Source organism: Corella eumyota, chromosome 1 (genome assembly GCF_963082875.1).
Source record: "Corella eumyota chromosome 1, kaCorEumy4.1, whole genome shotgun sequence".
Lineage (NCBI taxonomy): Eukaryota > Metazoa > Chordata > Ascidiacea > Phlebobranchia > Corellidae > Corella > Corella eumyota.
The window spans coordinates 550373-611320 of record NC_137490.1 but is presented as its reverse complement, the minus strand read 5'-3'; the positions used below and the strand labels follow the sequence as shown (position 1 = coordinate 611320).

Here is a 60948-nt window from a genome sequence, read left to right as displayed (position 1 = left end):
TTTTTATTTTCGTATTTTCTTATTTACACCTAAATATATTTTCGGGTTTTATTGAAAACCTCAAATTTATGGAGAAATTCAAATTTTGGGTTGAGTGCAAAATTATTTGTTTATCAGGGCTGAAATAAGTTGATTGTTACATCACTATGACGTCACCTGAAATTAATAATTTTATCTTGTCAGAGTTACTAGTCATCATATTGTAAAAACAAAGAAAAAAAAAGTCAAATAAAATCTTAAGTTTTTACATAAATCTTAAAGTAAAAACTTTGAGTTTAAAATAAAGTAATTTTTTTCTTAAAAAAAGAGTAAAAACTTCTTTTTGGGGGGATTTAAAAATAAATTTGAAATTTAAAACCCAAATTCCGGTTTAAAACTTAAAACATTTCCTTATCTTTAACCACACAATTTACAACAGTTTTAAATTACAAAAAACGCGCTTGTTTATTGTCTTTATGACGTCATAATTACAAACCCGATTCACTTTCAACTTTAAAACCCACATAATTGTCACGTCATAATATCTTGTTATGACGTCATAATCCTACATTGTTTGACCTTCTAAAGAGTAAAGACACGCGCGCTACTTTATGTAAATCTTTGTTTTGTAAATATTTCGACTTTTCGGATCTGTTTTCGTAATTAATTAATTTCTGTCGCTAAATTTATTTAAATTAACTTTTTTTTTGACTTTTCGCTCGTTAATTTTAATGAACTTTAAATGTTAAGAACTGGTCATTATTTGGCGATTGTGTACTAACAATTGATTATTGTGACGTCACAAAAGGATGCCCGCTTTTGGCAAACAATTTTAGTTTGTTCAAATATTAAAATTCTTTTAAATTTACCTTTTATTGTTTACGTCACAATAAAAACAATTCTAGATTTCTAAAAATTTGATTAATGTTATTTCGCGATCGCGTGCATATTATGACGTCATAAGACTTCGTTTTTCTAAAACAATGACGTTTTTTTTCCAATGACAATTAATAAAAATCAATCAAAATTTTTGCTAATATTGGAAATTTTAATTTTTGTAAACAATTAAATTAAATCCGCAACAAATTAACGTTTTATTTGTTTTGGTTTAATTAAAATTAAGCAAAAAGCGTGTCGAGCTGAACAAGATAATAAGGTCGTAAGTTGTAAACAAGAAGTTTTTAAAATAAGTAAAAATAAAAATTTTGCCGTGCAAAAAAAATGACAAAAATTACCCGAAGTTGAAGTTAAAGTTGAATAATGTTTACGTGATTTTGAAGCCAGTTTTAAGGATTATATTTCAATGTTTTTTCTCACCAGATTGCCTAAGGCTTCTAGGTTAAAAGGAATAAATTATCGAAAAAGTGTGCAGTTAATATAGAAGCAGACGTGCGTTAAACAACTAAGTAAGCTCGTAAAAATTTTAGAGTATTTTAATTACCAGCAAACGCCCAATCAATTTAAATTTAACGGATTCTCAGATTTTTTAGTGAACTTCTAATTTAGAACAACGCCCTTAGAAAGAAGGATTTAAATTTTTCGATTGTTTTAGTTTTGAAGAAGCACGCGTCGCGTTTAGACATTGTTACGTATTAATAGGTGTTTGCAAGTTCAGTAGGATAGGACAGTTTATGTAAGTTCAAAAAAGCAATAAATAAATAATTATGCTTAATTTTTTAAAGTGTAAAATCTTCTAATATTTTAATACAAATTTTGAAACGAACAAATTTTTTTTAAAGTTTTTAAAAATTGTATTTTTTAGTACATTTTTTGAAAAATATATTTGCTCTAAAACGATTAGATTTAGATTTTAAATTAATTTCGTCTAAGCTCATGTTAGTTAGCTTGTTTGCTTGGTCAAATACAGGTTGAAGAAATGTCAAATTTAACCTCAATCTTAAGTAAGAAGGGATTTATTTTGCCTTTGGTGAATAATTACCGAATTGTGTTCATTTCGCTTGAAATGTTTGTTTTTTTATGTTAAAGAATTACATAAAAAATTAATTTGTTTTTTTGGTAGAAAAAAACGTATTCAAAAATTACAAAAAAATTAAAATTTTTATTTGGGGTTTTTTAAATAATTTGCAAGGTTTTTTTTTTAGTTTTGTAGAGTTTGTCTTTTATGTAAACTTTTTAGAAACTTTTTAAAATTTTGGTAAGAACACGTTAAAAAATTATAGAAAAATAAAATTGTTTTTTTTTAGTAAAAAAACATGTCTTAAAAATTGCAAATAATTAAAACTCATTTTTTTTAAATTAATTTACCGCGTCTTGGTTTTTATAGTTTTGTAAAGTTTCTATATTTTATAAACTTTTTATTAAATAGTTTTATTTTATTAGCTTTTATATATAAATTTTGATTGCTTTTTTCTAAAAAAATTTGACGAAATTTATTTGATTTTAATTCTCCGAATTCTAAAAATAAAAATATTTCGAAAAACGAAAATTATAAAACTGAAACCCAGGACGATTTAGTTAATTACAATATTTAATTTTAAAACGTTTAAAATCTGTCTGAAATATTCAAGTGCTTTGTAATTAAATTTAAATTTGGTGGTTTATTGAAAGCTTAATTTGTTTAATAATGTCGCGAATTTACGTAAAATATTTTTAATAATGAGAAATTTTGGTTTGGTTTTTAAACTTGTGTAGAAAAACTTAATTTTTAGAAAATAAGGCAGACAGAGGGTTTATTTTTTACAAAATTATCAAAAATTTTTTTAACTAAAAGTTTAATTTAAAAAATATGTTTTAAACAATTTTTACGTGTAGAATTTTTAATTATAAAAATTTTTGATTTTTGTTTTTAACTTATATTCAAGAAAAAAAAACAAACAGGAATATTAATTTTTAGAAAGTTTTAGTTAAAGTATTTTTTAAATTTAAAAGTTGATTAAAATTTATTTTGAAAACAAACTTTATTTTTGCAGATATTGTATTTAAAAGTTCTAAATGTTGAAACAATTTTAAACTTAAAAATGTTGAACAAAAACTCGACAAAATTTTCTTTTTATTTTTTTATTTATTTTTTTAATTTATTACAAACTATTCTCACACAAGGAGTAACTCCCTACAACGAACCCGTTCCACCTCATCAACCTCACCCTTTGACCGCGGGATTACGTCACGAGGTCATGACGTCATTTGTTCCCACTCAAATAACCCCTGATATTCAGTCACGTGGTTCGGTCACTCCGGCCTGGAAACCTGTAATAAGCGGTAAATATTATGACGTAACAATTAATTAGGAATTTTTGTTTATTTAGTTATTGTTTAGGTATTGTGACGTCATGTTCTATTTGTTGAAGATTTTGCGGCGTTTTCTGTTTTTAAATTTGGGGAATTTTCGGTTTATTTTAATCTTACAAGAATTTCGGTTTTTTAATACTTTGATGACGTCACTACAAATTAAAAGTATTCGAGTATTACGAATCGATTAAGTGACTCATTGTTCTGATTGTCACGTTACAATCATTTAAACAATGACTTATTGGTGAAAAAATTGCTAAATTTTCGTTTGTTTTAAAAATTTGCGATTTCTTTAAAAATAAATTTTACTTTTTTTATTTAGGCTCCGCCCAGATGGCTGACGTCATATTTTTGATTGACGGGTCAGGGTCGGTTAGATACAACGGGCAACAAAACTGGGGTTTGGTGAAAAATTGGGTGAAAAATGTCGCTTCAGCTTTTGAGATGGGGTTAACTAACGGTAAGCAAATAATTATTGGGTTAATTATTTAAACATTTTTTTATTAAAATAAATATTTAAAGATGACGTTTTTTGATTTATTTTTTGCAAGATTAAATTGCGATAGTCTTAGGACACTTAACTTTACTACATAACGTTCTGGGTTCGATCCCCACTACTCTCATGCTGCACCCTTGAGTAAGATGCTATAAACAGTATGAACTCCTGCTGAGCCAGCACTTAATCAGCAGCTTAATTATTGGGCAATTATAATCTATAATATTCCAAACTGGCAAAGTCAACTCGAGACTGGGTTGGAGTAACTAATGTTACTCTATGTTTAAGTTGCGCATTCGACCTTCCCACATCGAGGATAAATAAATACAACTCTAAAACCAATTATTTTTAAAGACTTTTTATTTTTCAGGCAACGTCAGGTTAGGTCTGGTCCAATATTCACACTGGTATCGCAACCAACCTCTTCACAACCAGAGATATATTCAAACCGAGATTAATATCAAGGAATGTAAAACTCTAACATGTTTTAAACAAAAAGTGGACGACATCGACATAATGGTGAGTTTATGACGTCACAATTAGGGATTGTTTTATAATGAAATTGCATTGTAAAAATTGTTTTTTTTTTTTAATTTTCATTATTGCGCGCTAAAAATTACTTTAAATTAAATCGGTTTATGATAAAAAAATTCGAATTTTTATTAAATTTTGACTGATTAACTTTTCTAATATTTACATTAAATCGAGAATTAATGTCAACAATTTGAAGATTTAAGTTTTTATTATTTACACACAAACATGGATTATTTGATCATTGTTACCCGAGTCACGTGACCTAAAGTTACACGTGAAAGGTCAACTTAAAAGTTACGCATTTTTAACATTTACGTTTTTAGAAATAATGCGTCAAAATTTAAATTACATAATTAGAATTTTGCAAAGTTTCAAAAACTGCAATTTAAAATTCTTCATTATTTTTTTATCTTATTTCTTGATTTTTAGCTAAAATTTTTAACATTTAAAAAATACTTAATTAAGTTGTGCATTCAACTTTGATACATTCTTTAAATTGTTTGTAAGCTTATTATAATTAAAATATTTACAAATAATTTCAAGTCTAGGATTGTAGTTTTAACTTAAATTTAAGTTAAAAACTTTTTATTAATAACTGGAATTTTCTATAAAAATAAAATAATTTAATATAGTCGGTGCTTAAACACAATTTTAAAATGTTTTTAACTTTTATCAAAATATTTACAACTTAGAAATTGCAGTTTTAACCTGGTATTTGGTTCAAAAATTCAATGATTTTCAATACAGCTAAGCAAACAACAAAACCTTTAATTTAAAGCTGAAATAATAAACTTGATGTCAAGTTCTTGCAAAATTACATGAAAGTGGTCGTTTAGTATCCTCTAATAATAATGATAAAACTGTTTGCAAATTTAAATGGGAACTCAGTATTGACCTTATTCTTACAATAATTTTTTTTTTTTTATTTTGGTTTTTCGCGCATTGATAAAAGTAAATAATAAATACGATGGACAATTAATATTACAACAATGCGACGGGATAATAATACTTTTTGTTGTTTTTATTCCAAGAGCACTTCAAAATTGGCATAACATATTTCACTTTACCTAATTTTTAAATATTATTTTAAAGATATTTTCTTTTTTAATTAAAAAAATTTATGATATGTGATATAATGAACCAAATATTTAACAACAATACTATTTGTGATGTCATAGGGCTACACCACGTACACCGGAGCAGCGATCAATAAAACAGTGATGGAAGATTTCACGCACAGTAGGAGACAAAGTGCAAGCCAGATTATGATTCTTCTCACTGATGGACCATCTGTGGATGAGGTTAGGTACGCGGCAGAGCACGCACGAAACATGGTACGCGGTATTTTCTTTATTTTTTTGACTATTTTTTTGTATACATCTTTATCCTCGATGTGATGTGGAAAGGTCAAATGCGCAACTTAAACATAGAGTAACATTAGTTACTCCAACCCAGTCTTGAGTTGCCTGTGGCAGTTTTGGATATTTTAGATTATAATTGCCCGATAATTAAGCTGCTGATTAAGTGCTGGCTCAGTAGGAGTTTATAACCTTTATAGCGCCTTACTCAAGGTCGTTACTGCATGAAAGTAGTGGGAATTAAACCCAGAGCTTTATGTAGTAAAGCCAGGTGTTCTGACTACTACACTATGTGCCTGAATTTATCTACAAATTTCAAAGAGTAGTTTTTATTTTAAAGGCCAAAAATTAGACTAAAACATAAATCGTTTATTGAGCTCTGTTATAAATAGATGACGTAATTGTGGTAATTACATAATTTTATTGATTATATAATTATTAAATAATTAATTATGTTGAAAATAGCAAACTTTAACCTTATGTTTAACAAACAAGTTTATTTTAAAATCCTGCAACACACAAAAACAAATATGAGCTATTTGATAAATTATAAAATGTTAAAAAACAAGTTTTATGACGTCATTGGTGTTAACCCAATATACAGAATTATCTTTCAATCCTTTAAAAACCAAAACCAAGACACTATTGTAAACCTTTTATCAAGTTTAGATCTAAGTTAAATGAAGTTTAAATGCTTTTAATTTTTGCCCCTACATAATTCGGTGGTGTTGTTTTTGAATTAAGTTTGCATTTTAAACAACATTTTTAGCCGAATCTAGTCGAGGCTTTTATATTCATGTGACATAATTATATAATTAACATGACTAATTAAAAGGTAAAAGGAGTTTGTTGTCGTGTAATTTAAGATTTTATGTTTGCTGTTGAATTTATATTTGTTTTTAAAGCTGTAAGAACTTAAAATATTTTCTAAAAATGCTAATGTTATTTTATCATGTAATATACATAATAGATTGGGTTTTTCTTGGTCTTAAACTATAAAAAAATGCAAAACTTATTTTTATTTTGTGTTAATTTATCTTTAAAGTTATAAAAATTGAAAATCAACTTAAATTTTAGCAAAAAATAGCAAATTTTGCCAGATTTCAGTTCTTACATTTCTACCTTAACTTTTACCTTTACTTTTATCACAGAATATCACGATATTTAGTATTGGAGTGAACGGATATAACTTAACTCAATTACAACTCATAACAAGTGGAGTTATCGGGAATAACTTGAGGATTTATCGAGTTTCTGACTTTGAGGAACTTCAATCGACTGCCGAGAATCTTCAGCGTGAAGTCAAAGCTACATACGTCATACCAGGTTAATGTGACGTCATAATAATTAAACGATATGCTATTTTATAAATAATTTACTAAAAATTTAAAAATTAAAAATGATTGAATTTTCAAAATTTTCAACTTGAGATCAAAGCTAACTACGTCATCAGGTCATTGTTACGACATAAAAATATTACAAAAAACTATTTTTTAAATAATTTACTAAAATCCATCAAATAAAAAAGAATAAAATTAAAATACTTGGAAACGAATGGAAGCTCGCATAACTTACATTTTATTTAAACCACAAAATGTAAAATCTTGAAACGTTTTCGTTCAAATATAGAAAAAAGGTGTAGTCGATGTGATGTGGTTGGTTTGGTGTTAGGCTAGTGATTAAATGTGATGTTTATTAGATTTAAATATATTGGATTAGTTGGGTGGCAGGTGTTAACGTTCATACGTCATCAATCTTAAAACTAGTTTAAAAATAACAAAAATTATTTTCGTTTTTAATTTTAGTTTTTTTTTTTCTATAAAATGACAAAAAAACAAATATTCTTTATTATTCTTATAATTAAAATATCAAAAGTATTTTTAGTTTTAAATTTCGTTTTTTTATTTGTTAATAATAGATAAAATTGTAACAAAAACTGTTATTTTTTTATATTTTTTAACGTTAAAATTACTGCAGAAATCAATTGTTTTTAAAGTCTTTAAAAATATCAAAATTATTTTTATTGTTAAATTTTTTTTTTAATAGCTTTTAACAACAAACATTTTTTTAAAAACTTAATTAGCATGTAAAATAATTGCAGAAATTAATTAGTAAAATTTTAACAGTTTTTTGTAAATTTTAAGCCACGCAAAAATGGGCGAATAAATGTCAAACCTTTTCGAATCGGTTTACGTACTTTAAACCATGTATAGAAAGGGGTGTGCGCCATCGATATTATCACTAATTATTATTTATAAGTTTTGTATAACACGATTTACAAAGAGCGGTTTAATACAAATGACAAAAACGACAAAATTTCATTTTTTTATCACGTTTTTGAGATTTTTTTTTGACTAAATATTTGTGTTTTAAACTTTTTGAAAATGGCGATATCGCGACTATGCATTAACCTTCACAATGCAGGGTTTGTTGCGTCATAATACCCGAAAGTGCTTGGCTCAAAATTCTAGAATTTCCAACTTTTTTTTAACCGAAAATTTTAATTTTGGTCACCTGACATTTTTGTTTTTAAACTTAAACTTGAATTTCTTGTTTAAAACTTTGACATTTTTATAAAAATAGTTAAACTTGAAAATTAGGAATTAAATTAGAATAATTGAAAGATTAGTTTAGTTTATGGGTTTTTAACAAGGTGTTAAAATGTTATTAATGATGATTTAATTGTTATAAATAGTTCGCCACAAAAAATTAACGAACTTCGAATTTATTATATTTTAAATTAAATTGCCAAGTTACTATTTTAAGTCAAAGTAAAAATGTTTTCTTGAAAGATAAATATTTTGTGGTAAAATAAACTGAAAACCAAAAAAAATCAAATTTTTAATTCGTAGTTTAAAAATAAATGCAGTTATTTAAATAATAAACTTTGAAAGTTTATAGTAATCGTATTAATGTCATTTTAATCGCCTAATTTTAAACATATTATCAATTTTTTTTTCTAAAAACGTGCAGGTTGTATAAAATGGCGCTTTAAAAAAAAAAATTTAAAAAAACTTTAAAAAAATATTTTTTTACGATTTATTATAAAATTTTATATTGTGACGTTACAAAACTCCGTTTATTAAAACAAACTTAGTCAAATTTACATTGTTTTAAAATCTTGATTGTAATCGAACAATCGGATTGTTTTAAAACAAACAGAACAAGAAAGTTATCGAATTTTTAATCGACGATATTTCATGGTTGGTGTTAGTTTAAATATTTTGACATCAAATATTTTCTAATAAGTTAATTTTCGATCTTTATCAGCATCTGTTAACCTTGGATCACTTCGCGCTGCATTGTTAACGCAACTATAGGCATAGTGACGTCATAAACAAATCAACTTTAGTTTAAATTTAAGTTTTGCGACTTTATCTTTTATTGAAATTGTTGATGTAATCAAAAATATTGAATGTCGACGTCATAATTAGTGTTTATACGTCATCAATCATACATTATCGGATTTAACTTACGTTTGAAATTACTAAAACCGAGATAAAATATAAAAAAATGTAATTTTGTTGTCAAAAGCAAATTTTGATTTTGCAGAATTGCAGATTTTAATGTTAAAAGTGCATCTAAAATTAAGATTTTTTAAGTCGTGTTTTTTCATGATAGTAAAAACTTCTTTTTTAAAATTAATTCAAACAATCAATAACGAAAAATAAAAACCCTTGAATTAAATAAAATCCCGCATTTAACTTTAAAAATATTCCGTTAACACATAATCTTATACAATTTTAATTTATTTTCTAAATTTTGAAATAAAATAAATTTAAAACTGGTAAATTTTTTGTAGTCTTCTATTTATAACAATTAAATCATCATTAATTACATTTTAACACCTTGTTAAAAACCCATAAACTAAACTAATCTTTCAATTATTCTAATTTAATTCCTAATTTTCAAGTTTAACTATTTTTATAAAAATGTCAAAATTTTAAACAAGAAATTCAAGTTTAAGTTTAAAAACAGAAATGTCAGGTGACCAAAATTAAAATTTTCGGTTAAAAAAAAGTTGGAAATTCTAGAATTTTGTGCCAAGTACCTTCGGGTATTATGACGTAACAAACCTTGCATTGTGGTTGCTAATGCATGGTCGCGACGTCGCCTCACGCGCACAAACATTTTTGAAATCATTTCTAAAATAACAAAACTCGAAATATTGTAAACAAATTTTAAAACTTTTCAATTTGCGTAGATCTGGAATTCGATAACTTTAAAGTTTTATCTGTTTTTGATTGTTTATTTTGTTTGATAATAATCACGATTTTAACACAATTATAATTGTAACAATGCTAGATAGATAGTTTTAATTGTGACGTCACAAATTATTTAACAATTTCTTTTTAACCTAAAATTAAGTTTAGGTTTGGAAGGTCAACTAAAGTAAGTGTAAGTTAGAAAAATAATTATAATTATTAAAATATTTTTAACAGGGCAATTTTAAATAAATATTATTAAAATTTTTTGACATTTTTTATGTCCCAAAATTGTATTTATTAACCTAATAACTATATCTATACCTTAATCAGCTCAAAGTTATATAAAATTGCATATATTTAAAATTAAAATAAATTTTAATTGCTGCCTGTAACTTGGACTTTGTATTTCAAGTAAAAATTTAAATCCGCCATTTTTAAAAATATAAAATCAATTTTTTGTAGTAAAACAAGTTTATTCGGTTGTGAATTCGTAATAAACCAAAAACATAAAATTCATGTTTAACAATCTGATTAGAGTTAGAAATGTTGTTTTTATTTAGACTTTGGTAATTTTTTATTAATCATCAAAAAAACAACAATTTCTACTTATATTTGATAACAACTTTGTAAAATATAAATAAAGATAAAATTTTTTTTATTTTTAAAGCTAATTTTCTAAATATTTATTTTGTAGATAAAGTTTACTAAACTAACATACCGAAGATAAATACCTTAACTTAGCTATTTTTATTTGTCTAATAATTATAATAAAAATAATTTTACAGAAATTAAAGTTTTGTTTTTTAATTTTTACCATCTCCTCCTTTTATTTGAAAATTATTTTGTTTGCTACAATTTATTGTAAATATTCTTTTTATTATTGATAGTCGACACCTCGCCCTATAACTAGCATTTTTATTGTCATAATATGGTCGCAACTCTTAACTAACTTTTGCCCGCGATAATTTGACCGCGCACCACAAATGGCAGTTTTGTGTATTTTGTAGGCTTATAAATTGGTCATATTTGTCACTGTACTTTATATATAGTCCACCAACAAGTCTTATTTATTTAAAATACCTTTTAATTGCGCATATCTTAAACGATCGTACACTGAGCTTCTTATTATATAGATTAAAGCTTTTTTGGGAAAGGGCTTCACAGACAACAATATTATTAAATTTATAGGCTTATAAATTGGACGAACAAATATAAATATTTTACCAAGTTTTATTATTTATATATTTTTAATACGCAAAAAAAATAAAAAAATGAAATTAAAACTAATCAAAAATTTTTTCTTAGCTTGCACCCCTCTTCTTACCCCTATCCACGGTGTTCTAAACTGCACGAAAGCCAACGAAGTGGGGTCAACTTGCTCTTATTCTTGCCACGATGGGTTGGGGTTCACCCTGCAAGGTAGCAGGGTCCGCACTTGTTCCAACTCACCCCTACTCGGTCCCTATTGGACAGGAAAAGTGGCCACGTGTGGAGGTAAGTTCTTTTACCTGTTTTGTTGTTATTCTAGATAATGTAATATATATAATGATTTTGACATAGAACTAAGAGCCAAAAAGTTTTAGGTCTAAGCCGCACTAATGTCACATTATTAACAGCTTGGTATTTACAGATAGCTTAAAACATGTAACAATAGGGTACTTTTTAAGGGTAAAATGTCTGTATAAGCCGCACCATTGCCACATTATTCACCCTTAAGCCCAGCGTTTACAAATAGCTTAAACACGTTATAAAAGCACACTTTTTAACATAATAAAACTAGCACCTTAAGGGTTTTAAAGGAACTATTTATATTTTTCTATAAATTAAATTTTGACACATTTCTATATCCATTTTATCGTAGTTTTTTTTTATTTCTGATGTAGAAAAATTTTTAACTAAAACCCAACGGCAATCTCATTTTCAGTGTTACATTTGTTTTAACTTTAACACATTTTTATCTTGATTTAATCTTAGTCGAAGCCGTAGTTTTTGTTTTAATGCAAAAAAAAAACTTTTAATTAAAACCCGACGGCAATTTCATTTTCAGTAACACAACCCTGGTTTCATATATTAATATATTTTATTTTTTATTTTGGTTTTTCGCACATTGATAAAAGTAAATAATAAATACGATATACAATTAATATTACAACAATGCGACGGGAAAAAATGACAAAATTAATTTAATGATTTAAAACATACCAAAAGTATTAATGTTTACATAAAGATTTCAAGTATGTTATGGCATGGTCACCAAACCCAGTAAATATATTTTTTCTTTATAATTTTCAGATCAAATTATACATAAAATACAAACCGTAAAATTCCCTGTTTTTCGCTTTTTATATAATAACGTTTTTATGTTAATTTGATTACGATTTTTTTTGTTGCTAAAGGTCCCTAAAAATTAATTTTGCTCGTACGCCCTGACGTTTAACATGTATATAAAAATATATTTAACTAATAACAAACTGACAAAATTTTAATTAAAGTTCTCGTTTGAGTTTTTAATTAATTACCAAATAACCACAATATTAATTTGTCAACAATGAACATTCAACAGTTTTAATAAAACGTGAAACTTGCGTAAAACGTAAAACCATGTATTTGTTGTTTAGATCTAAATATAAGTTAAGTCTCATCAACAAATACTTTTTAATAAAAATGGCGGATTTGACGTTTTAAATATGTTTAAAACCTTATTTGAGAATCAAAATAAACTTGGTATTTAATAAAATATTTTTAAAATTAAATTAAAACTTGTTTAACCTGTGGTTGTATACAAACGTTGATTTTTTGATTAAAATAAATATTAATGTCACGCTATAAATAAACAGCAGGTGATTTATGTTTTTGATTTCGGTTTTGAGTTTGTTTAATGTTAAAGAATTACAACACTTTCAACAGATTATATCGCCATTAATCTTGTAAACTTTTAAGCAATTTAAAGTTTTGATTGAAATGATATAAATGAGGTTTAGACTTTGTTTTTTTCACTGAAAGTTTTATATTTTCATAAACACCTTTTATTTTTTATTGTTTTTTTTTATTAATTTATCCTCGATGTGAAAAGATCGACTTCACAGTTTAATCACATAGTAACAACATCAGTTACCCTGACCCACTCTCGAGTTGCCTGTGGTAGTTTGGGATATTATTGAATATAATTGTCCAATAATTAAGCTGCTAATTAAGTGCTAGCTCAGCAAAAGTTTACCGCTTGTAGCATTTTACTCGAGGGCACTACAGCATGAGAGCAGTAGGGATTGAACCCACGACCTCATGTAGTAAAGCTTATTGTTCTTACTACTACACCACGCACAAGATTAAACCTTCTATCCGGTTTTAATAATTTTTTTTATTTTCTCTCAGTTTGCTCTACGTCTTTTGATCTCCTAATCATCCTCGATTCCTCCTCCAGCATTGGTTTCAGCAACTTCCTCATCATGAAAGACTTTGTCAGGAGGTTGATCGACACCGTGCAAATTGGTCCCAAACATGTACAGGTACATGACGTCATAATATCGATAATATGACATCATTATTACATTGATTTCTTTGAGGTTATATTAAGGTAGTTTGTATGACATAACATTAGTGTTTTAACGTCAACACTGTTAAACTATTATGACGTAACTATTTTTTATGACGTCACAATATTAAGATTAATATGACGTCATATATATTTAATCTTCGAGCCAAAATTTGTTACTTTTTGTTTGATTACTTTTTGTTTGATTATTATTTTTATTTTAGGTTTCTCTTATAACTTACCACTCAAGAGTTCGAGATTATTGGAATTATGATACTTACTCCAACAAGGATGCTCTACAACAGGTAGTTAATGGTTCGATTCCCGTTAACAGCATTTGTTTAATATATACTTTTAGTAGAATTAATTGTAAAACATTTTCAAACTTTAAGTTAAAATCTGATTTTTGGTAGTTTGTGGTTCAATTCCAGCTAACCGCATTTGACAAATTTTTTTACTACTAATTAATTGTGAATAAGTTTTAATTCTAAACTAAAACAAAAAAAATGTTTTTTAGGCGATTCGAAATGTTGAATATTTGGGCACGGGCACCAGGACCGGATCAGCTTTATATTACGCACTAGATAATAAGTTCGGTCCCGGGTCCGGAAGGAGACAAGATAAACCCCACGTGACCGTACTTATAACTGATGGAAAGTCCCAAGTTGACCCAATTGAAAGTAAATTTTTTTTAATTTATTTTTTATGTTAAAAGTGTTAATTTATTTATTAAGTGTTAGGTTAGTTTGAATATTGTTAAACTTGTGATTGGGGTTTGGCTTAATGCTGTTAAAGTATAACGTAACAAGTTGCCAGTAGTGGGAATCTAACCTAAAAACTCATGTCTTAGTTCTAATTAAAATATTTTTTCTTTAACTAAAGTAAACAATAAAAAAATCCAACTTTACTAAACATTTTAATAAACATGCTTTACAGATAAATTTCTAAAAAAAATAGATTTCGGTAAAATGTAGTTTTCAAAATTTTAATTCCTCGGTAATATGTCAATTCGGTCAAATAGATTTCGCTGATATGAGTGGATACCATATTTAAAAAATGGCTTTATATTTTAAAACTAAAAATATTTCCTCCCAGCTCCATCTCGACGTTTACACGAAATATCCCAAGTTGTTGCGATCGGAATAAAAGACGCTGACCAATCAGAGATCGACACGATTTCATCCGATCCTGACAGTATTTACTCCCACAGCGTCATCGGTAACTTCGTCGATCTATTCACCATTATCAAGTGAGTTGTGACGTCATTTTTGTGTTTGTGTGATGTCATATGTATTATACCGTTTTAGTTGCGTAGTTAAGGAAAATGACGTCAAAAAAAGTTATTATTATGACGCACCAATTAAACTTATTCTTAATTTTAACTAAAAGTTGGATTTTTAACAATTTTTAATTAAGAAAAAAAATTTATGCAATTAATTAAATTATTTTTCCGTAGTGACGTAGCCACGAAGCTATGTGGAGCCCAGAACACGATCCAACAAACGACCTGTCAATCAAATCGACTCGTCAACCCGAGTTCATGTTTTGACCTCGACTGTACAAATTTAAACCAGGTAGTTTCGGTGTTCGATTCCCGATAAGTGCAGTTTTTAAAAATGTTATTTCATTAATCAAAATCGAATTTCTATTTTAAAAAATAGACTTTTAGTTATTTCACCCGCTCTCATGCTGTAGCGCCCTTGAGTAAAGCGCTATAAACTGTGCAAACTTTTGCTAAGCCAGCACTTAATCAGCAGCTTTCCTTATGGGAAATTATGTTCTAAAATATCAAAAACTGACAAAGTCAACTAGAGACTGGATTGGAGTAACTGATGTTACTCTATGTTTGAGTCGCGCATTCGACTTTCCCATATCGAGGATAAAATTTTGCAAAATTATATTTTTTTTTATAAATTTTATTTATCGTATTAATGATGTTTTTAATTGTTTAAAGGCTGGGTCGGTTTGTAACCCTGAATGTTGCCAAGGTTACGTGGTCAAAGGTGACTTGAGTTCAAGGTGTTTGTACAACGGTAATTGGTCGTCACATGATTGGAAATGTGTTGGTAAGTTCAAGGTTAACTTATGTTATTTATTTTTAATTAAAAATTGCATTTTAGTAAATTAATAATTTGAATAAAATTGTTAAACAATAAATTTCTTTTCACTACGATTGGTAACAAACACTAATAGGGACTTTCCCTTTGTTATGACGTAACAATACTCGTGTGTTACAGAGAAGGAATGTCCACCTATTAAAGTTGGATCAGGGGAAGTGATTGATTGCTCAAGGGAGTTTTTAGGGGGTTCGAATTGTTCGTTAACGTGTAAGGAGGGTTTTAAGTTGGTGGGGAATGGAACAGAAAATTGTGAGGTGAGTTGAAAAAAATTTTTTGAATTGGATAAAAATTAAAAACAGTTTTTATACTTTGCCAGTGAATAGGTAGCAAATAAGTTTTTTAGAGAAAGTTTTTTTTATATTTATTTATTTTCGATGTGGGAAGGTTGACTTCATGACCTAAACATAGAGTAACAACAGTTACCCTAACCCAGTCTCAAGTTGACTGTGGCAGTTTGGAATATTATAGATTATAATTGTCCGATAATTATACTGGTGAATAAATGCTGGCTCAGCAGGAGTTCATACCGTTTATAGCGCCTTACTCAAGGGCGCTACAGCCAGACAGCATAAGAGCATTGGGGATCAAACCCAGAACCTTATTTAGTAAAGCCAAGTGTTCTAACCACTACACCACGCTGCCAGAGTTTTAAATCTGATAATGGCCTTAAATGTGTTTAAAATTTTACATTTACAATATCATTTTGTAACAATTTAACTTAATTTTTAATATTTTAGACTTTAAAAAATGGGGAATTATTGAAATGTAATTATAGTTGTGAAGTGAATGAGAATTATAAATGGGATTTCCAACCTTATTCTTGTAAAGGTATTTTCAATTATTTATTGTTTATAAACAAACAAAACAATTAGCATTGTATTTAAAACAATGGATTAAATTATTTTTAACATTAATTTATGTAAAGTTTAACAACATGACAACTAACACACTGTTATGACATCACAGATATAGACCATTGTGATCAGAACAAGTGCATGAATGGAGATTGTGTTGATGAATTATTGAATTATACTTGTGATTGTAAATCTGGATACGAAGGAATATTTTGTGAAACTGAAATAAACGAATGTGACCCCAATCCATGTGAAAATAAAGGGATTTGCACAGATTTATTTAATGGTAAAAGTTTTTAATAATCTGATATTTTTTTTGTATATAATTCAATTTTTTTATTACCTAGGCATTTTTTATAAAATTATTTTTTTTCTTTAAAAAATTTGTAATTAAAAAGTTTTTTCCAAATATTTTTAGATTTTTCATGTAACTGTAGTGAGGAATATGTTGGTGAGATTTGTTCCTATAACAACCCCTGTAATACAAAACCATGCGGAAAGGGAAAATGTATGGGGTATGTAGGTGAGTGACTTACATTATTTTATAAATATAAACTAGTTTCAATTTGTTATTTTTTTTTATTTATTCTTGATGTTAGAAGGTTGACTTACGACCTAAAAATAGAATAACAACTCTTACCCAGTCTTGAGTTGACTTTGACAGTTTAGGATATTATAGAGATCATAATTACCCGATAATTATGCTGCTGATAAATTGCTGGCTTAGCAGGAGTTTATACTGTTTATAGCGCCTTACTCAAGAGCACTACAGCATGAGAGCAGTGGGGATAGAACCTACGACCTCATGTAGTGAAGCCAAAAGTTGTGACCACTACACTACGCTGCCAGTAGGCTACATTGATATTTATTGAAACTGACAACTTTATTATTCAGGTGGTTATATGTGTATATGTAATAAAGGATTTACTGGGGTTCATTGTTTGGAGAACATTGATGATTGTGATGTCATACCATATGCTTGTCAAAATGGAGGTAAGATTATATTCAATTTAATATTTATGCCCTTTTACTTTAACTAAACTTGTGTAAAATATTCTAAGCAAGTTTAAAAGTATACTTGTTTAATATTGTGTTGACCTTTTGATAATATTAAAAGCATTTTCTTATAATTTTTACAGATTATCATTAGTTTTTTTTAGATCATTTTAAACTTTTATGTTTTATATTTTTCGAATAAGATATATATTTTTTGTTTGAATTCAAAATTTAAGTTTAATTGGTGTCCTGTTGAATATAACTCAAAATAAACATTGAACTTTATCTTGTTTTTCAGGTAAATGTATAGATGGAGTAAATGATTTTAAATGCAACTGTGCAGTGGGATATGAGGGAGTGAATTGTTCACTGGATGTGGATGAATGTTTGGATAAACCTTGTTTTGGAGGAACTTGCATTCAAGGGGAGCCTGGATCATTTAGGTGGGTTTGAGTGTTTTTGATTTTAAACGACCTGGTTGGAACACTAGCTTTACCGCCATGAGGTTGTAGGTTAAATACCCACTGCTTTTATGCTGTAGTGGCTTTAAGTAAGGCACTATAAACGGTATGAACTCCTGCTAAGCCAACACTTAATCAGCAGCATAATTATCGGGCAATTATAATCTATAATATCCCAAACTGCCAAAAACAACTCGAGACTGGGTTGGGTAACTAATGTTACTTTATGTTTAGGTTGCGCATTCGACCTTGCCACATTAAGGATAAATTAAATACAAAATAATTTATAATTTGAGGATTAAAATATTTTTGAATATTTGTAAATTCTCATATTTTAAAACATTTTTTAATACAGGTTTTAATTTATTTTTAAATAGTGTAGTTTAAGATTTGAACAAATATGTTCATTTTTGTGATTTACAATAACAATAAACATTACATAAAAGCTTTCAAAATAATTTTATCTAAGCTTTAAATCAGAAAATTGAGATTTGGTAAACATCCATTACTTGCAACTAACATAATTTCTGTCAAAATATGAACTTAAAATGTGTTTTCATGTTATGATAATAGTAATTTAAGACCAATTTCTCCCTGTAAACATGTTATTTGCTTTTGCATATATTTAATAATATTTATTTTCTAGTTTGGTTAAAAAAAATCATTTTCAGAAAATAATTTTAAACTTTAAAAATTTATATATTAATGTGTATAATACTTTGTGTTATTTTTATGACAAATTTAATTAGTTAATTATAAAATAATAGTTACTTTTTATAGTTTTAATTCAATTCAACTTAATGACAACTTAGCCTTTAAAAAACACAATATAACAACACCTTCTTGTCTTGTTCAATGTTAATATAACCCTTAAAAATTAAGGAGTCTTTGAGGTTACTGCTCTGGTTACTGCTTTACATATATATTTAAACAAAAAGTTTAATGCCAGTAGTATGTATATATCTTTTTCTGAAATGTGGATAAAACTTTACAGTAAAATCTTTTTTAATATAAAACTTGTTTTTATTTCTAGCTGCAACTGTAGTGATGGATACACAGGAGAGAGATGTGAGATTGATATTGATGAATGTAGCATCGGGGTTTGTGATAAGGCAGTAAATTGTACAAACATGAATGGTTCCTTCATCTGTGATTGTTTGGAAGGATATCAAGGCAGATTTTGTGAGGTAAATGTTTAATGTTTTGTAACCTAATCTATATAAAAATAGTTAGCATTTATTACTGCTAAGAATCTTTTATAACATGATTTTCAGCAAAGTCAAAATTTCTTTTTTTGTTTGTATTTGATATTTAACAATATATATTCATTTAAGTCTTGCATTTAATTACTGCATTGATTACTTTAATTTAAACTCTTATTGATATTTTTTATTTTATTTAATTTCTAATTTTTTTTGTAGGATGACATTGATGAATGTTTGGATCCAAATTCTTGTGGTCTAAATAATATTTGTACAAACTTGGTAGGAACTTTTTCCTGTGCCTGTCCACTAGGGTTTACAGGAGACAGGGTAAGTGTTTTTTTAAATCAACTTTTGTTCAATTTTGATTGTATGATGTAAAGCATTTTTTAATGTATATATTTTTATCTTCGACATTGTATTTATTAGCCATTTAATAAGTCCTATTTTTGATAAACTTTAATAATTACATTTTAATATTCTTAACCCTCTTTTTCCGCCTAGTGTGAATCTCGTACAAGTTACTGCATGAGTGGAACAAATCCATGCAAGAACAAAGGAATTTGTAGCGAGGATGAGATTAGTTTTAAGTGTTCTTGTGATCCAAAGTTTAAAGGAGTTTTCTGTGAAATTTCTAAAACTTGTGACGATCAACCCTGCAAGTTTGGATATTGTAATGGTAGGTATTTATTTTGAAATTTTGTATAAATATCTTTAGTGTAAAAAACTTCATTTTTAAGGTATTCCTAAGGTGGGTATTGTTACATTGACTAACTTATATTTGACCTATTTATATTTACTGTAAAATACTTATCTTTAAACTAAAATTTGATGTGAAAAGTCTGACATGAGTAAATGTTAGGGTGAATATTTTAACTGGGGCCAAAGAAAAAACAATGTTTTTAATTGTTTTCTTGTTTAATGGTGCTAATTTTTTATTATTATTTCTCATAAAACCTAACAGTTAGTTTGTTATCAATTTAGATACAGTTGAGAGTTTTAAATGTGAATGTTTTGATGGTTATAAAGGAATATTTTGCACCGATTCAATTTCTGTTTGTGACCCAAACCCTTGTTTAAATGGTGGTAAGTTAAAGCTATTTCAGCTTCTTTTAAATTATAAAAAAAAATCTACTTTCCATACAAAATTAAGATAAAAGGCTTAAAAATTAAATGCTTAAAAAAAACAAAAAAAATCCTGGACTACTTAACTGCTTAACTTTATATTACTGTTTAAAATCTTTTAAAAAACAATTTTGTTGAATTTGAAGTAATTGTGTTTTAGGAACATGTACTGAAACTGAAAGTAATTTGGAGTTGGGATATATTTGTTCATGCACAAGTGGGTTTACTGGTTCAAATTGTCAAATTCAAGTTAATGAGGACAACATAACTAACCCAAGTAGAAATTCAACAACAAATGTAACTGCGGATTTAACAACTATTTCTACAACAACAACAGTACCAACTTTAGTTCAAAATACAACTGAAATTTTAACAACTCCTTCCAATATTGAACTACAATCCAGTGTGTCAGAATTAGTCACAACACTTAACTCTAATGTGAGGAACAATAGAACTGAAATCTTAACCACTGAATCTAATGTAATTACAAATGTAAATGCAATTGCGGATCAAAATAATACTATAGGTACAACTTTAAAACCTACATTACCTACTTCCGCCACTATACATTCATCATTGCCCGACAATACAACTAAAAATGTGAAAAATTCAACTTTAAATCATGAAAATTCGACAACTGTTTTTCCATTTACATCTACAATATTGCAAACTGTTAACCCTACTGAAATACTTTCAACTAAAACTGCAATATTGGATCAAAATATAACAACTACTTCAACACAATTAAGCACGAGTTTGCATACATCTGAAATGTTGACAAATCAACCAATGTTATTGGTCAATACCACTCAAATTATTTCAACAACCAGACCAAAGTTGATTGAGAATCAAACCATGAATTCTTCTACAGAACCACAGAATATAACAAATTCCACATTATCAGAAAATAATATCAATAGTACAGTGTCTGATAATGTGATAAATTCTGTTACTGAACACACTCTAACATCAACTTCACAGAATATTTTGAATAATTCAACTATTTTACCAAGTTTAGAAAATAATACTGAAATTTCAATATCAGAAAATAAAACCAAAAATACCTTAACCACAGTTTTTAATTCAACTAAAAAGACAACAACAATGAAACCAGCTTTACCCACAACAACACAGCCAATGTTGCTGAAAAATACCACACAAATTTTACCAACTTTAGAATCTGAAACCATGACAGAAAGTTTTTCTCAACCAATAATAAATACAACATTGTCTGATATAATTTTCACAACTTCGGTAATTTACACAACAGAGATACCTGGAAAGGATTCAATTATTTGTTTAAACAATGGAACAATTGTTAACAATGGAAATGAACCAATGTGTAATTGTGGTGTGGGATATACTGGTGCAGTCTGTGAAATTGGTAATAATTTAAAAATGTTGAAGAAAGTCAACCAAAAATTCTCTTAAATATTTGTAACCTTAATATTTTATTTTAAAGTTTTGCCTTTAAATAATTTTTTTTTCTAGAACTCTGTCGAATGGAGACTTGCCATGAACCTGGAGACTGGGGTTTAAATTGCACCTTAAGATGTCCTCATGGGACTTTACCTGTTACTGAGTCCCCCAACCCATTACTAAAATGTTTAAATGGGAGCTGGGTTGAAATAAACAACAAAACCTGGGGTTGTAGGGACCCTAATATGTGCCCCAAATTAAACTCGATCAAATTGAAAGAAAATAATCAATCTCTTGAAATTGCGAGAATAGAATTTGATTTGACACCATTTAACCAACCCAAAGACCATGTTGGTGTGATCAACACCACCCTGCACTTTATAACATGCACCAGAGACAACATTGAAGGTTCAGTTTGTAGGTTTGGTTGTAGGGATGGTTATAAACTGGTTGGACCCAATGAAAGGTAACAAAATATAATTTGTTATTTGCAATTATAATAATAACTGAAACAGTTGCTTAGAAATAGAGTATTATATTTTTTAGTACAATTAATTAATTTTAGATTTGTATTTTTACATTTAAAAAATAAATTTTCAAAATTTTACAGTGTTTGTAACTCAAATGGAAATTGGAGTGGTAACCTTCCTAAATGTGCCACATGTCCAATACCTGCCACCGAGTTACTACTCTCATGCACAGATGGCCACAAAGTTGGGTCAACTTGTGGGTTAAACTGTCCAGTAGGTTTACACCCAGCTTTAAATGGGAGATACAAGGTTTGTATTATGTTATTAAAATAGATTAAACCTAAAGTAAAAGTTATTTACAAATTTTGTTTGTTTAATACCTGGCAAATTTGTTGCACAAAGAGAAGATAGACGCCCTTTAAAATGAATTGTATATGTATAATTATTAAGCCTGACATAATGGGAACATTACAGATTTTAAGCTACATTTTGCAAATCAAAAAGTTCTGCAAAAGTTGTTCTAGAGATCTGTATTTGCTAAAATTATTCAGTATATAATGAAACAATAATTTGCCTGTGTATTTATAATGAAGCTTAGTGGGGAATTCATAGGCCTACAAAATAAATAAAACTGAAGTTTGTCGTGTGTAGGTAGTTACAGCAGGCAACTATATTACAACAATTAAAAGGACAATTGTATAAAAAATAAAACTGATGTTTGTCGTGTGTAGGTAGTTACAGCAGGCAACTATATTACCACAATTAAAAGGACAATTGTATAAAAAATAAAACTGATGTTTGTCGTGTGTAGGTAGTTACAGCAGGCAACTATATTACAACAATTAAAAGGACAATTGTATAAAAAATAAAACTGATGTTTGTCGTGTGTAGGTTGTTACAGCAGGCAACTATATTACAACAATTAAAAGGACAATTGTATAAAAAATAAAACTGATGTTTGTCGTGTGTAGGTAGTTACAGCAGGCAACTATATTACAACAATTAAAAGGACAATTGTATAAAAAATAAAACTGATGTTTGTCGTGTGTAGGTAGTTACAGCAGGCAACTATATTACAACAATTAAAAGGACAATTGTATAAAAAATAAAACTGATGTTTGTCGTGTGTAGGTAGTTACAGCAGGCAACTATGTTACAACAATTAAAAGGACAATTGTATAAAAAATACAACTGATGTTTGTCGTGTGTAGGTAGTTACAGCAGGCAACTATATTACAACAATTAAAAGGACAATTGTATAAAAAATAAAACTGATGTTTGTCGTGTGTAGGTAGTTACAGCAGGCAACTATATTACAACAATTAAAAGGATAATTGTATAAAAAATAAAACTGATGTTTGTCGTGTGTAGGTAGTTACAGCAGGCAACTATATTACAACAATTAAAAGGACAATTGTATAAAAAATAAAACTGATGTTTGTCGTGTGTAGGTAGTTACAGCAGGCAACTATGTTACAACAATTAAAAGGACAATTGTATAAAAAATAAAACTGATGTTTGTCGTGTGTAGGTAGTTACAGCAGGCAACTATGTTACAACAATTAAAAGGACAATTGTATAAAAAATAAAACTGATGTTTGTCGTGTGTAGGTAGTTACAGCAGGCAACTATATTACAACAATTAAAAGGACAATTGTATAAAAAATAAAACTGATGTTTGTCGTGTGTAGGTAGTTACAGCAGGCAACTATGTTACAACAATTAAAAGGACAATTGTATAAAAAATAAAACTGATGTTTGTCGTGTGTAGGTAGTTACAGCAGGCAACTATATTACAACAATTAAAAGGACAATTGTATAAAAAATAAAACTGATGTTTGTCGTGTGTAGGTAGTTACAGCAGGCAACTATATTACAACAATTAAAAGGACAATTGTATAAAAAATAAAACTGATGTTTGTCGTGTGTAGGTAGTTACAGCAGGCAACTATATTACAACAATTAAAAGGACAATTGTATAAAAAATAAAACTGATGTTTGTCGTGTGTAGGTAGTTACAGCAGGCAACTATATTACAACAATTAAAAGGACAATTGTATAAAAAATAAAACTGATGTTTGTCGTGTGTAGGTAGTTACAGCAGGCAACTATGTTACAACAATTAAAAGGACAATTGTATAAAAAATAAAACTGATGTTTGTCGTGTGTAGGTAGTTACAGCAGGCAACTATATTACAACAATTAAAAGGACAATTGTATAAAAAATAAAACTGATGTTTGTCGTGTGTAGGTTGTTACAGCAGGCAACTATGTTACAACAATTAAAAGGACAATTGTATAAAAAATAAAACTGATGTTTGTCGTGTGTAGGTAGTTACAGCAGGCAACTATATTACAACAATTAAAAGGACAATTGTATAAAAAATAAAACTGATGTTTGTCGTGTGTAGGTAGTTACAGCAGGCAACTATGTTACAACAATTAAAAGGACAATTGTATAAAAAATAAAACTGATGTTTGTGATGCAAGGGCAATTATAGAAGACAAATATTAGTTGAGAGTTGCAACTATATTATGACAATTAAAATCTTGACCATATTGACTAATAGTATTAAAACACCAAGTCAACACATTTCAAAGTTATTTTAAATCTAAAATTAAACAAAATTTATTTTTTTATTTTTTAGACTTGCGATGAGAACTTACAGTGGCAACCATTATCACCAGATTGGCAATGTGAACAAAATTTTTGTGATCTAAAACCACCCCGAACCATCCATGGTTTTTATGTTTGTAGTCGTAAAAATGAGATTGGTTCCTACTGTGAGTCAAAGTGTTTTCCTGGTTTTATTGAAAGAAGGTCGGGAAGTTATAATTGCACGAGAAGAGGGGATAGCTTCAGATGGGAGGGTGAGTTTGTGGATATAAGGTTTATGACCACTAGCAACATAGTGTTCTGGTTGGAACACCTGGCATTTCTACTCTATTATAGGTTCAGGGTTTAATCCCTGCTGCTTACCTGCTGTAAGACCTTTAAGGAAGGCTTTAAAAAAGGGTTAACTCCTACATAGAAAAAAATCAATTAGTAAATTAATTATCGGGCAATTATAATTAATTATATTTCAAACTGCCAGGAACAACTTAAGACTTAGTCAGGGAAACTGATGTTACTTTAGGCTGAGGTCATGAAGTCGACCTTCCTAATTGCAGATAAATGAATACAAAAAAAATTTAAACAAAAAATAAAAATTATTTTTATTAAATTCTAGGGCTTCCAGGAAGTTGTATGAAAGCAACTTGTGACAAAACAATTGACCTTCGCTCAGGCGAGACCACAGGGTTTATCGAGGATGATTATGCCAACCTCGTACAACCACCCACTTGGGGGGGTGGTTCAGGGGATAGTTGCAACATGAGGGCAGTGTTGTCAGTTAATACAACTTATTTAAGTTCGGTAAGAGAATTTAAATTTTTTTTAGTCTGAGGTAAAAAGTATTTAAATTAAAAACTTTTTTGCATCTTTTTGGTTGCAAATTGGATAATATATATCATGTTGACCTATGTTAAATTTATAGGCCTACAAAATAAATAAAACTGTTGATTGTGTGTATAAAATGTTATAACATTAAAAACTTTACAAATTTAGTTAATTAAATCAAGACCTTATTAAAATTGCCCTTTTATTTGCTTAAAAACCTTATTTTGTTACAATTTTTTTTTGAATATTAATTCCATTTCTGTATCACAAAGCATCATCTAAAATAAATAAATTGTTTGATTTTACTTTGGTAAAAAATAAATGTAAAACAGTTAAAAAAAGTTAAAATAAAATTGCACTTGCAGGTTTCTGTTGATTTGTGGTATTCCAATCCATCTCGTTTCCACTTCAACATCGGGGACAAAAACTCAGCAAATGGATTAGTTGGGACTATTGGGGATTTACAGTTAAGGGATTTAAATGAGGTTGTGGGATATAACGATGTTTTGCTTGCTTACAGGTTAGTTAGTTTTTGTTGACTTTTTGGTTTAATAACAGTTGCGACTTTGGTAGTAGCTGTTTTATTCCCACTGCTGCCATGACATTTATTATATTTTTTTATTAACGATGGGAGATTCTAATTCTTTGTATTTATTGATCTTTGATATGGAAAAGTCGTCCCTACAGCCTAAACATAAGTTACTGCATCAAGTCGTCTTTAACAGTTTGGGATAGTGTTGATTATAATTGTCCAAAAAATAAGCTGCCAATTGTTTTTGGCTCAGCAGGGGTTTAAACTGTTTAAAGCACTTCATTTAACGGCACTAAAGCTTTTAGGATTACTTTTTTTATTATAAATGATTTCATCTTTAACTTCTTCATTTTTTAACTAGTGAATAGTTAAACAAAAAAAATTATTTTTTACTTCTAGTGACTTCAACTTTACGTACCATGATCGTGAAAATGATATTTTATCAGCCGGTAACCTAACAGCTCATCTTAAACTTGGAAATATATTCCAATACTTCGACCATGTCAGTGTTGAGGTTATGGATGATTTTGTTCAAGTTAACAACCATAGAAATGTTATTGGGTCGATTGGTCCAGCTTGGAAGCCTAGGTCTCATGTAAATGATAATATTTACTTTGGTTTAAACAGGCTTGCTAATTTAAACTCATTCTTTAAGAAGTATAGGACAGGTTCTGGTTTGTGTTTTGTTTGTATCAACAGCACAAATTTAAAAAAATCTGGGTAAATGTTGAAAGTTGAATTTTTTTTTTTATTGCGCTGATATTAATACTGTGGTTTTTATGGAAGAAATCTCAAAATCTGCCAACCTGAATTTTTTGTTGTATTTATTTTCTTGTTAAAAAAGGCAAAACATAAACTTCTTGCCAGTTTTTTATTATATTCTTAATGTGTATAAAAAAATGTTATATTGTTTTTTTTAAATGTGCTGAAATACACATAAATGACTGCCAATTTTTATATTTGGTTTTAAAAATTACTGTGCCTAAAATCTGCTTGTGTGTACTTTGTTTTACTAATTCTTGAAAACTAACAAATTTTTAAATCATTAGAAATTCAATTTTGAATTGCACATTATTTTGTTTTTATTCTTTTTTATATTTTTGTTTTATTTTTATTGACAATTCACTGTGAAAATGAATTGTTGCGATTTGCACATTTCTTATTGAAAAATATAAACGGTGTAGTTTTTATTCCTAAAGTTTCATGTAAATTAAATCAAAATTGTGAATTTACATTCTGTTATTTGTGTTGTTTTCGCAAAAATCACAAAAATGATAAAAATAAAAACATGTTTTTATCTTGTATAGCAGGTTTTAGTACTTCTTAGTTTTTACTAGGAAATCCAAATAAGTTTAAACTTTGGTTTCCGTAGTTGGATTTTGCGATAAAAGATGACGTAGGTAAGCACACCACGGTTTTGACGTCAGACTCTATTGAAAAGAGAATATTCTAGACTAAAATTAAATATTAAAAAGAAAAGCATTTATTCATTAAAACATGGTGGTAACAAAATCCCAATCTAATTGTTTTAAAATTCTTTTTTAAATTTTGTTGTTAAAAAGTAAAGGTGTGGTTTTATAAATGTCTGAAGACATTTATGGGGATAAAGTTTAATATATTTTGGCTGAGTTAAATATATTCTTAAAATTAAGGTCAGGATATTTTAATTAATTAACATCATGTTTCTTTATTTCCGAAAGAATTTCCTCTTGTCTTTTTGCCATAACAGAACTTGTCGCTATCGTCACGGTATAAAAAGAACATCCTTTGTGACGTCATGGGAGAAAAAGGGCGAATGTTTTTTTCTCTCTCCTATTCATTCAGTCAGCTGTAAGCCAAAAGGAAAGTGACGTAAAATTTTTATTTTAACAAATTTAATCAGGAAAAAAAATGGTTTTTGGCGATTAATTAAGGCAATGCTAGTTCTGTTGCTCCATTAATATTGCAATCTTATGGATCAATACTCAGGGACAAATAAAAAGATCAACCGCTGCTGTGGAAAGGTAAAATTAAGTAAAAATTCGTATGTCAATATTAACATTAAACAAATAAAATGTATTTAGTATTTTCATTTAGTCAATGTTATGTTAAAAGCTTACTTAAATAATGAAGTTTTTTAATGTATAATAGTTCTTCTAGATGTTTGAAAAATCAAGGTTATATTTTTAAATAAACAAGGTCAATAAATAGTTTTGTTAAATTGTATAAGTGTTAATTTATTTAGTTTTTTTAAGCTTTATGTTTGGTATATAAAAAAACTTTTTTTATTCATACAAAAAAAACTTTGTTGGAAATTAGAACATAAAGATTTAGCAGATTTATCTTAGATTATATCAATACCATTTATAGTGAAAACTTTAACATTTAGTCTTCCAGTTAGTCAAATTTGACTTTAGCTTAATCAAAACCTTTCTTTAATTGTGTTTTACTTTGTAGTCGGCCAGGTGTTCAAGAACTTGTGATCAGAACAACGAAAATGTTGGATCAAAGTTGGCCACAACAGCGGTTGGTCGGTAAACTCAACGACCTCAAACTCAAGGAGAAGGAAAGTTGGAAGAAGGATCCACTCACTCAACCTAACAGCCAGGTTTGGGATTTTTTATTTTTGTATTTTGCCTGATTTTGTAATATTGGGGTTTAGACTTTTAAACTATGTAACTGAAAGAAATTGTTTCAAATTTAAAAAAGGTGAGTTACTTTGATTTTGTTCAACTTTGAGGTTTAAAGTTAATGACTTTTTTGTATAAAATTGGATTGTTTAGCTAGAAAATGTAAGTTAAAAGACAAAGCAAGCTCGATTTTAATGTTTATACCATTTATACCAATTTAAAGATAAAAATTAACGGCTTTTTTAATTTTGTAGCTAAAAATTTGGATTAATTAGTTTGTTTTTTCAATATTGAATATTTTAGCTTTATTAAAATTAGTTTTTTGTTACATTAAGCTTGTAAATAATTAAACAGAATTTATTAACACTTTTATTCTAGTTCAAATATAATTTTAATGCCATTGCATCATTAAATAAATAATTTAAAAGTTTAATCAAGCTGTGTTTACCTTTTATTGTGGATATGTAAATAAACAGTTGCACAAATAATCAAACATTACCTAATATAATGCTATGTGGTAACTTTGGTTTATTATTAACAAGTTTTTATTTGTTTTTGTATTGATGGATCATATATTACCTTTTTTGTATAAAAACAGAAAAAATAACTCAAAATACATTTTAATAGGTATTTTTCTTATTTAAAATTTGCAAAATATTGCTTTTTATTAGAAAAAAATGAGTTGAATATAACTTTATATACCTTAAAAATAATATTTAAGTTACATTTATACCAGGAATTTTTAGAAGTAATTTTTCTCATATAATACTTGCAAAATATGGTCGTTATTTTAAGTGGAAATTCAGTTGCATGAAGCTTATAATTACAGGAAAAACTCGATCATAATCACTAACAAACCAGCCTTCAGCTAACTCTATATTTCTCGCATGTAATGTTTGTGAAACTTGCCGGGTATGATGCAATTATTCGCTTTTACAACGTCACAATGGTGCAATTTCATTATTACGTCATATATTGGCCGATTGTGTCGTGTTAAAAGGGAATTAAACGTTGGTGGAAATTTTTATATTCAACTGAAATTTTGTTTAATAATTATTTAATTTCAACGAAACTGAAAATTTATGTTTGCTTTTGTCCAAATATTTATTCTAACGTAGCGTCAACTGTGACGTCATAAAGAGAACGTTGCTAAGATGGCGAAAAGCGCGCATATTGACTTAAAAGCGCGATCTTTTCGACCTTTAAATTCGAACGAGCGAATAAAATACTCCAAGGTTATTCAAGCATATACCCAGGTTTCCTTCAGCGTAGAGCGATGGTCAAATAAAATCACTTAAACCCTTTCACTACAAAATTACATCTTCCAGCGTTTATTCAAACGTAAATCATGCCCTGTAGTTGTAAAAGAGTTAAGGGCGTTGTAAAGGCGTAGCTTCTATATGAACCGGTTTAAACTGGTTTTTCTGTCGTTTTGTCCTTAAAATTACTAAGTTTTGTGCTTTTATATTAACCAGAAGGCCTTTCATTATTTATCACCTAATGATAAGGTTTATTTTGATAGAAGAGTTATAGTTGTTTTGTTGTTAGTAAATTATAGGCTTTTAGTTGAACGGTATTTTGTTAACGTTTTCATTTTATTTTAAATTAAATTTAATTTGTAATAAAGTTGAATATTTACAATATTCTCAATACTATAGTAATAAAAATTATGCATACCTTTTTGATTTTTGTTCTTCATGTAACTTTTCCTTTAATTGTTATTTTGTTTTAACCCTTAAATTTTAAATCTTTAGAAAGAAATTGGTCCCCAAGATCGAGATATTATTGTTGAGTGGATTTCCGAATTAACTTCCCATTTCAACTTCCACCCAGAAACCTTCTTCCTGGCCACCAGTATCCTAGATCGATTTATTACTTCAGTTAAAGTGAGTTTGAATTTATTTTTAAAACACAAAAAGGGTTGATTAATTTAAGAGTAACTTACATTTAACCAGGACCAGTCTTAAGTTGTCATTTGCTAGTTTATTTGTTCATGTGATGTTTTCTATATAATCTGATTATTGGTTGTTACTGGCAGCATGGGGTTGTGGTCAGAACACTTGGTTTTACTACATGAGGTTCTGGGCTTAATTCCCACTGCTCTCATGCTTTTTAGCACCCTTGAGAAAGGCCCTATAAACGGTGTTAACTCTTGCTGAGCCAATTCTTAATCAGCAGTTTAATTCTTGGGCAAATATATATTAAATAATATCTCAAACTGGCATAGGCAACTTAAGACTGAGTTAAGGTAACTAATGTTACTTTATGTTTGGGTTGTGAAATCGGCCTTCCCAAATCGAGGATAAATAAATAAAAAAACTGCTCTGTAAATGTAGGAACCACTTTTTACCATTTGTTCTATGTTGTTAATATCTTATTTTAAATTTTAGGCTCAACCAAAATACCTCAAATGCATTGCCATAAGTTGTTTTTATCTCGCAAGTAAGATCACAGAGGAAGAAAATGTAAGTTTGTGATGTCATAATCTGGTTTTTATTATGTAAAAAAATTAAAAATATAGTGTGTAAAAAAATTTTAAATTTGGAAAAATTTTATTTTTTACCTTTTGTACAAAAACACAAGATTTGTTTATATTTGAAGTCAGGATATAATATATAAAATATTTTAGTTTGATCGATAACTTCCTGTAGTTATAACATGTTATATGAGTAATTAATTAATTAAATAAAATGTATTGACGCATTGGCATTATAATACTAATAGATTTATATATGTGCCAATTCAAAAAATAAGTTTTTGTGATTTAAATTTATAAATATATTTAAAAAAAAGGACTTCCTAGCCTTTTTGCACTTTATTTTAATTTTATTAAGTTGAAACCTCACTTAAATTTCAAGCTTATCATAAATTAGTAAAACTAGTTGAATGCCTGTTCTATATTTTTAACCTACTTGACTGTTTATTATCAAATCACTTGTCGTAATATGGTCACAAAAAAGATTTAATTGTAGTCAATTGCCTACATATAGCTTTATTATATCTTTAAGGCCTGTACGCACAGTGCATATGTCTATTAGGCTTCATTATACTTTGATTTTTAGCAAAAGTTGTGCTCACACACCACAAATGGCAATTTTTCAATTCAAAGCCTTATATATTCGACCTTTATTCTTCATTGACTTTAAGCAGAAAGGTTTCGGGTTCGAGCCGCACCAATGCCACACTATTCGCCCTTGAACCCGGCATTTACAGATAGCTCAACACATCCCAAACCGCACACCCTTACCCGATAAAAATATCAGAAAGCTTATTTCCTATTAAGGAGATATGAAAAAAAATTTATTAAACAATATTAATATTTGTCCAGGTTGTTCCTTGCACAACTGACTTGGTTCTGGAGAGCAAATGTGGATGTCGAGTTTGCGATGTCCTCCGAATGGAGAGAATAATCTTGGAGAAGTTATCCTGGAATATCAACTCACCCACAACACTTGATTACCTCCACATTGTAAGTGTACTAAAATATTAAAAAATGAAATATACCAGATTCCTTTGTTTACCTTCATATTGTAAGTGTGCTAAAATTGAGATGTTTAAATAGTTATTACTCAACAATTTTTTTAATTACTTACGTATAGTAAGTGTGTGTTGAAATTTAAATTTTTAGTTAATTAAATTTAAATTTTTAGTTAAGTTTTTTTAGTTAAGTTAGAGACCCCAATATTTTTGATTTTTTGATTATGCAAGTTTAAAATTAATTTATTTGTTTATTTTATATATATATTATTATTTGTTTAAGTAAAGTCTAAGACTAGCCCCATATATAAATGAAGTGTTTTCAACTATTTTTTGGCAAAAACTTAACTATAATTATGTTAGTTTTCTATACTATTTAGTGTTTTTTACAGATTACAATGGCCAAGTACAATAAAAGTTATAATAGGCTACATTTTAACAAATTTGTAAATTTTTATTTTCTAATTTTAAATTTTTTTTTAGTTTCAAGTTTTGTCGTTTTCTCATTTCACCAAACTCTCAAACAGTGTTTCCCCTACACATTACACATTTCTGTCATCCGAACTCACGAGGGCGATGTGCGACTACAAGGTTGCAATATTTGGCAACGCTGTGATTGCTCTTGCCGTCATTTCTCTCGATCTTGAGTTTTTAACCGGAAACCCTGCTCTCTGGACCTCAATTGCTGGAAGATTACAACAACTTGCCGAGGTAAGCACTTTAAGTAGTAAAGACTTTTTTATCCTTTAATTTATCCTCAATGTAAGTTAGTTTTTTTTACAGCAAAAGTTACACTTGTTTTCCTTACCTTAAAGTTTTTAAACTTGTAATATTTTTTGTTAATAAATCTTTGATTTAATTATAATTTTATTTAAAATATTTACTTATTGTTGGTTATTTAAATCAGCTTTTTTTTTGTAAATAATTGAAGGTAATGATTTTAAGTTTAGTTAAAAATTATTGATTATTCAAAATTTTCACTTAAACTGGCAATGTGGTTTTTATTTAAACTTTAATTTTTACTTTAACTTTGTTAGATTAGTTTTAATTGATTTTAAAGCACTTGATTTGTAAATTTCTATTTAGCAAAAATAATTTTTATATTTTTTGGATTTTTATGTAGTGACTTTACAAAACCAATTTAAACAATATTCAATAAATGTTGCGACATGATTTAAAGTTATTCTAGATGTAAATTCTTTTGTTTATTGAATCAGCTGATTGTTTAAGATATTGAATTACAAACTAATATCAAGTTTCAAAGATTAATTAAATTTATTGAATTAAAAGTTTCAATTTACAAAATTAAATAAAATAAAATTAATTTTTAATGAAATTCTTGGATAAATGTTCTAATTTAATTTAATAAATTAATTTAATTAAGGTTTTTATTTAGTTTTCGAAACTTATTTTTTTTAAACTCTTTCCTATTACCTAATATGGTATACAGTGTTTGGTCTGTATTATGACATCACACAGCCACTATTATTACAAGATAGCTTGTTGTTGTGACTTAAACATTAAGATAATACTGAAAAGTTTGCCTTTTCTTTCTTTTTGAAACAAAAATGTTTGTATTAGGTTTTGTTTTCTTTGTAAAATTTGTAAAAAAATGTTTAAAGAAATAATATTATTTCAGTTTCTTTGTTTGTAATAAGAACTAAAAAAACCTAGTTAAGATAAATTAAATTTAATGAAAATAATGAAATAAAATAAAAGTTTTTTTAATTTTTGTAATTTTTAGTTGTATTTGTAAAATAATGATTTTTACTAAAGTTTAACTTGTTAAAAACTTTAACAGTTTTAGAATTATATTATCAGGCTAAGTATTATGATGTCATAGGGGCTTGATTGTGTTAATTGTTAACGAGTCCACTTATGTTGAAGTGTTCTCCAAAATAACAAGTTTTTCCGCTTTTTTTAGCAAGTTAAAATTTTTATGATTTACCAGTTCAAAGTTAATTTTAAATTGGATTTTTCTCATTTAAAAATAAATTTCGGTTATTTTTATTATTTATTTTAGTTTAATTTTATTTAAATATATATTTTTATGTTAACTTCATCCTTATTAGAAGTTTGATATTATATACACCAACAATGGTCAATCATTATTGATTTTTTAATTTCTAATATTGACACAGTTGACAATATCGACTTTTAACTTTGAACTACCTACATCCATTAACACTGTCTGCCTTTAAGTAGTGTAAGTAATACAATGCACTTGTTAAAATGTTGGTTTTGCAACTAAAACTGGGTTAAAAGTTAAGTTTTATAGCTTTTATTGTTTTAGAAAATGTTTTTTTAATTGATTTATCACATTCTTAATTAAAATAAAGTTTTCTTATATTTAGTTTGTCAAAAATAAAATATTTTCATTTTTAAAACCCTTTAAATTAATTTTTGATTAATTTAAAGGGTTAAGTTACTTTATTTATATAATTAACATTCTGGAGATATTTTAATTTGAAATTTTAATTGATTAGAATATTAACAACTTCCTGTTAGTGAATGGAGATCAGATTTTTTTCTTTTTCGATTGTTTTTATCAAAATTGCAAGTATTGGATAAAATTGATTTATAATAAGGCATCACATTTCCTTTATAATTTTGAATGAAGTATCAGCATTTGGTGTGTTTAGAATATTCTTGTAAAACTGGTTTAGCTATAAAGCTGAGCCAAAAAAAATTAGCAGTTTAATTGTCTGGCAGTTATAATTAATAATACTCCAAACCGTTAAAGTCCACTGTAGACTAGGTTAGGGTAAAATGGAATTTAAAATTTTTTTGAGGGTAAAATTTGTTCTAACTTATTTATTTTTACTTTTAAGGTAAAAACTTCGAGCTTCATGAAATGTAGAGAGATGCTCTTCCATTTACTTTCTCTTCCTCCCTCCTTGGAATACAACTTGGTAAGAAACAAAAAAACATTAATTTTTTAATAATTTTAACTTCGAAATACTAACAGTATGTCTTTAGGTTTCCAAAATTACTAAATACCTTTCATACCTAAAGTTTTTAAAAAACTGGTAAAATAACTTAACATACTAGTTTTTTTTTTGTTAACCTAGTTTCTGTATTTTCCCTAACTTAAAATTTATTAAAATAATTTAAAGAAGAACAACGTAATTTTTTTTAAAAGTTAGGCAAAATTTTTTTTTAATAAATTCCATTAATTTTGTTCTTTTTAGGATTCTCCCAAACAAGTTGACTGTGAATATGACTCAGATAAAACTTTGACTGCTTCTGAGGGTGAAGAAGACATGGAGGTCACAGTAGAGGTCACAGCCTTTCACCCTATGACCTTGTGTGACCCCAAAGCTAGAACTTATGCTGAAATTGTAAAACTTGGGGCTAGTCCCAAAGGTAAAAAATTTTTATTTTTTTTAATTTTAAAGTTTTCGACTTTTTAATTTTAATTGTTTTTATTCAGTTACCCAACAACCACCACTAGAGGTCAACAAAGAGTCACCCTCCAGTAATGACATCATCAGCGATGATGTCATAATCCCAAGTTGTGGCTTTCAGGTTTGCATGAAGGGGTTTCCCCCGATGACTCACATTCGCACACAAGCTCGATAACCATGTTAACAAGGTGTTTTTATGACGTCATCACTGTCGACGCGTTAGTGACTATGACGTCACTGCGATGTTGTCGACAAAAATTGATGACTTCTTATTTCTTACAACGTGATTCTTGCTGTGGATTTTTATTCGTTTTTTTTTGTAAATATTTCGAGAAAATTTTATTTTTTTGCGTTTACACAGCAGTTGTGGTTAAGGTGATTTCCCCTTTCGAAGCTTGGTGTCGGTAATTCCCCTTCCAGATTGTTCTTTCTGTGATGTCATGATTATCTTGTTATGACATCATCAATTTTCTTTAGTGACCAAATTTTTCGACCAATGAGATTTTGTCAGACTTATCCATTTGTAACTTTTTTTTCTTGCCCCTTTTTCTTTCAACATTTTTAGACTTCTCTCTTTTAAAAAAATATTTTTTTTTTTTTAGAAAAAATTTTAATTTCAGATTTGTTGTTTTTAAACTTAAGCTTGATTTTCTAGAATGTCGTCAACAATGTAATTAACAAATGCTTTTAATTAACTTCTCGTGGTTATTTTTGTTGTGTTTTGTGCTAGTTGTTGTAGGACATGAAAAAGCGCTTTGCACAGCAATTGTAACTACTTCGGTGTCACTAATACATGCCACGGCGCGTGGCATAATTTTGGTGGCACATTTTTGTAATTATTTCAACATTTAACTGGTGATTTTAAAGAATTTTAAATTGTTTATTTTTGAAAAGTTTTAATATTTTTTGTTTATTATTAACTTTAGGTTACATATTTGATTTTCAGTATTATTACATTTTTTTTGTTTTAATTTAGAGTATATATATATATTATTAACATAAATATATTAACAATTTATTTTTTTTGTTTTTTTTTTGTTAAATATTTCACATTCTATATATTTTTGTTGTTGTTTTTTGTCATTAATTTGTTTTTGTTAAAGTTTTAAATAAGAAAAAAAACTTTTCGATTTTAATGTTTTTATTGGTTTGTGACGTCATGCATTGTTGCCTTTGTTATTTAACAATGCAAATAAATTTCAAATAACTGTGATTGTTTGCTAATTTAGACAAAGTTTGGTTTTGTGTGATTGATGCACAAGTGGTTGTTGGTTCAATTCCTGCTATTCTTAAGTCTTAGGATCCTTGTTAAGCTATCTGACATCTAAGCTGAAATCGTACAAACATGGTTTATTGAAAATATTTATAATATATATATATAGTTAATGGTAATGCTAACAAAAAAATGGATCGGTGATAAAGAAAGACCTCTTTAAAATCATATTTAAACTTTTTTTTAATATTAAGAATTTGGTACAAAATGTGATTATTAATATAAAGTAAAAGTTACTTAAATGTACACAAATTTGTTTATTGTAAATTCCTTATTTAAGTTAAACGCCAACTTTAAACTAGGTCGAAAATTTTCCCACGATCTGACGTCAGACTACTTAAAAGCAAGAACGCCGCACAAGAAAAGCTTGAGGAATTGATTAGAGTTTCTTAGTACAACGTTGTTGCGTTGATGTTAAGGAATTTAAGTTGTCTTTTATATGAATATAAAAGTAGTTACTGGTTAAACAAAAGTTGTAGCTTTCGTATTAAAAGTTAAATATAATATTGCGATAAATATGATTTTTTATTTACATTTAATAAATCTAATTTATTTTTAAGGTTTACTTGTTATGTAAACAACTAAAAAGGTGAACAAACAATAAATTACTGGGTTTTGATTGTGACATCACAAAACACGCGTATATTTGTAAAGTTTAAATATGTGAAATAATGAAACATTTAAATTTATTTAAAAGAAAAATGTTGCTGTAATATTATATAGGTAAGAAAACGTTAAACATTAAATAAATATTTTATATATTATTAAATAAGCGTTAATATTAGATCAGTTATACCTTAATAAAAAAATTTAAACGTTTAATTTAAATATGTAAATCTAAATTAATCTTATTTTAAATACGTTATTTTTAATTTTTTAAATATTAAAAATGTTAATGACCTGAAGATGGAAATAAAAAAATTCATATTTGTTTAATGTTAAATTTACAAGTTTTGTGATTTGCATAATACTAATTTATTTTTATTTTAAACAAAAATTTTAATTTAAAAAAAAGAGATTAATAACTTTATTTAAAAAAATTTTGCATATATATTAATATTCATAAAAGTTATGTCAATTTTATTAAAAAGTTACAAACTTATAAAATTTTGAATTACATATTTTATTAGACAGGCGTGAGTCTATTTAACCTTCGAAAAAAAATATTTTGCAAAAATATTTAGAAACACAAAAGATTCGGTTTAAACAGAACAATTATTTTTCGATTTAAAATTTTTTATTGTTTTCAAAAAATTTATATGCAATAGCATTGGCTAAAAATATCACGTGACCTAATTAAACCCAAAATATAAATTAGCTCAAACTTTTGTTCTACTTGAAAATTTTGCGAAATGTTTTATCTTAAAGGTTAGTGAGGCCAATGCGCGCCCAATAAAATATAAAATTTTAGGTTTTAAAATTTCATCAAATTTTAATAAAAGTGTCATAACTTTTATGAATATTAATATTTTTAAAAAATATTTTGTAAACACGTTAATTGGACCTGTGAAGTTCTAACAAAACAAATATTTTTCGATTTAAAATTTAAAAATTTTTTCAAAAAATTTGTATGCAATATCATTGGCCAAAAATATCACGTGACCTAATTAAACCCAAAGTATAAATTGGCTCAAACTTTTGTTCTACTTGAAATTTTTGCGAAATGTTTTATCTTGAATGTTAGTTAGGCCAATGCGCGCCCAATAAAATATAAAAATTTAGGTTTTGAAATTTTATCAAATTTTAATAAAAGTGTCATAACTTTTATGAATATTAATATTTTTAAAAAATATTTTGTAAACACGTTAATTGGACCTGTGGAGTTCTAACAAAATAAATATTTTTCGATTTAAAATTTTAAATTTTTTTCAAAAAATTTGTATGCAATATCATTGGCCAAAAAAATCACGTGACCTAATTAAACCCAAAATATAAATTAACTCAAACTTTTGTTCTACTTGAAATTTTTGCGAAATGTTTTATCTTGAATGTTATTTAAGCCAATGCGCGCCCAATAAAATTTAAAATTTTAGGTTTTGAAATTTCATCAAATTTTAATAAAAGTGTTAAAACTTTTATGAATATTAATATTTTTAAAAAATATTTCGTAAACACGTTGATTGGACCTGTGCGGTTCTAATAGAACAAATATTTTTTAACTTAAAATTTTTTATTTTTTTCTAAAAATTTATATGCAATAGCATTGGCTAAAAATATCACGTGACCTAATTAAACCCAAAATATAAATTAGCTCAAACTATTGTTCTACTTGAAATTTTTGCGAAATGTTTTATCTTGAATGTTAGTTAGGCCAATGCGCGCCCAATAAAATATAAAATTTTAGGTTTTGAAATTTCATCAAATTTTAATAAAAGTGTCATAACTTTTATGAATATTAATATTTTTAAATAATATTTCGTAAACACGTTAATTGGACCTGTGGAGTTCTAACAAAACAAATATTTTTCGATTTAAAATTTAAAATTTTTTTCAAAAAACTTATATGCAAATATCATTGGCCAAAAATATCACGTGACCTAATTAAACCCAAAATATAAATTAGCTCAAACTTTTGTTCTACTTGAAATTTTTGCGAAATGTTTTATCTTGAATGTTAGTTAGGCCCATGCGCGCCCAATAAAATATAAAATTTTAGGTTTTGAAATTTCATCAAATTTTAATAAAAGTGTCATAACTTTTATGAATATTAATATTTTTAAATAATATTTCGTAAACACGTTAATTGGACCTGTGGAGTTCTAACAAGACAAATATTTTTCGATTTAAAATTTAAAATTTTTTTTCAAAAAATTTGTATGCAATATCATTGGCCAAAAATATCACGTGACCTAATTAAACTCAAAATATAAATTAGCTCAAACTTTTGTTCTACTTGAAATTTTTGCAAAATGTTTTATCTTGAATGTTAGTTAGGCCAATGCGCGCCCAATAAAATATAAAATTTTAGGTTTTGAAATTTCATCAAATTTTAATAAAAGTGTCATAACTTTTATGAATATTAATATTTTAAAAAAATATTTTGTAAACACGTTAATTGGACCTGTGAAGTTCTAACAAAACAAATATTTTTCGATTTAAAATTTTTAATTTTTTTCAAAATATTTGTATGCAATATCATTGGCCAAAAATATCACGTGACATAATTAAACCCAAAATATAAATTAGCTCAAACTTTTGTTCTACTTGAAATTTTTGCGAAATGTTTTATCTTGAATGTTAGTTAGGCCAATGCGCGCCCAATAAAATATAAAATTTTAGGTTTTGAAATTTCATCAAATTTTAATAAAAGTGTCATAACTTTTATGAATATTAATATTTTTAAATAATATTTCGTAAACACGTTAATTGGACCTGTGGAGTTCTAACAAGACAAATATTTTTCGATTTAAAATTTAAAATTTTTTTTCAAAAAATTTGTATGCAATATCATTGGCCAAAAATATCACGTGACCTAATTAAACCCAAAATATAAATTAGCTCAAACTTTTGTTCTACTTGAAATTTTTGCGAAATGTTTTATCTTGAATGTTAGTTAGGCCAATGCGCGCCCAATAAAATATAAAATTTTAGGTTTTGAAATTTCATCAAATTTTAATAAAAGTGTCATAACTTTTATGAATATTAATATTTTTAAAAAATATTTTGTAAACACGTTAATTGGACCTGTGAAGTTCTAACAAAACAAATATTTTTCGATTTAAAATTTTTAATTTTTTTCAAAATATTTGTATGCAATATCATTGGCCAAAAATATCACGTGACCTAATTAAACCCAAAATATAAATTAGCTCAAACTTTTGTTCTACTTGAAATTTTTGCGAAATGTTTTATCTTGAATGTTAGTTAGGCCAATGCGCGCCCAATAAAATATAAAATTTTAGGTTTTGAAATTTCATCAAATTTTAATAAAAGTGTCATAACTTTTATGAATATTAATATTTTTAAATAATATTTCGTAAACACGTTAATTGGACCTGTGGAGTTCTAACAAGACAAATATTTTTCGATTTAAAATTTAAAATTTTTTTTCAAAAAATTTGTATGCAATATCATTGGCCAAAAATATCACGTGACCTAATTAAACCCAAAATATAAATTAGCTCAAACTTTTGTTCTACTTGAAATTTTTGCGAAATGTTTTATCTTGAATGTTAGTTAGGCCAATGCGCGCCCAATAAAATATAAAATTTTAGGTTTTGAAATTTCATCAAATTTTAATAAAAGTGTCATAACTTTTATGAATATTAATATTTTTAAAAAATATTTTGTAAACACATTAATTGGACCTGTGAAGTTCTAACAAAACAAATATTTTTCGATTTAAAATTTTTAATTTTTTTCAAAATATTTGTATGCAATATCATTGGCCAAAAATATCACGTGACCTAATTAAACCCAAAATATAAATTAGCTCAAACTTTTGTTCTACTTGAAATTTTTGCGAAATGTTTTATCTTGAATGTTAGTTAAGCCAATGCGCGCCCAATAAAATATAAAATTTTAGGTTTTGAAATTTCATCAAATTTTAATAAAAGTGTCATAACTTTTATGAATATTAATATTTTTAAAAAATATTTTGTAAACACGTTAATTGGACCTGTGAAGTTCTAACAAAACAAATATTTTTCGATTTAAAATTTTTAATTTTTTTCAAAATATTTGTATGCAATATCATTGGCCAAAAATATCACGTGACCTAATTAAACCCAAAATATAAATTAGCTCAAACTTTTGTTCTACTTGAAATTTTTGCGAAATGTTTTATCTTGAATGTTAGTTAGGCCAATGCGCGCCCAATAAAATATAAAATTTTAGGTTTTGAAATTTCATCAAATTTTAATAAAAGTGTCATAACTTTTATGAATATTAATATTTTTAAATAATATTTCGTAAACACGTTAATTGGACCTGTGGAGTTCTAACAAGACAAATATTTTTCGATTTAAAATTTAAAATTTTTTTTCAAAAAATTTGTATGCAATATCATTGGCCAAAAATATCACGTGACCTAATTAAACTCAAAATATAAATTAGCTCAAACTTTTGTTCTACTTGAAATTTTTGCAAAATGTTTTATCTTGAATGTTAGTTAGGCCAATGCGCGCCCAATAAAATATAAAATTTTAGGTTTTGAAATTTCATCAAATTTTAATAAAAGTGTCATAACTTTTATGAATATTAATATTTTTAAAAAATATTTTGTAAACACGTTAATTGGACCTGTGAAGTTCTAACAAAACAAATATTTTTCGATTTAAAATTTTTAATTTTTTTCAAAATATTTGTATGCAATATCATTGGCCAAAAATATCACGTGACATAATTAAACCCAAAATATAAATTAGCTCAAACTTTTGTTCTACTTGAAATTTTTGCGAAATGTTTTATCTTGAATGTTAGTTAGGCCAATGCGCGCCCAATAAAATATAAAATTTTAGGTTTTGAAATTTCATCAAATTTTAATAAAAGTGTCATAACTTTTATGAATATTAATATTTTTAAATAATATTTCGTAAACACGTTAATTGGACCTGTGGAGTTCTAACAAGACAAATATTTTTCGATTTAAAATTTAAAATTTTTTTTCAAAAAATTTGTATGCAATATCATTGGCCAAAAATATCACGTGACCTAATTAAACCCAAAATATAAATTAGCTCAAACTTTTGTTCTACTTGAAATTTTTGCGAAATGTTTTATCTTGAATGTTAGTTAGGCCAATGCGCGCCCAATAAAATATAAAATTTTAGGTTTTGAAATTTCATCAAATTTTAATAAAAGTGTCATAACTTTTATGAATATTAATATTTTTAAAAAATATTTTGTAAACACGTTAATTGGACCTGTGAAGTTCTAACAAAACAAATATTTTTCGATTTAAAATTTTTAATTTTTTTCAAAATATTTGTATGCAATATCATTGGCCAAAAATATCACGTGACCTAATTAAACCCAAAATATAAATTAGCTCAAACTTTTGTTCTACTTGAAATTTTTGCGAAATGTTTTATCTTGAATGTTAGTTAGGCCAATGCGCGCCCAATAAAATATAAAATTTTAGGTTTTGAAATTTCATCAAATTTTAATAAAAGTGTCATAACTTTTATGAATATTAATATTTTTAAATAATATTTCGTAAACACGTTAATTGGACCTGTGGAGTTCTAACAAGACAAATATTTTTCGATTTAAAATTTAAAATTTTTTTTCAAAAAATTTGTATGCAATATCATTGGCCAAAAATATCACGTGACCTAATTAAACCCAAAATATAAATTAGCTCAAACTTTTGTTCTACTTGAAATTTTTGCGAAATGTTTTATCTTGAATGTTAGTTAGGCCAATGCGCGCCCAATAAAATATAAAATTTTAGGTTTTGAAATTTCATCAAATTTTAATAAAAGTGTCATAACTTTTATGAATATTAATATTTTTAAAAAATATTTTGTAAACACATTAATTGGACCTGTGAAGTTCTAACAAAACAAATATTTTTCGATTTAAAATTTTTAATTTTTTTCAAAATATTTGTATGCAATATCATTGGCCAAAAATATTACGTGACCTAATTAAACCCAAAATATAAATTAGCTCAAACTTTTGTTCTACTTGAAATTTTTGCGAAATGTTTTATCTTGAATGTTAGTTAGGCCAATGCGCGCCCAATAAAATATAAAATTTTAGGTTTTGAAATTTCATCAAATTTTAATAAAAGTGTCATAACTTTTATGAATATTAATATTTTTAAATAATATTTCGTAAACACGTTAATTGGACCTGTGGAGTTCTAACAAGACAAATATTTTTCGATTTAAAATTTAAAATTTTTTTTCAAAAAATTTGTATGCAATATCATTGGCCAAAAATATCACGTGACCTAATTAAACCCAAAATATAAATTAGCTCAAACTTTTGTTCTACTTGAAATTTTTGCGAAATGTTTTATCTTGAATGTTAGTTAGGCCAATGCGCGCCCAATAAAATATAAAATTTTAGGTTTTGAAATTTCATCAAATTTTAATAAAAGTGTCATAACTTTTATGAATATTAATATTTTTAAAAAATATTTTGTAAACACGTTAATTGGACCTGTGAAGTTCTAACAAAACAAATATTTTTCGATTTAAAATTTTTAATTTTTTTCAAAATATTTGTATGCAATATCATTGGCCAAAAATATCACGTGACCTAATTAAACCCAAAATATAAATTAGCTCAAACTTTTGTTCTACTTGAAATTTTTGCGAAATGTTTTATCTTGAATGTTAGTTAGGCCAATGCGCGCCCAATAAAATATAAAATTTTAGGTTTTGAAATTTCATCAAATTTTAATAAAAGTGTCATAACTTTTATGAATATTAATATTTTTAAATAATATTTCGTAAACACGTTAATTGGACCTGTGGAGTTCTAACAAGACAAATATTTTTCGATTTAAAATTTAAAATTTTTTTTCAAAAAATTTGTATGCAATATCATTGGCCAAAAATATCACGTGACCTAATTAAACCCAAAATATAAATTAGCTCAAACTTTTGTTCTACTTGAAATTTTTGCGAAATGTTTTATCTTGAATGTTAGTTAGGCCAATGCGCGCCCAATAAAATATAAAATTTTAGGTTTTGAAATTTCATCAAATTTTAATAAAAGTGTCATAACTTTTATGAATATTAATATTTTTAAAAAATATTTTGTAAACACATTAATTGGACCTGTGAAGTTCTAACAAAACAAATATTTTTCGATTTAAAATTTTTAATTTTTTTCAAAATATTTGTATGCAATATCATTGGCCAAAAATATTACGTGACCTAATTAAACCCAAAATATAAATTAGCTCAAACTTTTGTTCTACTTGAAATTTTTGCGAAATGTTTTATCTTGAATGTTAGTTAGGCCAATGCGCGCCCAATAAAATATAAAATTTTAGGTTTTGAAATTTCATCAAATTTTAATAAAAGTGTCATAACTTTTATGAATATTAATATTTTTAAATAATATTTCGTAAACACGTTAATTGGACCTGTGGAGTTCTAACAAGACAAATATTTTTCGATTTAAAATTTAAAATTTTTTTTCAAAAAATTTGTATGCAATATCATTGGCCAAAAATATCACGTGACCTAATTAAACCCAAAATATAAATTAGCTCAAACTTTTGTTCTACTTGAAATTTTTGCGAAATGTTTTATCTTGAATGTTAGTTAGGCCAATGCGCGCCCAATAAAATATAAAATTTTAGGTTTTGAAATTTCATCAAATTTTAATAAAAGTGTCATAACTTTTATGAATATTAATATTTTTAAAAAATATTTTGTAAACACGTTAATTGGACCTGTGAAGTTCTAACAAAACAAATATTTTTCGATTTAAAATTTTTAATTTTTTTCAAAATATTTGTATGCAATATCATTGGCCAAAAATATCACGTGACCTAATTAAACCCAAAATATAAATTAGCTCAAACTTTTGTTCTACTTGAAATTTTTGCGAAATGTTTTATCTTGAATGTTAGTTAGGCCAATGCGCGCCCAATAAAATATAAAATTTTAGGTTTTGAAATTTCATCAAATTTTAATAAAAGTGTCATAACTTTTATGAATATTAATATTTTTAAAAAATATTTTGTAAACACGTTAATTGGACCTGTGAAGTTCTAACAAAACAAATATTTTTCGATTTAAAATTTTTAATTTTTTTCAAAATATTTGTATGCAATATCATTGGCCAAAAATATCACGTGACCTAATTAAACCCAAAATATAAATTAGCTCAAACTTTTGTTCTACTTGAAATTTTTGCGAAATGTTTTATCTTGAATGTTAGTTAGGCCAATGCGCGCCCAATAAAATATAAAATTTTAGGTTTTGAAATTTCATCAAATTTTAATAAAAGTGTCATAACTTTTATGAATATTAATATTTTTAAATAATATTTCGTAAACACGTTAATTGGACCTGTGGAGTTCTAACAAGACAAATATTTTTCGATTTAAAATTTAAAATTTTTTTTCAAAAAATTTGTATGCAATATCATTGGCCAAAAATATCACGTGACCTAATTAAACCTAAAATATAAATTAGCTCAAACTTTTGTTCTACTTGAAATTTTTGCGAAATGTTTTATCTTGAATGTTAGTTAGGCCAATGCGCGCCCAATAAAATATAAAATTTTAGGTTTTGAAATTTCATCAAATTTTAATAAAAGTGTCATAACTTTTATGAATATTAATATTTTTAAAAAATATTTTGTAAACACGTTAATTGGACCTGTGAAGTTCTAACAAAACAAATATTTTTCGATTTAAAATTTTTAATTTTTTTCAAAATATTTGTATGCAATATCATTGGCCAAAAATATCACGTGACCTAATTAAACCCAAAATATAAATTAGCTCAAACTTTTGTTCTACTTGAAATTTTTGCGAAATGTTTTATCTTGAATGTTAGTTAGGCCAATGCGCGCCCAATAAAATATAAAATTTTAGGTTTTGAAATTTCATCAAATTTTAATAAAAGTGTCATAACTTTTATGAATATTAATATTTTTAAATAATATTTCGTAAACACGTTAATTGGACCTGTGGAGTTCTAACAAGACAAATATTTTTCGATTTAAAATTTAAAATTTTTTTTCAAAAAATTTGTATGCAATATCATTGGCCAAAAATATCACGTGACTTAATTAAACCCAAAATATAAATTAGCTCAAACTTTTGTTCTACTTTAAATTTTTGCGAAATGTTTTATCTTGAATGTTAGTTAGGCCAATGCGCGCCCAATAAAATATAAAATTTTAGGTTTTGAAATTTCATCAAATTTTAATAAAAGTGTCATAACTTTTATGAATATTAATATTTTTAAAAAATATTTTGTAAACACGTTAATTGGACCTGTGGAGTTCTAACAAAACAAATATTTTTCGATTTAAAATTTAAAATTTTTTTCAAAAAATTTGTATGCAATATCATTGGCTAAAAATATCACGTGACCTAATTAAACCCAAAATATAAATTAGCTCAAACTTTTGTTCTACTTGAAATTTTTGCGAAATGTTTTATCTTGAATGTTAGTTAGGCCAATGCGCGCCCAATAAAATATAAAATTTTAGGTTTTGAAATTTCATCAAATTTTAATAAAAGTGTCATAACTTTTATGAATATTAATATTTTTAAAAAATATTTTGTAAACACGTTAATTGGACCTGTGAAGTTCTAACAAAACAAATATTTTTCGATTTAAAATTTTTAATTTTTTTCAAAATATTTGTATGCAATATCATTGGCCAAAAATATCACGTGACCTAATTAAACCCAAAATATAAATTAGCTCAAACTTTTGTTCTACTTGAAATTTTTGCGAAATGTTTTATCTTGAATGTTAGTTAGGCCAATGCGCGCCCAATAAAATATAAAATTTTAGGTTTTGAAATTTCATCAAATTTTAATAAAAGTGTCATAACTTTTATGAATATTAATATTTTTAAAAAATATTTTGTAAACACGTTAATTGGACCTGTGAAGTTCTAACAAAACAAATATTTTTCGATTTAAAATTTTTAATTTTTTTCAAAATATTTGTATGCAATATCATTGGCCAAAAATATCACGTGACCTAATTAAACCCAAAATATAAATTAGCTCAAACTTTTGTTCTACTTGAAATTTTTGCGAAATGTTTTATCTTGAATGTTAGTTAGGCCAATGCGCGCCCAATAAAATATAAAATTTTAGGTTTTGAAATTTCATCAAATTTTAATAAAAGTGTCATAACTTTTATGAATATTAATATTTTTAAATAATATTTCGTAAACACGTTAATTGGACCTGTGGAGTTCTAACAAGACAAATATTTTTCGATTTAAAATTTAAAATTTTTTTTCAAAAAATTTGTATGCAATATCATTGGCCAAAAATATCACGTGACCTAATTAAACCTAAAATATAAATTAGCTCAAACTTTTGTTCTACTTGAAATTTTTGCGAAATGTTTTATCTTGAATGTTAGTTAGGCCAATGCGCGCCCAATAAAATATAAAATTTTAGGTTTTGAAATTTCATCAAATTTTAATAAAAGTGTCATAACTTTTATGAATATTAATATTTTTAAAAAATATTTTGTAAACACGTTAATTGGACCTGTGAAGTTCTAACAAAACAAATATTTTTCGATTTAAAATTTTTAATTTTTTTCAAAATATTTGTATGCAATATCATTGGCCAAAAATATCACGTGACCTAATTAAACCCAAAATATAAATTAGCTCAAACTTTTGTTCTACTTGAAATTTTTGCGAAATGTTTTATCTTGAATGTTAGTTAGGCCAATGCGCGCCCAATAAAATATAAAATTTTAGGTTTTGAAATTTCATCAAATTTTAATAAAAGTGTCATAACTTTTATGAATATTAATATTTTTAAATAATATTTCGTAAACACGTTAATTGGACCTGTGGAGTTCTAACAAGACAAATATTTTTCGATTTAAAATTTAAAATTTTTTTTCAAAAAATTTGTATGCAATATCATTGGCCAAAAATATCACGTGACTTAATTAAACCCAAAATATAAATTAGCTCAAACTTTTGTTCTACTTTAAATTTTTGCGAAATGTTTTATCTTGAATGTTAGTTAGGCCAATGCGCGCCCAATAAAATATAAAATTTTAGGTTTTGAAATTTCATCAAATTTTAATAAAAGTGTCATAACTTTTATGAATATTAATATTTTTAAAAAATATTTTGTAAACACGTTAATTGGACCTGTGGAGTTCTAACAAAACAAATATTTTTCGATTTAAAATTTAAAATTTTTTTCAAAAAATTTGTATGCAATATCATTGGCTAAAAATATCACGTGACCTAATTAAACCCAAAATATAAATTAGCTCAAACTTTTGTTCTACTTGAAATTTTTGCAAAATGTTTTATCTTGAATGTTAGTTAAGCCAATGCGCGCCCAATAAAATATAAAATTTTAGGTTTTGAAATTTCATCAAATTTTAATAAAAGTGTCATAACTTTTATGAATATTAATATTTTTAAAAAATATTTTGTAAAACCGTTAATTGGACCTGTGAAGTTCTAACAAAACAAATATTTTTCGATTTAAATTTTTTAATTTTTTTCAAAATATTTGTATGCAATATCATTGGCCAAAAATATCACGTGACCTAATTAAACCCAAAATATAAATTAGCTCAAACTTTTGTTCTACTTGAAATTTTTGCGAAATGTTTTATCTTGAATGTTAGTTAGGCCAATGCGCGCCCAATAAAATATAAAATTTTAGGTTTTGAAATTTCATCAAATTTTAATAAAAGTGTCATAACTTTTATGAATATTAATATTTTTAAATAATATTTCGTAAACACGTTAATTGGACTTGTGGAGTTCTAACAAGACAAATATTTTTTGATTTAAAATTTAAAATTTTTTTTCAAAAAATTTGTATGCAATATCATTGGCCAAAAATATCACGTGACCTAATTAAACCCAAAATATAAATTAGCTCAAACTTTTGTTCTACTTGAAATTTTTGCGAAATGTTTTATCTTGAATGTTAGTTAGGCCAATGCGCGCCCAATAAAATATAAAATTTTAGGTTTTGAAATTTCATCAAATTTTAATAAAAGTGTCATAACTTTTATGAATATTAATATTTTTAAAAAATATTTTGTAAACACGTTAATTGGACCTGTGCGGTTCTAACAAAACAAATATTTTTCGATTTAAAATTTTTAATTTTTTTCAAAATATTTGTATGCAATATCATTGGCCAAAAATATCACGTGACCTAATTAAACCCAAAATATAAATTAGCTCAAACTTTTGTTCTACTTGAAATTTTTGCGAAATGTTTTATCTTGAATGTTAGTTAGGCCAATGCGCGCCCAATAAAATATAAAATTTTAGGTTTTGAAATTTCATCAAATTTTAATAAAAGTGTCATAACTTTTATGAATATTAATATTTTTAAATAATATTTCGTAAACACGTTAATTGGACCTGTGGAGTTCTAACAAGACAAATATTTTTCCATTTAAAATTTAAAATTTTTTTTTCAAAAAATTTGTATGCAATATCATTGGCCAAAAATATCACGTGACCTAATTAAACCCAAAATATAAATTAGCTCAAACTTTTGTTCTACTTGAAATTTTTGCAAAATGTTTTATCTTGAATGTTAGTTAGGCCAATTCGCGCCCAATAAAATATAAAATTTTAGGTTTTGAAATTTCATCAAATTTTAATAAAAGTGTCATAACTTTTATGAATATTAATATTTTTAAAAAATATTTTGTAAACACGTTAATTGGACCTGTGGAGTTCTAACAAAACAAATATTTTTCGATTTAAAATTTAAAATTTTTTTCAAAAAATTTGTATGCAATATCATTGGCTAAAAATATCACGTGACCTAATTAAACCCAAAATATAAATTAGCTCAAACTTTTGTTCTACTTGAAATTTTTGCGAAATGTTATATCTTGAATGTTAGTTAAGCCAATGCGCGCCCAATAAAATATAAAATTTTAGGTTTTGAAATTTCATCAAATTTTAATAAAAGTGTCATAACTTTTATGAATATTAATATTTTAAAAAAATATTTTGTAAACACGTTAATTGGACCTGTGAAGTTCTAACAAAACAAATATTTTTCGATTTAAAATTTTTAATTTTTTTCAAAATATTTGTATGCAATATCATTGGCCAAAAATATCACGTGACCTAATTAAACCCAAAATATAAATTAGCTCAAACTTTTGTTCTACTTGAAATTTTTGCGAAATGTTTTATCTTGAATGTTAGTTAGGCCAATGCGCGCCCAATAAAATATAAAATTTTAGGTTTTGAAATTTCATCAAATTTTAATAAAAGTGTCATAACTTTTATGAATATTAATATTTTTAAATAATATTTCGTAAACACGTTAATTGGACCTGTGGAGTTCTAACAAGACAAATATTTTTCGATTTAAAATTTAAAATTTTTTTTCAAAAAATTTGTATGCAATATCATTGGCCAAAAATATCACGTGACCTAATTAAACCCAAAATATAAATTAGCTCAAACTTTTGTTCTACTTGAAATTTTTGCGAAATGTTTTATCTTGAATGTTAGTTAGGCCAATGCGCGCCCAATAAAATATAAAATTTTAGGTTTTGAAATTTCATCAAATTTTAATAAAAGTGTCATAACTTTTATGAATATTAATATTTTTAAAAAATATTTTGTAAACACGTTAATTGGACCTGTGAAGTTCTAACAAAACAAATATTTTTCGATTTAAAATTTTTAATTTTTTTCAAAATATTTGTATGCAACATCATTGGCCAAAAATATCACGTGACCTAATTAAACCCAAAATATAAATTAGCTCAAACTTTTGTTCTACTTGAAATTTTTGCGAAATGTTTTATCTTGAATGTTAGTTAGGCCAATGCGCGCCCAATAAAATATAAAATTTTAGGTTTTGAAATTTCATCAAATTTTAATAAAAGTGTCATAACTTTTATGAATATTAATATTTTTAAATAATATTTCGTAAACACGTTAATTGGACCTGTGGAGTTCTAACAAGACAAATATTTTTCGATTTAAAATTTAAAATTTTTTTTCAAAAAATTTGTATGCAATATCATTGGCCAAAAATATCACGTGACCTAATTAAACCCAAAATATAAATTAACTCAAACTTTTGTTCTACTTGAAATTTTTGCGAAATGTTTTATCTTGAATGTTAGTTAGGCCAATGCGCGCCCAATAAAATATAAAATTTTAGGTTTTGAAATTTCATCAAATTTTAATAAAAGTGTCATAACTTTTATGAATATTAATATTTTTAAAAATCATTTCGTAAACACGTTAATTGGACCTGTGGAGTTCTAACAAAACAAATATTTTTCGATTTAAAATTTAAAATTTTTTTCAAAAAATTTGTATGCAATATCATTGGCCAAAAACATCACGTAACCTAATTAAACCCAAAATATAAATTAGCTCAAACTTTTGTTCTACTTGAAATTTTTGCGAAATGTTTTATCTTGAATGTTAGTTAGGCCAATGCGCGCCCAATAAAATATAAAATTTTAGGTTTTGAAATTTCATCAAATTTTAATAAAAGTGTCATAACTTTTATGAATATTAATATTTTTAAAATATATTTCATAAATACGTTAATTGGACCTGTGGAGTTCTAACAAAACAAATATTTTTCGATTTAAAATTTAAAATTTTTTTCAAAAAATTTGTATGCAATATCATTGGCCAAAAATATCACGTGACCTAATTAAACCCAAAATATAAATTAGCTCAAACTTTTGTTCTACTTGAAATTTTTGCAAAATGTTTTATCTTGAATGTTAGTTAGGCCAATGCGCGCCCAATAAAATATAAAATTTTAGGTTTTGAAATTTCATCAAATTTTAATAAAAGTGTCATAACTTTTATGAATATTAATATTTTTAAATAATATTTCGTAAACACGTTAATTGGACCTGTGGAGTTCTAACAAGACAAATATTTTTCGATTTAAAATTTAAAATTTTTAAAAAATTTGTATGCAATATCATTGGCCAAAAATATCACGTGACCTAATTAAACCCAAAATATAAATTAGCTCAAACTTTTGTTCTACTTGAAATTTTTGCGAAATGTTTTATCTTGAATGTTAGTTAGGCCAATGCGCGCCCAAAAAAATATAAAATTTTAGGTTTTGAAATTTCATCAAATTTTAATAAAAGTGTCATAACTTTTATGAATATTAATATTTTTAAAATTTATTTTGTAAACACGTTAATTGGACCTGTGGAGTTCTAACAAAACAAATATTTTTCGATTTAAAATTTAAAATTTTTTTCAAAAAATTTATATGCAATAGCATTGGCCAAAAATATCACGTGACCTAATTAAACCCAAAATATAAATTAGCTCAAACTTTTGTTCTACTCGAAATCTTTGCGAAATGTTTTATCTTGAATGTTAGTTAGGCCAATGCGCGCCCAATAAAATATAAAATTTTAGGTTTTGAAATTTCATCAAATTTTAATAAAAGTGTCATACCTTTTATGAATATTAATATTTTTTTTAAATATTTCGTAAACACGTTAATTGGACCTGTGGAGTTCTAACAAAACAAATATTTTTCGATTTAAAATTTAAAATTTTTTTCAAAAAATTTGTATGCAATATTATTGGCCAAAAATATCACGTGACCTAATTAAACCCAAAATATAAATTAGCTCAAACTTTTGTTCTACTTGAAATTTTTGCGAAATGTTTTATCTTGAATGTTAGTTAGGCCAATGCGCGCCCAATAAAATATAAAATTTTAGGTTTTGAAATTTCATCAAATTTTAATAAAAGTGTCATAACTTTTATGAATATTAATAATTTTAAATAATATTTCGTAAACACGTTAATTGGACCTGTGAAGTTCTAACAAGACAAATATTTTTCGATTTAAAATTTAAAATTTTTTTTCAAAAAATTTGTATGCAATATCATTAGCCAAAAATATCACGTGACCTAATTAAACCCAAAATATAAATTAGCTCAAACTTTTGTTCTACTTGAAATTTTTGCGAAATGTTTTATCTTGAATGTTAGTTAGGCCAATGCGCGCCCAATAAAATATAAAATTTTAGGTTTTGAAATTTCATCGAATTTTAATAAAAGTGTCATAACTTTTATGAATATTAATATTTTTAAAATTTATTTCGTAAACACGTTAATTGGACCTGTGGAGTTCTAACAAAACAAATATTTTTCGATTTAAAATTTAAAATTTTTTTCAAAAAAATTTGTATGCAATATCATTGGCCAAAAAAATCACGTGACCTAATTAAACCCAAAATATAAATTAGCTCAAACTTTTGTTCTACTTGAAATTTTTGCGAAATGTTTTATCTTGAATGTTAGTTAGGCCAATGCGCGCCCAATAAAATATAAAATTTTAGGTTTTGAAATTTCATCAAATTTTAATAAAAGTGTCATAACTTTAATGAATATTAATATTTTTAAAAAATATTTCGTAAACACGCTAATTGGACCTGTGAAGTTCTAACAAAACAAATATTTTTCGATTTAAAATTTTTAATTTTTTTCAAAATATTTGTATGCAATATCATTGGCCAAAAATATCACGTGACCTAATTAAACCCAAAATATAAATTAGCTCAAACTTTTGTTCTACTTGAAATTTTTGCGAAATGTTTTATCTTGAATGTTAGTTAGGCCAATGCGCGCCCAATAAAATATAAAATTTTAGGTTTTGAAATTTCATCAAATTTTAATAAAAGTGTCATAACTTTTATGAATATTAATATTTTTAAAAAATATTTCGTAAACACGTTGATTGAACCTGTGCGGTTCTAATAGAACAAATATTTTTTAATTTAAAATTGTTTATTTTTTTCAAAAAATTTATATGCAATAGCATTGGCCAAAAATATCACGTGACCTAATTAAACCCAAAATATAAATTAGCTCAAACTTTTGTTCTACTTTAAATTTTTGCGAAATGTTTTATCTTGAATGTTAGTTAGGCCAATGCGCGCCCAATAAAATATAAAATTTTAGGTTTTGAGATTTCATCAAATTTTAATAAAAGTGTCATAACTTTTATGAATATTAATATTTTTTTTAAATATTTTGTAAACACGTTAATTGGACCTGTGCGGTTCTAATAGAACAAATATTTTTTAATTTAAAATTTTTTATTTTTTTCAAAAAATTTATATGCAATAGCATTAGCCAAAAATATCACGTGACCTAATTAAACCCAAAATATAAATTAGCTCAAACTTTTGTTCTACTTGAAATTTTTGCGAAATGTTTTATCTTGAATGTTAGTTAGGCCAATGCGCGCCCAATAAAATATAAAATTTTAGGTTTTGAAATTTCATCAAATTTTAATAAAAGTGTCATAACTTTTATGAATATTAATATTTTTAAAAAATATTTCGTAAACACGTTAATTGGACCTGTGGAGTTCTAACAAAACAAATATTTTTCGATTTAAAATTTTAAATTTTTTTCAAAAAATTTGTATGCAATATCATTGGCCAAAAATATCACGTGACCTAATTAAACCCAAAATATAAATTAGCTCAAACTTTTGTTCTACTTGAAATTTTTGCGAAATGTTTTATCTTGAATGTTAGTTAGGCCAATGCGCGCCCAATAAAATATAAAATTTTAGGTTTTGAAATTTCATCAAATTTTAATAAAAGTATCATAACTTTTATGAATATTAATATTTTTAAAAAATATTTCATAAACACGTTGATTGGACCTGTGGAGTTTTAATAGAACAAATATTTTTTAATTTAAAATTTTTTATTTTTTTCAAAAAATTTATATGCAATAGCATTGGCCAAAAATATCACGTGACCTAATTAAACCCAAAATATAAATTAGCTCAAACTTTTGTTCTACTTGAAATTTTTGCGAAATGTTTTATCTTGAATGTTAGTTAGGCCAATGCGCGCCCAATAAAATATAAAATTTTAGGTTTTGAGATTTCATCAAATTTTAATAAAAGTGTCATAACTTTTATGAATATTAATATTTTTAAATAATATTTCGTAAACACGTTAATTGGACCTGTGGAGTTCTAACAAGACAAATATTTTTCGATTTAAAATTTAAAATTTTTTTTCAAAAAATTTGTATGCAATATCATTGGCCAAAAATATCACGTGACCTAATTAAACTCAAAATATAAATTAGCTCAAACTTTTGTTCTACTTAAAATTTTTGCAAAATGTTTTATCTTGAATGTTAGTTAGGCCAATGCGCGCCCAATAAAATATAAAATTTTAGGTTTTGAAATTTCATCAAATTTTAATAAAAGTGTCATAACTTTTATGAATATTAATATTTTTAAAAAATATTTTGTAAACACGTTAATTGGACCTGTGAAGTTCTAACAAAACAAATATTTTTCGATTTAAAATTTTTAATTTTTTTCAAAATATTTGTATGCAATATCATTGGCCAAAAATATCACGTGACATAATTAAACCCAAAATATAAATTAGCTCAAACTTTTGTTCTACTTGAAATTTTTGCGAAATGTTTTATCTTGAATGTTAGTTAGGCCAATGCGCGCCCAATAAAATATAAAATTTTAGGTTTTGAAATTTCATCAAATTTTAATAAAAGTGTCATAACTTTTATGAATATTAATATTTTTAAAAAATATTTCGTAAACACGTTGATTGAAACTGTGCGGTTCTAATAGAACAAATATTTTTTAATTTAAAATTGTTTATTTTTTTCAAAAAATTTATATGCAATAGCATTGGCCAAAAATATCACGTGACCTAATTAAACCCAAAATATAAATTAGCTCAAACTTTTGTTCTACTTGAAATTTTTGCGAAATGTTTTATCTTGAATGTTAGTTAGGCCAATGCGCGCCCAATAAAATATAAAATTTTAGGTTTTGAGATTTCATCAAATTTTAATAAAAGTGTCATAACTTTTATGAATATTAATATTTTTAAAAAATATTTCGTAAACACGTTGATTGGACCTGTGGAGTTTTAATAGAACAAATATTTTTTAATTTAAAATTTTTTATTTTTTTCAAAAAATTTATATGCAATAGCATTGGCCAAAAATATCACGTGACCTAATTAAACCCAAAATATAAATTAGCTCAAACTTTTGTTCTACTTGAAATTTTTGCGAAATGTTTTATCTTGAATGTTAGTTAGGCCAATGCGCGCCCAATAAAATATAAAATTTTAGGTTTTGAGATTTCATCAAATTTTAATAAAAGTGTCATAACTTTTATGAATATTAATATTTTTAAATAATATTTCGTAAACACGTTAATTGGACCTGTGGAGTTCTAACAAGACAAATATTTTTCGATTTAAAATTTAAAATTTTTTTTCAAAAAATTTGTATGCAATATCATTGGCCAAAAATATCACGTGACCTAATTAAACTCAAAATATAAATTAGCTCAAACTTTTGTTCTACTTGAAATTTTTGCAAAATGTTTTATCTTGAATGTTAGTTAGGCCAATGCGCGCCCAATAAAATATAAAATTTTAGGTTTTGAAATTTCATCAAATTTTAATAAAAGTGTCATAACTTTTATGAATATTAATATTTTTAAAAAATATTTTGTAAACACGTTAATTGGTCCTGTGAAGTTCTAACAAAACAAATATTTTTCGATTTAAAATTTTTAATTTTTTTCAAAATATTTGTATGCAATATCATTGGCCAAAAATATCACGTGACATAATTAAACCCAAAATATAAATTAGCTCAAACTTTTGTTCTACTTGAAATTTTTGCGAAATGTTTTATCTTGAATGTTAGTTAGGCCAATGCGCGCCCAATAAAATATAAAATTTTAGGTTTTGAAATTTCATCAAATTTTAATAAAAGTGTCATAACTTTTATGAATATTAATATTTTTAAAAAATATTTCGTAAACACGTTGATTGAACCTGTGCGGTTCTAATAGAACAAATATTTTTTAATTTAAAATTGTTTATTTTTTTCAAAAAATTTATATGCAATAGCATTGGCCAAAAATATCACGTGACCTAATTAAACCCAAAATATAAATTAGCTCAAACTTTTGTTCTACTTTAAATTTTTGCGAAATGTTTTATCTTGAATGTTAGTTAGGCCAATGCGCGCCCAATAAAATATAAAATTTTAGGTTTTGAGATTTCATCAAATTTTAATAAAAGTGTCATAACTTTTATGAATATTAATATTTTTTTTAAATATTTTGTAAACACGTTAATTGGACCTGTGCGGTTCTAATAGAACAAATATTTTTTAATTTAAAATTTTTTATTTTTTTCAAAAAATTTATATGCAATAGCATTAGCCAAAAATATCACGTGACCTAATTAAACCCAAAATATAAATTAGCTCAAACTTTTGTTCTACTTGAAATTTTTGCGAAATGTTTTATCTTGAATGTTAGTTAGGCCAATGCGCGCCCAATAAAATATAAAATTTTAGGTTTTGAAATTTCATCAAATTTTAATAAAAGTGTCATAACTTTTATGAATATTAATATTTTTAAAAAATATTTCGTAAACACGTTAATTGGACCTGTGGAGTTCTAACAAAACAAATATTTTTCGATTTAAAATTTTAAATTTTTTTCAAAAAATTTGTATGCAATATCATTGGCCAAAAATATCACGTGACCTAATTAAACCCAAAATATAAATTAGCTCAAACTTTTGTTCTACTTGAAATTTTTGCGAAATGTTTTATCTTGAATGTTAGTTAGGCCAATGCGCGCCCAATAAAATATAAAATTTTAGGTTTTGAAATTTCATCAAATTTTAATAAAAGTGTCATAACTTTTATGAATATTAATATTTTTAAAAAATATTTCGTAAACACGTTGATTGGACCTGTGGAGTTTTAATAGAACAAATATTTTTTAATTTAAAATTTTTTATTTTTTTTAAAAAATTTATATGCAATAGCATTGGCCAAAAATATCACGTGACCTAATTAAACCCAAAATATAAATTAGCTCAAACTTTTGTTCTACTTGAAATTTTTGCGAAATGTTTTATCTTGAATGTTAGTTAGGCCAATGCGCGCCCAATATAATATAAAATTTTAGGTTTTGAAATTTCATCAAATTTTAATAAAAGTGTCATAACTTTTATGAATATTAATATTTTTAAAAAATATTTCGTAAACACGTTGATTGGACCTGTGGAGTTTTAATAGAACAAATATTTTTTAATTTAAAATTTTTTATTTTTTTCAAAAAATTTATATGCAATAGCATTGGCCAAAAATATCACGTGACCTAATTAAACCCAAAATATAAATTAGCTCAAACTTTTGTTCTACTTGAAATTTTTGCGAAATGTTTTATCTTGAATGTTAGTTAGGCCAATGCGCGCCCAATAAAATATAAAATTTTAGGTTTTGAAATTTCATCAAATTTTAATAAAAGTGTCATAACTTTTATGAATATTAATATTTTTAAAAAATATTTCGTAAACACGTTGATTGGACCTGTGGAGTTTTAATAGAACAAATATTTTTTAATTTAAAATTTTTTATTTTTTTCAAAAAATTTATATGCAATAGCATTGGCCAAAAATATCACGTGACCTAATTAAACCCAAAATATAAATTAGCTCAAACTTTTGTTCTACTTGAAATTTTTGCGAAATGTTTTATCTTGAATGTTAGTTAGGCCAATGCGCGCCCAATAAAATATAAAATTTTAGGTTTTGAAATTTCATCAAATTTTAATAAAAGTGTCATAACTTTAATGAATATTAATATTTTTTTTAAATATTTTGTAAACACGCTAATTGGACCTGTGGAGTTCTAACAAGACAAATATTTTCGATTTAAAATTTAAAAATTTTTTTCAAAAAATTTGTATGCAATATCATTGGCCAAAAATATCACGTGACCTAATTAAACCCAAAATATAAATTAGCTCAAACTTTTGTTCTACTTTAAACTTTTGCAAAATGTTTTATCTTGAATGTTAGTTAGGCCAATGCGCGCCCAATAAAATATAAAATTTTAGGTTTTGAAATTTCATCAAATTTTAATAAAAGTGTCATAACTTTTATGAATATTAATATTTTTAAAAATCATTTCGTAAACACGTTAATTGGACCTGTGGAGTTCTAACAAAACAAATATTTTTCGATTTAAAATTTAAAATTTTTTTCAAAAAATTTGTATGCAATATCATTGGCCAAAAATATCACGTAACCTAATTAAACCCAAAATATAAATTAGCTCAAACTTTTGTTCTACTTGAAATTTTTGCGAAATGTTTTATCTTGAATGTTAGTTAGGCCAATGCGCGCCCAATAAAATATAAAATTTTAGGTTTTGAAATTTCATCAAATTTTAATAAAAGTGTCATAACTTTTATGAATATTAATATTTTTAAAATATATTTCGTAAATACGTTAATTGGACCTGTGGAGTTCTAACAAAACAAATATTTTTCGATTTAAAATTTTTAATTTTTTTCAAAAAATTTGTATGCAATATCATTGGCCAAAAATATCACGTGACCTAATTAAACCCAAAATATAAATTAGCTCAAACTTTTGTTCTACTTGAAATTTTTGCGAAATGTTTTATCTTGAATGTTAGTTAGGCCAATGCGCGCCCAATAAAATATAAAATTTTAGGTTTTGAAATTTCATCAAATTTTAATAAAAGTGTCATAACTTTTATGAATATTAATATTTTTAAATAATATTTCGTAAACACGTTAATTGGACCTGTGGAGTTCTAACAAGACAAATATTTTTCGATTTAAAATTTAAAATTTTTAAAAAATTTGTATGCAATATCATTGGCCAAAAATATCACGTGACCTAATTAAACCCAAAATATAAATTAGCTCAAACTTTTGTTCTACTTGAAATTTTTGCGAAATGTTTTATTTTGAATGTTAGTTAAGCCAATGCGCGCCCAAAAAAATATAAAATTTTAGGTTTTGAAATTTCATCAAATTTTAATAAAAGTGTCATAACTTTTATGAATATTAATATTTTTAAAATTTATTTCGTAAACACGTTAATTGGACCTGTGGAGTTCTAACAAAACAAATATTTTTCGATTTAAAATTTAAAATTTTTTTCAAAAAATTTATATGCAATAGCATTGGCCAAAAATATCACGTGACCTAATTAAACCCAAAATATAAATTAGCTCAAACTTTTGTTCTACTCGAAATCTTTGCGAAATGTTTTATCTTGAATGTTAGTTAGGCCAATGCGCGCCCAATAAAATATAAAATTTTAGGTTTTGAAATTTCATCAAATTTTAATAAAAGTGTCATACCTTTTATGAATATTAATATTTTTTTTAAATATTTCGTAAACACGTTAATTGGACCTGTGGAGTTCTAACAAAACAAATATTTTTCGATTTAAAACTTAAAATTTTTTTCAAAAAATTTGTATGCAATATCATTGGCCAAAAATATCACGTGACCTAATTAAACCCAAAATATAAATTAGCTCAAACTTTTGTTCTACTTGAAATTTTTGCGAAATGTTTTATCTTGAATGTTAGTTAGGCCAATGCGCGCCCAATAAAATATAAAATTTTAGGTTTTGAAATTTCATCAAATTTTAATAAAAGTGTCATAACTTTAATGAATATTAATATTTTTAAAAAATATTTCGTA

At 26.0% G+C, this 60948-nt stretch overlaps 2 protein-coding genes across 2 annotated transcripts; both read left to right on the top strand.

Annotated features, from left to right (window-relative positions):
* The first annotated feature begins 3097 nt into the window (after positions 1-3097).
* Positions 3098-26952, top strand: LOC145763807 (uncharacterized). The gene is made up of 29 exons (XM_082575332.1): positions 3098-3198; positions 3551-3688; positions 4095-4243; positions 5437-5592; positions 6768-6942; positions 11130-11318; positions 13197-13330; positions 13581-13661; positions 13874-14036; positions 14452-14605; positions 14813-14930; positions 15311-15422; positions 15594-15730; positions 16214-16304; positions 16443-16616; positions 16749-16853; positions 17225-17323; positions 17625-17769; positions 18821-18974; positions 19209-19319; positions 19494-19668; positions 19974-20075; positions 20275-21498; positions 21606-21999; positions 22144-22312; positions 24652-24874; positions 25234-25418; positions 25808-25962; positions 26374-26952. The coding sequence occupies exons 1-29, from the start codon at positions 3114-3116 to the stop codon at positions 26696-26698; spliced, it is 5622 nt and encodes a 1873-aa protein (XP_082431458.1). The 5' UTR covers positions 3098-3113; the 3' UTR covers positions 26699-26952.
* Positions 26953-27808: 856 nt separating this feature from the next.
* Positions 27809-36438, top strand: LOC145754543 (cyclin-I-like). The gene is made up of 9 exons (XM_082570618.1): positions 27809-27977; positions 28411-28561; positions 30338-30469; positions 30974-31048; positions 31912-32052; positions 32544-32771; positions 34892-34972; positions 35252-35426; positions 35494-36438. Exons 2-9 carry the CDS (start codon positions 28451-28453, stop codon positions 35640-35642), a joined length of 1092 nt encoding a protein of 363 aa, XP_082426744.1. The 5' UTR covers positions 27809-27977; positions 28411-28450; the 3' UTR covers positions 35643-36438.
* The last annotated feature ends 24510 nt before the right edge of the window (positions 36439-60948 follow it).

Excerpts from the sequence above, each read along its gene's own strand:
- LOC145754543 (XM_082570618.1), top strand. The coding sequence starts at position 28,451 with ATGTTGGATCAAAGTTGGCCACAACAGCGGTTGGTCGGTAAACTCAAC. Across the intron at positions 28,562-30,337 it reads TCACTCAACCTAACAGCCAG|AAAGAAATTGGTCCCCAAGA; the intron begins GTTTGGGATTTT and ends TTAAATCTTTAG. Across the intron at positions 32,772-34,891 it reads GATTACAACAACTTGCCGAG|GTAAAAACTTCGAGCTTCAT; the intron begins GTAAGCACTTTA and ends TTTACTTTTAAG.
- LOC145763807 (XM_082575332.1), top strand. The coding sequence starts at position 3,114 with ATGACGTCATTTGTTCCCACTCAAATAACCCCTGATATTCAGTCACGT. Across the intron at positions 13,331-13,580 it reads TTGGTCCCAAACATGTACAG|GTTTCTCTTATAACTTACCA; the intron begins GTACATGACGTC and ends TTTTTATTTTAG. Across the intron at positions 16,854-17,224 it reads AAAATGTATGGGGTATGTAG|GTGGTTATATGTGTATATGT; the intron begins GTGAGTGACTTA and ends TTTATTATTCAG.